Below are 72,089 nucleotides of genomic sequence, written 5' to 3'. Positions count from 1 at the left end.
TACAAAAGTTGTCCATCTGAACTTCAAAAGCCACGTACTACATCTACATGATTTATTTCTTCCTAATCTAAGCGCTACACTTAGGAGATTGTTGTGACCCCAGCCATGAACGTCTTCACCTGCCAACGCACAAGAAAACATGGGTTAATCCTCAACTGCATCAAACCTGCACAAAAATGAAGTCAGGAACAATAACTGGTTGTAAGTACAGGTTCTAATAGTGAGAATTCTGGCAAGATAAAATCTGGAACATGAAAATTAGTGACGGTTTCCTCACTTGGGCATCAAAAAGGGCATTCAAAATCAACGAAGTGAGTGACAAGAGTTGAGTAGCAAATGATATACTGCAGACTTGTACCATAAATCCTAAAAAAATGGAAACTTTCTTTTTAGTTGGAAAACATGAAAAATGTTTATAATCATACTGCTCGTTTGTCTATTTCCAATCTTGCTGCACCAGCTGAGGATAAACTTTTACCCTTACGATTTACCTATTCTGCTCATGCTTCACTTGCAATACAAGTACTGCATTATTAGAGTATACCTCTGGAAGGTATGGTCCTGAATATATATTGACACAACGAGAATTATCTTATTGTTGGCAGGGTGTGCTGTTTCTTTTATCTAATGAAGCAATTGATCCATCTGCGACAAACACACCGGTGTCAATGTTAGTGTAGAGTTACAGGCGTCGATGATAGGAACCCAAGGATTGGGAACGTGGATAACAAAAGAACCCAAATTAGTGATTATACCGTGGATCCTTTATCAGTAAAAAGAGGATGGTTGGCTGCTAATCAGCCGGGGAAGGGGGGAGGGCGCATCTGGTGTAACGAGGGACCAGCATAGAGAGCGAGCTTGCCTAGATTTTGCTTAGCCCTAGCTCCAGGCTTGGTACAGAACACTGGAAAGGGAGGAAGACGATCTATAATTCTGTATGCGTGGAGGTCAATTCGCTGGATTTAGCTGTACTGTGAGGACTGTTCTGCAAATACACCAGGAGCCCAATCATCGCACCGAATCCTGTCCCTCTCTTACGAATCCAATGGTCCATCTATTGCTGGTGTACCTGGTGCATCAGTTTGCTCGTTTCACCAGATACTCTCTCTTGGCGCCCGTTCGTACTATTAAGCACCATATCATTTATAGAAAGTCCAACTAATCCATATGTATACAATTTCAAAAAAGGAAGCACTTTTGTCCCCTACACCATCTTCTCCGTGCACTATCTTCTCGATTCCCCCTTCGGTAGAGTAGGGAAAAGGCCTCCAGATGGGATATCCGAAGTACAAAAACTTGCGGCGGAAGAAAAAGTATTTTGGATGACTCTCTGTTGGTGTACATATTTTGGAGAATTTATAGAGGCAGAATTAGGTCAAACGGAGCCACGAGGGGCCCACAAGGTACTAGAGGCCTGCCTATCCCCGGGCTTGCCCTAATGTCTTGTGGTCTCTTTTGTCCAGAAAAAATCGCCAAAAAGTATTGTTGCATTTGGACTTCGTTTGATACATAATTTCTAGAAAACCAGAAACAGGCAAAAAACATCAACTGGCATTTGGCACTTGGTTAATACGTTAGTCCCAAAAAATGATATATAATTGCATGTCAAACATCCAAGATTGATACTATAATAATATGGAACAATAAAAAATTGTAGATATGTTGAAGACGTATGAGTGGACCATGCGGTTCGGGTGCTGTCCGGTCACCATGGCCTTGTGGGGGATATGGTACTTGGGGGGTGTGTCATTCAATGGCGGTGGCACGGTAGTCCGTACCCCAATTTTGTGACAGTGATTGGCCGTGGTGAAAACCAACTCTGTCTTGTCAAGTCGGCGGCGACGACGTTCTAGCATCGTCATGGTATCTCACTTGTTGCGGTGCTCTCCGGGGCAAACCCTAATTCTTGGAATGGGTGGGGGCAGCGCTCCGGTGTCGTTCCATTCCTAAAAGCTTTGCCTTGGTTCCCATTGTTCGTCATGCACGGCTTCTCCTCATGGTGTTGGCTCATCCACGGTTTAGGGCCCTGACGACTTCATAGTAGTGCTTAGTGTTTTATCCGATGTTTGATTGGAGTACTTTGCGCTGGTGTTGTTGTTTTCAGCGTTCTTCTATCTAGCCTTGGGTGTGTGTTGTATTGGTGTGGGGTGTGTGTGTGTTTGTATTTGCTTGTCGAGTGATGGTTGCTATGTAAAGCGGGGAAACCCGAGAACGGCTATAGCGTGGACGAGCTCGTTTGCTCCTGGTACGTGGACCAATGGTACAACGTGTACATGGGGCTGCCATTAATACGTGGTGAATTTAAAAGTGTGGATACTAGTTGATATACGGCCCTTGGCCCGTATAGCAGGGTTACAGTGCCCGGCCTTGCCGTGATGGGAACTGATGAGGCGTTTCGTTGGGACCACGCACACCAGGGAGACGCACACGCGGGTGCATCGCCGCTGCCAACCGGCGAGGTTGCCTCAACCGTGCAGATGCGAAAGCAGACGGAGCAGGAGGAGTGCCGAACGTATAGGTATAGCTAGCCTCCGTCTCCACGAGACACGCCCGAGCTCTTCCCCGATCTCATCGCTGCTCTGCGTCGCTTCGTCCCTCTCCAGCGGCGACTCCAATGTGAAGTGTAGTAGTACTGTCAAGATGTGAGCATAATCTCATTTTTCTCTATTTAGGTTCAGTCCCGTTCAGTTAGGTTCAGGTCCACCTTACTAGCATGACAACATGGGGCTCTGACGGGAAGATGGCATCTGAAGCATAGTAGTAATGTCTACGCTTCTGATCTGTATCTACCTTGGCCATTTTTTGAAAACGTCTTGTAGGGTCAATGGTATTGGTGAGCGAATATTTTTTCCTCTTGAACATGGCAAGTTTGAAAGGAATTTCTATTGGTCACACAGCAAATTCAGAAAATTATGTCCCTCAACACATGGCAAATTTTAGGAAAAATTGTAATTGTCACACGACAATTTACGAATTCTGATTTTTAAATCATGACAATTCTTGAAACAAATTTGTAATTGTCTCATGGCAATTCTTGAAGCAAATTGTGCTTTTTATATCATGGCAATTATTGAAACAAATAGTACACAACCATGTCACCTTAACATATATCGCCGTGTTCACATGGCAAATGCAGGTATTCTTTTTTGAATGACCATGACAAATGCAAAAAAACATATTTATAATGACATTTTTATTGTAGAAACCATAGCAAATTCTCTATTTATTGTTTGTACCATGGCATTTTTTTGTAGATTCCTTGGCCATTATTGTACATGTGGCAAATTTCTCTTTAGTAGTATGGCAAATTCCTAAATTTTCCTGTTTCTAGAGAACAAAATTCCTACAAAATTTGCCATGCACTGATGGAAAAAACTAAATTTGCCATCTTTTTGAAGAGAACAAAATTCTTTAATTTTGCCATGATGTGCATTGGTTTTAAGAGCATGATGGCATAATTTTGCGTATCGATCATAGCAAAAGTTATACGCAATTGCAATGCTTTGTTTTTTCTCAACATCATGGCAAGTAGTGTCATGGTAAGTTTTACACACATTTGCCATTTTTGGCACGCTGTAATTTTTTGGCTTTGACTATTTATGATTTCTTACTCTCCTCGAACTATGTACATGGCATGACATTTTACTTGGTTTGTAGCTATAATTTTTGACATGGCAATTTCTTTTCTTTTCTTTTTTTGACATGGGCAGTTTAAGTTTTGTACGACAACTATATCATAGCCATGACAAACTTTAATATGTTTTTGCCACGGCAACTTAAGTAGGTGTTCCACATCTCTATAGTTACCATGGCAAAAAAAATAAGATCTTTTTCGCCATGCCACCTTAAGTTTTGCAATACATATATAGACATGTCATGGCAAACCTTTGTATTAGATCTGTGTTCATTACATGACAGAGTTTTACTTGCTTTTTAGCTATAAACCAGCCATGGAAAACTTTCTAATGTTTTCGCCATGTGCAGTTTAAGTTTTATACTACATTTCAAAAATTGTACTTATGGCAAATTTATTATATCTGACCATGGAAAATTTATTGTATCGGCCGTGTCATTTTTGTCTGTGGCTAACATCACAAATAATATTTTTGGAACCTAGCATGTAAAAGTTATTGTACAAAATCTATGAATTTTCCTATGTCATTAGTTGCCATCATTTTAGAAAAAAAATAGGGAAATGAATTTTTCATCACATGAAAAGATAGCAGAAAAATTCGGAGTTGCCTTGGTCCACTATCTAGTTTTGCCAGCAAAGTCATACAAAAAAATAGTTGCCATGGTGTAAAAATAGTAGGGGTGTTTATGTTACGCGTTATAGAGATTTTTTTTCATGAATGCCATGCAAACATTACAAAAATTGCCATGTGAACAGAAAAAATGAATGTGTGCGCTTGTAGGGAAATAGCAAAAAACAATTTTGAAATTTTCCATGTGATTATTAGAAAAGTTGTTGTTAATATTTTTTCCATGCTTTTTCACAAAGCAAAATCTTCTTAACTTGCCATTACAAGTATAATGGGTTCGTAGGTCATCTGGGTTGCGCTAGAGGGTCCTGTCATATACATTAACAATTTTTATATAATGTTTATGGCACCTTCGCATGTATATAGCATGGCAATTTTTTTAAGACACCCACAAAAATATATATTTTTAAGAGCATGGCAATCTATATTATCTAGATCATCTGTCATTTTACTTTACTGTCGGCGAAAAGCAGCTACTATTTGGCAAAAACCGGTTTCAGTTTGATGGAAAGTGATTTCTATTTAGTGGAAAGTGGTTTCTATTTTACGCAAAGCGGCTTGACATTTTTTTGAGTTAATAAATACAATGAATACTAGGTCTGTTTTGCGGCAACCCGTTGGAGATGCTTTTACTGCCCGCTCATGCAAAAGTTTTTTTTTGTTTTGAGGATCGCTCATGCAAAAGTTGATGTATCAAAAGTTGACGTAGTTGGTGTGCCAAAGTATAGGCGTGGACGTGGAGCAACCATGGTATTTCCAGTCACATGTGCCGGCTCGCACATGTTGGTCCTGGACGTCCTCGCTCCTACGCCGTGATAAACCCGTTTGTTAATCATGTGGGTCCCGTCGTACCTGCAAAGCCCAGTATACAACGTATATACCCGACAGTACCTGACACGGCCCAATCCCGGCGAGAACGAGCGGCTAGCGATTCCAGGAGCGTGCGAGCTCGTCCGCTCCTACGAATTTTCGGGGGAAACCCTCCGTCGTCAATTCATTGAGACATCGAGTAGTGTGAAGGAAGCATGCGTTTGCTACAATGTATATGGGACCAGTGGAGTTGGAGATGCACTTCGAGCGCGGTTAAAAAAGAGAAAAATTAGAGCATCGGCCAAGATTCGAACTTGCGATCACAATCTAGTAGTGTATTAGGACTAGCCACAACAGAAGATTGGATTATATTTCCTTTATTTAATCATTTCTTGAAATTTCTGAACATGTTTTTGAAAATTCCAATCGTTTGGACAAACTCACGCGTGTTTTGAGAAAATTTTGTTTTTTTAATTTGGAATATAATTTTAAAAATGGGAACAATTTTTGAAGTTGTGAACAAAATTTGGAAAGCAGGAACACTTTTTAAAAGTCTGACCAATTTTGATAAACATGAACAAGTTTTTAAATTGTGTAAAAAATTTATTTTCTAATCTAAATTTAAAAACAATATTCTTTTAAAGTTTGAGAACAAATATTCAAAAACTGTAACATATTTTAAAATTACAAACAATTTTTGACAGTCATGATGAAATTTATAAAAATGTGAATAATTTTTCAAAACAGAGTACAAAAACTTGAAAATGTGAACATATTTTAAATTCTGAACAATTTTTGACAATCACGAGTAAGTTTCACAAAAATATGATTTTTTTGAATTTATGAACAATTTTTAAAAGACATGAGTATTTTCGAATTTTTGAAGATATTATGTAAGTGGAAGCATTCCTTAAAAAATAAAAAATAAATATTAGAATCCCAAACAAATAGTCGATAACCAAGAACAATTTTGAAATTCCAAACATTTTTCAAAATTGTAAATATAATTTGAGAAACAAGAAAAAAATAATTCCGAACAATTTCCAAAGCATTGTTTGGAAAAAGTAAAAATAAACTTGAAAACGGGATAGAAATTAAAATAAAAAAGAAATGGGAAAACAGAGAAAAGAAATACTAAAATCAGGGACAAAAAAAATGATGCAGAACTGGAATGAACAAACTAGTTTTATGGGCCGGCTGAGACGCTTCACTAGTGTGCCACCATGTGCGACATTTCGTCAATTTGCCGTGGCATATTTCTCGGTTTGTTGCCTACAAAACTTCCTTCGCTGGGAGCTGGCCCATGAACTGGCCAATGAGTTTTTTTTTCTTTTTTTGCAGGAAACATTGGCCCATGAACTGGTGGCGAAGACTAGACAGATGGGAGACATGCTTATTATTGCTGCAGTTCCTGACAGTTTACGGAGTCTTATGCTCTCGAATTTTATTACTATTTATTCAAACTAGCAAAGTGGCCCGCTCGATGCACGAGCTAGAACTTCTGAAAGTTCAATAATGAGAATTTATTATTTACTTTGCTTAGGGGGAAATGGTACTAAATGTGACCACGTTGCAAATATAAGACTTTTGAGAACATTGTTTGGTCCAAGTTATGTTTGGTTTTCTCATCTACAGATAAACATATGTGCTATCCATTCATCATTTAACTGCTTATTATCCCTACCATACTAAATGCATTTTTTATATAATTTTTCAAGACCTTTAATAGATTTAACATTGAAACTTAAGTTACCATTAAGAACAAACACTAGCGCAGAAGCGGGCAATACCACCGGTTCTAAGGCCCTTTGGTGCCGGTTCGGTAACCGGCACTAAAGCCCCCCCCCCCCTTTAGTACCAGTTCAGCCCTTTAGTACCGGTTGATGACACCAACCGGTATTAAAAGGTTGAGGGCTTTTGGGTTTATGATTTCTTTTTCATTTAATTTTGTATTTTTCATTTAATTTTTTTTGTTTGCTGGTATTTTACGATGCTACATATTGTACACGTTATGCTACATATTGTACACGTTATCCCAAACAAGATGGTGTAGTCACTTTCTTTTTTAAGTAGTGAGTCCGGTATTTCAACTGTTCCTTCATCAACTTTAATGATTAACAAGATCCAGTGAAATCTGCATGCACACACGTTTGCATGTCTTAATTAAGCGGGCATATGTAAGCAAAAACATGTAGCTAGCTAGTAGGCAAAAACAGAATTTGTAGTACAAAACAGTATGACTGACTCGAAGTTGTAAGGAAGTAGTATATCTTCATTGGTATTGAGGCGCTTGAAGAACTCTAGCATGCTTTTTCTCTACACTTTTTTCATAATATGGATCTAATTTCCATGTGTATTCATTAATGGTATTTGGGTCAATGAACCCAATGCCATAGCGTCCACCTTTTTTCATTTCATACATCTTCATCCTGCATAATACCACAGAAAAGAATATAGTGAGGATAATTACAGGTAATGATTGATCAAAATGATCACTACAGCTAGCTTGAGACTTAAATTACAGAAAGAAATCACTTACAGACAATAGCAACTGACGATATATTTGTCGAGTGCGTCTTGATTGTATAACTGAAATAGTTCTGAATACTCAACGGACACAGCTTTTTCATGGTAGTAATGATCCTTCTTGACATTCACCATGAGGGACTCTCGATTGGAAATCTTGGTAATGTCCATGTACCATTGATGCAATTCATACATTCTCGTTGGGAGCTTTTTGACCTCGTCTGGCTCGACCAAAGGTTGGCCCCGGACATATTTCCGTTTTATTTCCTCCTCTCTAAGCGGAGGCATGGACTCGGTGTCGAGGAGTGCTACGTCTTGAGCTTGCGTTGGTTTTCCCCGAAGAGGAAGGGATGATGCCGCAGAGTAGCGTAAGTATTTCCCTCAGTTTTTGAGAACCAAGGTATCAATCCAGTAGGAGACCACGCTCAAGTCCCTTGTACCTGCACGAAGCGATAGCTACTCGCAACCAACGCGATTAGGGGTTGTCAAGCCCTTCACGGTCACTTACGAGAGTGAGATCTGATAGATATAATATTTTTGGTATTTTTGGTATAAAGATGCAAAGTAAAAAGTAAAGGCAAAGTAAAAAAGCAAAGCAAGATTAAAGTAATGGAGATTGATATGATGAGAATAGACCCGGGGGCCATAGGTTTCACTAGTGGCTTCTCTCAAGAGCATAAGGATCCTATGCTGGGTGAACAAATTACTGTTGAGAAATTGACAGAATTGAGCATTGTTATGAGAATATCTAGGCATGATCATGTATATAGGCATCACGTCCGTGACAAGTAGATTGAAACGATTCTACATCTACTACTATTACTCCACTCATCGACCGCTATCCAGCATGCATCTAGAGTATTAAGTTAAAAACAGAGTAACGCCTTAAGCAAGATGACATGATGTAGAGAGATAAATTCATTCAATATGAAATAAACCCCATCTTGTTATCCTCGATGGCAAAGATACAATACGTGCCTTGTTGCCCCTTCTGTCACTAGGTAAGGACACCGCAAGATCGAACCCAAAGCTAAGCACTTCTCCCATGGCAAGAACTACCAATCTAGTTGGCCAAACCAAACAGATAATTCGAAGAGACTTGCAAAGATAACCAATCATACATAAAAGAATTCAGAAAAGAATCAAATATTATTCATAGATAGACTTGATCATAAACCCACAATTCATCGGTCTCAACAAACACACCGCAAAAAGAAGATTACATCGAATAGATCTCCACAAGAGAGGGGGAGAACTTTGTATTGAGATTCAAAGAGAGAGAAGAAGCCATCTAGCTACTAACTATGGACCCGAAGGTCTGAGGTAAACTACTCACACTTCATCGGAGGGGCTAGGATGATGTAGAAGCCCTCCGTGATGACAGCCCTCTTCCGGCGGAGCTCCGGAACAGGCCCCAAGATGGGATCTCGTGGATGCAGAAAGTTGCGGCGGTGGAATTAGGTTTTTGACTCCTGTTCTCATCGTTTGGGGGTACGTGTGTATATATAAGAGGAAAGAGTACGTCGATGGAGCATCGAGGGGCCCACGAGGCAGGGGGGCGTGCCCCCCACCCTCGTGACCTTCTCTTTGATCCCTTGCAGTAGGGTCCAAGTCTCCTGGATCACGTTCGGTGAGAAAATCACGTTCCCGAAGATTTTATTCCGTTTGGACTCCGTTTGATATTCTGTTTACCCGAAACACTGAAATAGGCACAAAAAAAACAGCAATTCTGGGCTGGCCTCCGGTTAATAGGTTAGTCCCAAAAATAATATAAAAGTGGAAAATAAAGCCCAATATAGTCCAAAATAGTAGATAATATAGCATGGAGCAATAAAAAATTATAGATACGTTGGAGACGTATCAGGCATCCCCAAGCTTAATTCCTGCTCTCCTCGAGTGGGTAAATGATAAAAAGAGAATTTTTGATGCGGAGTGCTACTTGGCATAATTTCAATGCAAATCTTCTTAATTGTGGTATGAATATTCAGATTAGAAAGATTCAAGACAAAAGTTTATATTGACATAGAAAATAATAATACTTCAAGCATACTAATAAAGCAATTATGTCTTCTCAAAATAACATGGCCAAAGAAAGTTATCCCTACAAAATCATATAGTCTGGCTATGCTTCATCTTCCCCACACAAAGTATTTAAATCATGCACAACCCCGATGACAAGCCAAGCAATTGTTTCATACTCTAACTTTTTCAAAACTTTTTCAATCTTCATGCAATACATGAGCGTGAGCCATGGATATAGCACTATAGGTGGAATAGAATGGTGGTTCTGGAGAAGACAAAAAAGGAGAAGATAGTCTCACATCAACTAGGCGTATCAACGAGCTATGGAGATGCCCATCAATAGATATCAATGTGAGTGAGTAGGGATTACCATGCAACGCATGCACTAGAGCTATAAATGTATGAAAGCTCAACAAAATAAACTAGTGGGTGTGCATCCAACTTGCTTGCTCACAAGACCTAGGGCAATTTGAGGAAGCCCATCATTGGAATATACAAGCCAAGTTCTATAACGTAAAATTTCCACTAGTATATGAACGTGACAACATATGAGACTCTCTATATGAAGAACATGGTGCTACTTTGAAACACAATATATGAGACTCGCTATATCATGGTGCTACAAGTGTGGAAAAAAGGATAGTAGCATTGTCCCAAAAAAAGGCCAAAGAAAAAAAAAAGAAGGCCCAAAAAAAAGGGGGCGAGTGACAAGTATGAAAGAATTATGAATGGTGGCTTTGCCACAAATACTATGTCAAGTACATGATCATGCTAAGCAATATGACAATGATGGATGTGTCATGATGAACTAGATGGTGCTAAGTTGCATGGCAATATATGTCGGAATGGCTATGGAAATGCCATAATAGGTAGGTATGGTGGCTGTTTTGAGGAAGGTATATGGTAGGTGTATGATACCGGCGAAAGTTGTGCGGTATTAGAGAGGCTAGCAGGGGTGGAAGGGTGGGAGTGCGTATGATCCATGGACTCAACATTAGTCATAAAGAACTCATATACTTATTGCAAAAATCTAGAAGTTATCAAAGCAAAGTATTACGCGCATGCTCCTAGAGGGATAGATTGGTAGGAAAAGACCATCGCTCGTCACCGACCGCCACTCATAAGGAAGACAATCAATAAATAAATCATGCTCCGACATCATCACATAACGGTTCACCATACATGCATGCTACGGGAATCACAAAATTCAACACAAGTATTCTTTAAATTCACAACTACTCAACTAGCATGACTTTGATATTATCACCTCCATATCTCAAAACAATTATCATGCTTCAATCTTTTCTTAGTATTAAACACACCCAAAAAAAGTTTCACAAATCTTGAATACCAAGCATATTATTATTAAGCAAATTACCATGCTATTAAGAGACTCTCAAATCAATTTAAGTGAAGCGCCCGTCGCCGTCGCCGTCGCCCGCGCGCCGCCCCGGCCCGCCCTCGCCGTCGCCCGCGCCCCTGCCCCGACGCCATCCTCGCCGCCGACCTCTCCTCAGCTTGGTCCGGCCGCCGGCGCCCTCCCTTTGCAATTTTTTTTAGGTTATTTTCATTTGTAGAAATTTTTTATGTATCTAGGAATATTTTTGTTCATAGATGATAGATGATCAAATGATGATTTTTTTTGTTCATAGATGATAGATGATCAAATGATGTTTTTTTTTGTTCATAGATGATCATATAATTTTTTTAGGTTATTTTCATTGGTAGAAATTTTTTATGTATCTAGGAATATTTTTGTTCATAGATGATAGATGATCAAATGATGTTTTTTTTTATTCATAGATGATCATATGATTTTTTTAGGTTATTTTCATTTGTAGAAATTTTGTTCATATATGGATATTTAGGGGGTCGAGGGTCAAGAACTAGTTTAGGGGGTCAAGGGTCGAGAACTAGTTTAGGGGGTCGAGGGTCAAGAACGTCGGACATTCATGAGAGAGGCGGGGAAGAAGGGGAAGAAGAGGGAGAAGAAGAGGAGAGGAAGAAGAGGATAAAAAAGATCCCCTCTATTCTTTCTTCTCTTCTTTTTTCTTCTTCTTCCTCTTCTTTTTTTATCGGGAACGAGGGTCGTCGAGGGGTCGAGGGGGGGGGGGGGGACGGCGAACATTCATGAGAGAGGCGGGGAAGAGGGAGAAGAAGAGTAGAGGAAGAAGAGGAAAAAAAGAAGACGAAGAAGAAGAATAAAAAGAGGAGAAGAAAGAATAGAGGAGAAGAAGTTCTTCTCCTCTATTCTTTCTTCTCTTCTTTTTTCTTCTTCTTCTTTTTTTATCGGGAAAGAGGGCATGTCGAGAGTGTCGTCAAGCGGTCGAGGGTCGGGAAACTAGGGCTTACCCGAAGAAGGAGAAGAAGAGAAGAGGAAGAAGAGGAGAAAAAAAGAAAAGGAAAAAAAGAGGAAGAAGAAGAAAAAAAGAGGAGAAGAAGAAGGAATAGAGGAGAAGACTTTGTCAGTTCTTCTTCTCCTCTAGCTATTCCTTTCTTCTTCTCCTCTTTCTTCTTCTTCTTCTTCTTCTTCTTCTTCTTAATTTTTATCAGGGGTTCGAGGGGTCGAGGATCGCTGAGGGGTCGAGAGAGGTTTCCTAGTGTCAAAGTATTGAAGAAATCCATGCCTTCATCATTAGCCGGAAGTAATCAGGGCATGTTGGTACGAAGTTCTGCAAAGTTGTTCTGGAATGGAGTCCCGGATAGAATAATCTGCCTTTTGGTACGAATTCAGCAAAGGCCTTCCAAATAGCGATATTCGGAAGGCTCTTGCTGAACTTTGTACCAAAAAGCGAATTATCCTATCTGGGACTCCGTTCCAGAACAACTTTGAAGAGCTTCGTACCATCATGCACATGTTACTTTCGCCTAATGATGAAGACATGGTTTTGTTGAATCCTTTGACACTACGCAACCTCCCGACCCCTCGAAGAATAGAGGAGAATAAAGAATAGAGGAGTTCTTCTCCTCTATTCTTTCTTCTCCTCTTTTTTTCTTCTTCTTCCTCTTTTTTTTATCGGGAACGAGGGTCGTCGAGGGACATAGATGTAGTGTCGTCGTTGTCGATATATACCCCCTCCCGATAGCTTGCTACGATTAGGTAGCTAGTTCTACGTTGGCACTAATATATCCATCTGTCATGTTTGAATAATAATTGCCATGTTGTAAATATTTGTAGAAACTATGAACACCGCCCGAGACGAAGCAAAATAAGCGTTGTTGAGGGACATAATCATAGAAGGAAGTGATGCCGTCTCGTTGTTTCTCAACGACACCGATGGTCTGGAAGGAGAGGGTGAACAAGCTGGCTACGGTGACCTAATGCCGGTGCAAGAAGAAGAACATGAGGACGGCTCCGGTGACCCAATGCCGGTGCAAGAAGGAGACCGTGATGACGGCTCCGGTGACCGAACCGAGTCCGGCCAGGTATATATATTAGTTAAGCCTGTGCTGACTAGCTGATTGATGCATTCATTGTTTTGGTATGTACACATATTAATTAAGTCTTTGTTCTTTTTTCTAGCCCTCCGGATCGAGCACAACTTCAGTAAAGAGACGAGGCCCGAAGAAAAAGTTGAGCTCGGATGAAAAGTTAGAGATCATAGCAATCGCGCCCGACGGCCAACCGATTGAACCCCTCCGGACAAAGAGCGCATTTGTTGCTCAGTGCGGGGTTCTGGTTAGGGACAAGATCCCGATAAGCATCCAACAATGGTTTAAGCCGGCTACAGAAGACCCTGAGGTGTCTTATGTCAATGATATGCAGAAAAATGATCTTTGGACTGAGCTGAAGTCAAATTTCACCCTACCCCCAGAGGATGATCCGGAGAAGCCAGTTAAAGAGCAATTAATCAAGTCTTTTGCTCTTAAGAGGATGGCAGATCTATTCAGGAGGTGGAAGAAAGAGCTGAATAGGTTTGTCGATAAAAAAGAGACACCAGAATTCATGGGCAGATATGAGAAGATCAGAGATCACTGGCTCGCATTTGTGGCCCACAAGACATCGGAAAAGAGTAAGAAGATGTCGGCGACAAACAAGCAAAATGCTGCGAAGAAGATGCTTCACCATCGCACAGGGTCAGGTGGCTACCTCGTAGCCCGACCTAAGTGGGCCAAGACTGAGAATGATCTGGTTGCTAAAGGGATCAAACCAGAGACAATTAGCTGGCCAGACCGTTGCCGGACTTGGTTCTTCGGGGCTGGCGGAACCTTGGACCCTGAAACAGGGAAGTGCATTTGGACGAACGATCAAATGGACATACCAGTCAGGAAGCTTAAGCAGTATATCGAAGCAGCGCAGCAAGGGAAGTTCTTTCCAGACAGAGAGAACGACGAGCTCACAATGGCCCTCGGGAATCCTGAGCACCCTGGACGGACACGAGGCACGCCAGGCTCCATTCCGTGGAAGGTTGGGTTTCCGAACGCAGGCGGTTACAAATCCCATGAGAGGAGGAAAAAAGTGCAGCAGACCCAAATGCAGGCGCTGCAAGCAAGGGTAGACGCGATAGAGGAACGAGAAGCAAATCGCAGCAAACGTACTGCCGAAGCTTCCCCCGAAGCTACCCCGCCATCTCAGCGCAGAAGCAGCGTGGCTTCCACCGAGCTGCTTCAGCCGGAGCATGCCTTGACGGCTCCTGCCAGCTATCCCGTGGATGCTATAATGGAGTCTCAAAATTGCCACCTTATGACGCAATGGATGAATTTGAAGGTCAAGGCGGCTGTTGGCTCTGTTTATCCTACTGAACCCGACGCAAGTTTTCACTGCCGGCCAATTCCAGAAGGATATGCTAGGGTGAAGGTGGATCAAATAACAGAGGGATTTGAGGACCTCCAGCTTGACCACCCTACCGGTGAAGGGGAGACTCGGCTGGGGTCTGCTCTGAAGACTCCATGCCTATGGTGGAAGGAGCTCATCAACCTTCCGAACTGGACGCCTCCGCCTCCTCCTCCTCCTCCTCCGGCAAGTTAGGGCACTCCGCCTCCTCCACCGCCTCCTCCTCCGGCGAGTGACGATCAGGGCCCTTGGCCGGCTCCTTCTCCGGCGCGTGGCGGCACTCCGCCTCCTTCTCCGCCTGCGCCGACGCGCCTGAGCAGCCAGCCTCCTCCTTCTCCGCCTCGTCAGCAAGGGCGGAAGAGACCTGCCACCGCTCCAGCTACTCCGGCGCGTCGTAGTCCTTCTCCTCCGCCTCTTAATCAAGTAAAGAAGACAACTGCTCCGTCTGCTCGGTCGGCGTCTAGCAGTACAACCAGAGGCGGGAGGACATACAGATTCGGTCCTTCTCTGAAGACTCCAGAGAAGTTACCATACGAGAGGACCCCGGAGGAGAACGCGAAGATCGCGCGAACCGAAGTGGATGACTGGTTTCAAGGGTTGAAAGCAAAGAGACATCCACCTCCGGAGGAGATGGTAGATCCGGTGAAAGTGAAGCGCACTCTGGCTGCCCTGGCAAAACCACCCAAGTCTCCGCCGAAAGGCAACTATGAGCGCATTATTGCAAAGACATGGGGCGAAGCGGAGCGGTCGGGAAGTACAGTCAGTGATCAAAGGCTGAAAGAACGACGAGCAGCTGGGAAACAAATTTCCCAGCTCGGCGAACAAGCGAAACAATCGTGCCCCCCGCTCAAGGTGCCTAGCGACATCGTCGATCCGAGGATGGTGCCCGGTTATTGCAATGTTGATGATTACCTGCCCGACGATGTACATTATGATCCCATGGAGGTGCATATACACAGATACGAGTACGGGAAGCCTCTCGTCAAAGATGAAAAATCTTTAACAACGATGATGCGAAGATTACATGATTGGTACTTGAAAATCTGCAGAGAGTCTGAGGGGAGGAATACTTTGTATGCGAGAGTTAAACCGGAGCATGACCTCGTTGGAATTGAACTGTTGCCTATGCCATTTGAGGAGTTCTATCAGTTTTTCAATCAATTGGCCCTCGATAAAACAACGGTCACCTGCTACTGTCTGTAAGTACTACTACTTCTGTCATTAAGTCTCTCTATATAGCTCATCTCTTTCATTGCATGTATTTATAATTATCCTCACTATATTATGCAGATTGAAGATCGCCAAATTGAAGAAAAGACAAATCGGTGATATTGGGTTCGTTAACACATATCTCATAGATGCAACTGAGGTTGAACATCGTCCTGAAGATACCGAGGCCAACTTGCTACGATCATTCAAAAAAAATGAAAACAAAGATATAATACTCTTTCCTTACAACTTCAAGTGAGTGTTACTGTCTTGTGCATATTCGGTTTCCCTTATATATTAGTCCAGGTTATAGTAATGTAATTGATGAGTTATGCATGCATGCGCAGGTACCACCATATTCTCCTAGAGACTAGGCTTGAGCGGGAAGTAGTAACTGTCTTGGACTCTAAACGAAAAGATCCCTAGGAGTATGCGGACATGACTGAAATCCTCAAGAAGTAAGTTAAATCGATCATTATCCACCATATCAGCAACTTTGTTCATTTCCTGATATCAAGTAATTGTTTTCTTTGTCCGGCAGGGTTTGGAGAAAATTCACCAGAAAAGTTCCGGGACTGCCGAAGGAGCTGGAATTTAGACACCCGAAAGTAAGTACTATAGTAGCATGTTCCGCGCATCTCCTAGCTAGTGATTCAAGCGCTAATTTCATCAATACCATTTAGCATTCTTGCTTATCAGTTTGATTGACCTCTATTTCTTCTAAAGTGGTTGTGGCAGGAACAAGGGAATGATTTCTGTGGATACTACGTCTGCGAGTCCATCCGCCACACGACCTGTGAGCGGGGCGGGTACTCTGACGAACAATATGAAGAACGTAAATAACAACATTCACAATTTTATTTTATTACCATCATCTGTGTTGAGTTTCATTCATTCATATATATATGTATTGACCCCCTTCTTCAAATTAGATGTTTTGGAAGCGGGATGAACTCCTAGCACCAGCTCGCAATGCGAGCAATTCAAGAGGAATTGGCGGCATTCACTGGTAGAAAAAGGGCCTATAGTCCCGGTTCGTAAGGGCCTTTAGTCCCGGTTCCTGAACCGGGACTAAAGTGTCGGTACTAATACCTTCCCCCTTTAGTCCCGGTTCAATCCAGAACCGGGACTAAAGCCCCTCCACGTGGGCAGTGCGGAGAGCCCAGTCAGTAGACCCTTTGGTCCCGGTTGGTGGCACCAACCGGGACCAATAGGCATCCACGCGTCAGCATTTCTGTGGCTGGGGTTTTAGTTTTTTTTTTGAATGGGGGGGAGGGTTGGGAGTTTTGGGGGGTTAATTTAGGTGTTTCATATATTGTGTTAGCTAGCTATAATTAATATAGAGAAGTGTCCTCTCTTATGTCCGTGCTTGGTCGACGCTACGTACTATACATACGTATAGAGAGGACTAGACACGCTGGCTAGCTAGTAAAGCAAACGAAGGAAACAGAAGATCGTCATGAACATATATGCATACAGAGAGAAGTGATATCGACCACCTCTCCTTCTCCGAGAGATTGGTCGAACAACAAGTTCTCGTATATCTATCTGACACTACCGGATACATATATACAATAATTATCTCTTACAAATATAATCATACGGACTCAGGGTTCACATAGAATTCTCCGTCTTCAGGGATCACGTGGTCAAGAAAGAATGCCGCCAATTCCTCTTGAATTGCTCGCATGCGAGCTGGTGCTAGGAGTTCATCCCGCTTCCGAAACATCTAATTTGAAGAAGGGGGTCAATACATATATATATATATGAATGAATGAAACTCAACACAAATGATGGTAATAAAATAAAATTGTGAATGTTGTTATTTACGTACTTCATATTGTTCGTTGGAGTACCCGCCCCGCTCACACGTCGTGTGGCGGATGGACTCGCAGATGTAGTATCCACAGAAATCATTCCCTTGTTCCTGCCACAACCACTTTACAAGAAATAGAGGTCAATCAAACTGATAAGCAAGAATGCTAAATGGTATTGATGAAACTAGCGCTTGAATCATCAGGAGATGCGCGGAACATGCTACTATAGTACTTACTTTCGGGTGTCTAAATTCCAGCTCCTTCGGCAGTCCCGGAACTTTTTTGGTGAATTTTCTCCAAACCCTGCCAGACAAAGAAAACAATTACTTGATATCAGGAAATGAACAAAGTTGCTGATATGGTGGATAATGATCGATTTAACTTACTTCTTGAGGATTTCAGTCATGTCTGCATAGTCCTGGGGATCTTTTCGTTTTGAGTCTAAGACGGTTACTAGTCCCTGCTCAAGCTTAATCTCTAGGAGAATATAGTGGAAACTGCACATGTTTGCATAACTCATGAATTACATTACTATAACCTTGACTAATATATAAGGGAAACCGAATACACACAAGACAGTAACACTCACTTGAAGTTGTAAGGAAATAGTATTATATCTTTGTTTTGATTTATTACGAACGATTGTAGCAAGTTGGCCTCGGTAGCTGCGGCATGAAGTTTAACCTGAGTTGCATCTATGAGATATGTGTTAATGAACCCAATATCACCGACTTGTCTTTTCTTCAATTCGACGATCTTCAATCTGCATAATATAGTGAGGATGATTATAAATACATGCAATGAAAGAGCTAAGCTATATAGAGAAACTTAATGACAGAAGTAGTACTACTTACAGATAGTAGCAGGCGACCGTTGTTTTATCGAGGGCCAATTGATTGAAAAACTGATAGAACTCCTCAAATGGAACAGGCAACAGATCAATTCCAACGAGGTCATGCTCCTTTTTAACTCTCACATACAAAGTACTCCTCCCCCCAGAGTCTTTGCAGATTTTCAAGTACCAATCATGCAATCTTCGCATCATCGTTGATAGAGATCTTTCATCTTTGACGAGAGGCTTCCCGTACTCGTATCTTTGCATCTGCATGTCCATGGTTTCATAATGTACTTCGTCGGGCAGGTAATCTGCAAGATTATTATAACCGGGCACCATCCTCGGATCATTAGCGACGTTGTGGCTAGGCACCTTGAGCGGGGCGCATGATTGCTTCGCTTGTTTGTCGAGCTGGGCAATTTGTTTCCCAGCTCGTCGTTTTTTCAGCCTTTCATCACTGACAGTACTTCCCGACCGCTCCGCTTCGGCAAATTCCTTTCCAATAATGCGCTCATAGTTTCCTTTCGGCGGATCAGGCTTTGGTGGTTTTGTCAGGGCAGCCAGAGTGCGCTTCACTTTCACCCGATCTACCTTCTCCTCCGGAGGTGGATGTTTCTTTGCTTTCACCCCTTCAAAGAATTTCCTCACTTCTTCTCGCGCGATCTCGGCGTTCTCCTCCTGGGTCCTCTCGTATGGTAACTTCTCCGGAGTCTTCAGAGAAGGACCGAATCTGTATGTCCTCCCGCCTCTGGTTGTACTGCTAGACGCCGACCGAGCAGACGAAGCGGTTGTCTTCTTTACTTGCTTAAGAGGCGGAGGAGAAGGACTACGACCCGCTGGAGCAGCTGGAGCGGCAGCAGGTCTCTTCTGCCCTTGCTGACGAGGCGGAGAAGGAGGAGGTTGGCTGCTCGGGCGCGTCGGCGCAGGCGGAGACGGAGGCGGAGTGCCGCCACGCGCCGGAGAAGGAGCCGGCCGAGGGCCCTGATCGTCACTCGCCGGAGGAGGAGGCGGTGGAGGAGGCGGAGTGCCCTGACTCGCCGGAGGAGGAGGAGGAGGCGGAGGCGTCCAGTTTGGAAGGTTGATGAGGTCCTTCCGCCATAGGCATGGAGTCTTCAGAGCAGACCCCAGCCGAGTCTCCCCTTCACCGGTAGGGTGGTCAAGCTGGAGGTCCTCAAATCCCTCCGTTATCTCATCCACCATCACCCTAGCATATCCTTCTGGAATCGGCCGGCAGTGAAAAGTTGCGCCGGGTTCAGTAGGATAAACAGAGCCAACATCCGCCTTGACCTTCAAATTCATCCATTGCGTCATAAGGTGGCAATTTTGAGACTCCGTTATAGCATCCACAGGATAGTTGGCAGGAGCCGTCAAGGCATGCTCCGGCTGAAGCAGCTCGGTGGAAGCCACGCTGCTTCTGCGCTGAGATGGCGGGGTAGCTTCGGGGGAGGCTTCGGCAGTACGTTTGCTGCGATTTGCTTCTTGTTCCTCTATCGCTTGTACCCTTGCGTGCAGCGCCTGCAGTTCGGTCTGCTGCACTTTTTTCCTCCTCTCATGGGATTTGTAACCGCCTGCGTCCGGAAACCCAACCTTTCACGGAACGGAGCCTGGCGTGCCTCGTGTCCGTCCAGGGTGCTCAGGATTCCCGAGGGCCATTGTGAGCTCATCGTGCTCACTGTCTGGAAAGAACGTCCCTTCCTGCGCTGCTTCGATATACTGCTTAAGCTTACTGACTGGTATGTCCATTTGTTCGTTCGTCCAAATGCACTTCCCTGTTTCAGGGTCCAAGGTTCCGCCAGCCCCGAAGAACCAAGTCCGGCAACGGTCTGGCCAGTTATTTGTCTCTGGTTCGATCCCTTTATGAACCAGATCATTCTCAGTCTTGGACCACTTAGGCCGGGCTACGAGGTAGCCACTTTACCCCGTGCGATGGTGAAGCTTCTTCTTCACAGCATTTTGCTTGTTTGTCGCCGACATCTTCTGACTCTTTTCCGATGTCTTGTGGGCCACAAATGCTGGCCAGTGATCTCTGATCTTCTCATATCTGCCCTTGAATTCTGGTGTCTCTTTTTTATCGACAAACCTATTCAGCTCTTTCTTCCACCTCCTGAATAGATCTGCCATCCTCTTCAGAGCAAAAGACTTGATTAATTTCTCTTTAATTGGGTTCTCTGGATTATCCTCTGGCGGTAGGGTGAAATTTGACTTCAGCTCAGTCCAAAGATCATTTTTCTGCATATCATTGACATAAGACACCTCAGGGTCTTCTTTAGCCGGTTTAAACCATTGCTGGATGCTTATTGGGATCTTGTCCCTAACCAGAACCCCGCACTGAGCAACAAATGCGCTCTTTGTCCGGAGGGGTTCAATAGGTTGGCCGTCGGGCGCGATTGCTGTGATCTCAAGCTTTTCATCCGAGCTCAACTTTTTCTTTGGGCCTCGTCTCTTTACCGAAGTTGTGCTCGATCCGGAGGGCTAGAAAAAAGAACAAAGACTTAATTAATATGTGTACATACCAACAAAACAATGAATGCATCAATCAGCTAGTCAGCATAGGCTTAACTAATATATATACCTGGCCGGACTCGGTTCGGTCACCGGAGCCGTCATCACGGTGTCCTTCTTGCACCGGCATTGGGTCACCGGAGCCGTCCTCATGTTCTTCTTCTTGCACCGGCATTAGGTCACCGTAGCCAGCTTGCTCACCCTCTCCTTCCAGACCATCGGTTTCGTTGAGATAGTACGAGACGGCATCACTTCCTTGTGCGATTATCTCCCTCAACAACGCTTCTTTTGTTGCTTCGTCTAGGGCGGTGTCCATAGTTTCTACAAATATTTACAACATGGCAATTATTATTCAAACATGACAGATGGATATATTAGTGCCAAACGTAGAACTAGCTACCTAATCATTGTAAGCTATCGGGAGGGGGTATATATCGACAGCGACGACACTACATCTATGTCGTCCCTCGTTCCCGATAAAAAAAGAGGAAGAAGAATAAAAAAAGAGGAGAAGAACCCTCAAACCCTCGAACCCTAGACGACCCTCTTCTTCCTCTCATGTTCGAGAGGATCGCCGTGGGGTCGGGAGGTTGCCTAGTGTCAAAGGAAACCCTAAATAGCTAGCAAGTATCGTGGGTGTGAGATACATGTGGCCTTCGGTGTCAGACACTACATCCACGTCCCACAAGTGACGTGGGCGTCGAAGCCCGCGCCACTTGTGGGATGTGGGCGTAATGTCCGACACCGACGGTACATGTATCTCACACCGACGATACTTTCTATTTAGGGTTTCTCCTCTACCACTCGGCGGCCCTCTCGACGACCCTCGTTCCCGATAAAAAAAGAGGAAGAAGAAGAAAAAAAAAGAGTAGAAGAAAGAATAGAGGAGAAGAACCCTCGAACCCTCGAACCCTAGACGACCCTCTTCTTCCTCTCATGTTCGAGAGGATCGCCGAGGGGTCGGGAGGTTGCCTAGTGTCAAAGGAAACCCTAAATAGCTAGCAAGTATCGTGGGTGTGAGATACATGTGGCCTTCGGTGTCGGACATTACATCCACGTCCCACAAGTGACGTGGGCGTCGAAGCCCGCGCCACTTGTGGGATGTGGATGTAATGTCCGACACCGACGGTACATTTATCTCACACCGACGATACTTTCTATTTAGGGTTTCTCCTCTACCACTCGGCGGCCCTCTCGACGACCCTCGTTCCCGATAAAATAAAGAGGAAGAAGAAGAAGAAAAAAGAAGAGAAGAAAGAATAGAGGAGAAGACTTCCTCTTCTTCCTCTCCTCTTCTTCCCCTTCTTCCTCGCCTCTCTCATGAATGTCCGGCGTTCTCGACCCCCCCCCCCACGTGTCGAAGAAAAAAAAGAAGAAGAAAAAAGAGGAGAAGAAGAAAGGAATAGAGGAGAAAAGAGAAAATAGAATATATATTCTCTTCTTCTCCTCTATTCCTTTCTTCTTCTCCTCTTCTTTTTCTTCTTTTTTCTTCTTCTTATTTATTTCTCCTCGTCTTCCTCTCCCCTCTGGGCGACCCTCGACCCCTAGGCGACCGTCGACCCCTCTCTTTTTTTTCTTTCTCTTCTATTTTATCCTCTTCTTCCTCTACCGCTCGGCGACCCTCGACGACCCTCGTTCCCGATAAAAAAAGAGGAAGAAGAAGAAAAAAAAGAGGAGAAGAAAGAATAGAGGAGATCTTCTCCTCTATTCTTTCTTCTCCTCTTTTTTCTTTTCTTATTCCTCTTCTTTTTTTATCCTCTTCCTCCTCTCATTATATTTTCTACGAATGTTCTATATACATACATCCATCGATATCATTCCATACATACATATACATCTACATTATATATGAACAAAAAAATATCAAAATTCATCATACATACATCTACAGTATATATGAACAGTATATACTAACAAAAAAAAATATCAAAATTCATCATACATACATCTACAGTATATATGAACAGTATATATGAACAAAAAAATATCAAAATTCATCATACATACATACATCTATAGTATATATATATGAACAAAAAAAATATCAAAATTCATCATACATACATGCATCTACAGTATATATGAACAAAAATTATAAACTTTCTCCCCAACTCATACATACATACATACATAAATCTACATCATATCAATATTTTGCAAATTTGGAGCAGGGAAGGAAGGAGAGGATGGGGCGGTAGCTACCTCTCCCGGAGGGATCGGGGAGGAGACGCGGGCGGCCGGCGTCGGGGGCGACGGCGACGAGGACGGGCTCGGGGTCGGCGAGGGCGAGGGCGCCGGCGGGGCACGCTCGGTGGCGGCGGACGGCGGAGCTCGGGCCGGGGGCGTGCGGGGCAGGAGCTCGGGGGCTCGGGGATGGCGAAGCTCGAGGGCGAGGGCGAGGGCGACGGCGGGGCGGCTCGGGGTCGGCGAGGGCGAGGGCGACGGCGGGGCGCGCTCGGCGGCGGCGGACGGCGGAGCTCGGGCCGGGGGCGCGCGGGGCAGGAGCTCGGGGGCTCGGGGACGGCGGAGCTCGAGGGCGAGGGCGAGGGCGACGGCGGTGCGGCTCGGGGTCGGCGACGACGGCGAGGCAGGGCGCGCTCGGGGGCGGGGCAGGGGCAACGGCGGCGACGGCGAGGCGAGCAGAGGGGCAGCCTGGCGGCGATCGAAGAAACGGTACCAAAATTTTCACAAGGGTGGCTTATATAGACAGAGCATTGGTCCCGATTGGTGGCACCAACCGTGACCATTGCCCCCTTTAGTCCCGGTTGGTGCCACCAACCGGGACCAAAGGCCTCTTTTCGGCAGCCCAAAGGGCGGGAAGCGGCGGCCTTTGGTCCCGGTTGGTGGCACCAACCGGGACTAAAAGTGGGCAATGGTCATGGTTGGTGCCACGAACCGTGACCAATGAGCCCTTTAGTCCCGGTTGGTGCCACCAACCGGGACCAATGCCCTTGTGCGCCCCGCGCCCAAAAGTTTAGTCCCACATCGCTATCTGAAGGGCGTCGATACTGGTTTATAAGCTCTGCTCTGCCTCCCCATTCGAGCACCTCTCTAATGCAGGCTTTCGGGCCTAAACCTGCTACTGCCTGTGGGCCTATTGGGCCTTCTACGGGCCTGAATCCTGGCCCATGTAGGGTTTCTAGTCGTATTCAGGCCGTGGAGGCCCAGTAGGAGGCATTTTTTTTTGGTTTTTTCTTTTCTATTTCTACATTTTTTTGGTTTTTTATTTTTTTGTTTCTACTTAAAACTAAATACTTACAGTTTTTTTAGTGATTTCTTTTTGCTTTTAGGTCACAAAAATTATAAACTTTCTGTTAGTGCCATTAGTTTTAAATTTTAAATAGTTTAAATTTGAATTTTGAAAAATTTGTGTGAATCACTAGTTTATGAATAACTTTACTATAAAATTAGAATTTTTTTCTATTTATTTTTTATTTCTACTTACAACTAAATACTTACAGTTTTTTCTTCGTTGCTATTTATTTTTTATTTATACTTACAATTAAATACTTATAGTTTGATTTTAGGTCACACAAATTATATTCTTTTTGCTATTGAAGAATATTATAGTTTTATTTTAGTTGATCATAACATAATATTTTAATTGATTGTTTTTATTTTCATAAAAGTTTTGTAGTTCATTCTGTTTGCTATTAATTCATTCTTTGAGCTAAATGACTCTGAAATTGGAAAGCATTTCAAAATGAACTCTGAAAAGGTTGAAAGTTGGCATGGTATCATCATTTCACCCACATAGCATGTTCCAAAAAGTAGAGAGGGTTACGACAAAAACTTGATGCACTTCGTGTACAAAATGGACAATCACTTTCGAAGTATCAAAGTTTCAAACCATAAGACATGAAAGCATTTCAAATGAACTCTGAAAAAGTTGAAAGTTGGGATGGTATCATAATTTGACCCACATAACATTTTCTTATTGCGGGAGAAAGTCTTCACTTTTTCTTCGCTTGTGTCATTTGCTTATTGCGCCGTAACCATGGATAATCTTCATTGTTTATCAGGATGCTTGGGTCAGCCTTGACATTGAAGGGAGGAATTTCATGAAACTTTTCATAATCTTCAGACATGTCTGTCTTGCCGTCCACTCCCAGGATGTCCCTTTTTCCTGAAAGAACTATGTGGCGCTTTGGCTCATCGTATGATGTATTCGCTTCCTTATCTTTTCTTTTTCTCGGTTTGGTAGACATGTCCTTCACATAGATAACCTGTGCCACATCATTGGCTAGGACGAACGGTTCGTCAGTGTACCCAAGATTTTTCAGATCCACTGTTGTCATTCCGTACTGTGGGTCTACCTGTACCCCGCCGCCTAACAGATTGACCCATTTGCACTTAAACAAAGGGACCTTAAAATCAGGTCCGTAGTCAAGTTCCCATATGTCCACTATGTAACCATAATATGTGTCCTTTCCGCTCTCGGTTGCTGCATCAAAGCGGACACCGCTGTTTTGGTTGGTGCTCTTTTGATCTTGGGCGATCGTGTAAAATGTATTCCCATTTATCTCGTATCCTTTGTAAGTCAATACAGTCAAAGATGGTCCCCTGGACAACAAGTACAACTCATCACAAACAGTGTTGTCACCTCTGAGACGTGTTTCCAACCAACTGCTGAAAGTCCTGATGTATTCACATGTAATCCAGTCGTCGCATTGCTCCGGGTGTTTGGAGCGCAGACTGTTCTTGTGTTCATCGACATACAGGGTCACCAAGGTAGAGTTCTGTAGAACTGTGTAGTGTGCTTGAGACCAAGAATATCCATCCCTGCATATTATTGAGTCTCTTCCAAGAGTGCCTTTTCCAGTCAGTCTCCCCTCATACCGCGATTTAGGGAGACCTACTTGTTAAGGCCAGGAATGAAGTCAACACAAAACCCGATAACATCCTCTGTTTGATGGCCCATGGAGATGCTTCCTTCTGGCCTAGCGCGGTTACGGACATATTTCTTTAGGACTCCCATGAACCTCTCAAAGGGGAACATATTGTGTAGAAATACGGGCCCCAGGATGACAATCTCGTCGACTAGATGAACTAGGACGTGCGTCATGATATTGAAGAAGGATGGTGGGAACACCAGCTCGAAACTGACAAGACATTGCGCCACATCACTCCTTAGCCTTGGTACGATTTCTGGATCGATCACCTTCTGAGAGATTGCATTGAGGAATGCACATAGCTTCACAATGGCTAATCGGACGTTTTCCGGTAAAAGCCCCCTCAATGCAACCGGAAGCAGTTGCGTCATAATCACGTGGCAGTCATGAGACTTTAGGTTCTGAAACTTTTTCTCTGGCATATTTATTATTCCCTTTATATTCGACGAGAAGCCAGTCGTGACCTTCATACTGAGCAGGCATTCAAAGAAGATTTCTTTCTCTTCTTTCGTAAGAGCATAGCTGGCAGGACCTTTATACTGCTTCGAAGGCATGTTGTCTTTTTCGTGCAAACGTTGCAGGTCCTCCCGTGCCTCAGGCGTATCTTTTTTCTTCCCATACACGCCCAAGAAGCCTAGAAGGTTCACGCAAAGGTTCTTCGTCACGTGCATCACGTCGATTGAGGAGCGGACCTCTAGGTCTTTCCAGTAGGGTAGGTCCCAAAATATAGATTTCTTCTTCCACATGGGTGCGTGTCCCTCAGCGTCATTCGGAACAGCTAGTCCACCGGGACCCTTTCCAAAGATGACGTAGGGTAAATCATTGACCATAGCAAGCACGTGATCACCGGTGCGCATGGCGGGCTTCTTCCGGTGATCTGCCTTGCCTTTGAAATGCTTGCCTTTCTTTCGACATTGATGGTTGGTCGGAAGAAATCGACGATGGCCCAGGTACACATTCTTCCTGCATTTGTCCAGGTATATACTTTCAGTGTCATCTAAACAGTGCGTGCATGCGTGGTATCCTTTGTTTGTCTGTCCTGAAAGGTTACTGAGAGCGGGCCAATCGTTGATGGTCACGAACAGCAATGCCTTAAGGTTAAATTCCTCCTGTCTGTGCTCATCCCATGTACGTACACCGTTTCCATTCCACAGCTGTAAAAGTTCTTCAACTAATGGCCTTAGGTACACATCAATTTCTTTGCCGGGTTGCTTAGGGCCTTGGATGAGAACTGGCATCATAATGAACTTCCGCTTCATGCACATCCAAGGAGGAAGGTTATACATACAAGAGTCACGGGCCAGGTGCTGTGATTACTGCTCTGCTCCCCGAAAGGATTAATGCCATCCGCGCTTAAAGCAAACCATACATTCCTTGGGTCCTTTGCAAACTCATCCCAGTACTTTCTCTCGATTTTTCTCCACTGCGACCCGTCAGCGGGTGCTCTCAACTTCCCATCTTTCTTTCGGTTCTCACTGTGCCATCGCATCAACTTGGCATGCTCTTCGTTTCTGAACAGACGTTTCAACCGTGGTATTATAGGAGCATACCACATCACCTTCGCAGGAACCCTCGTCCTGAGGGGCTCGCCGTCAACATCACCGGGGTCATCTCGTCTGATCTTATACCGCAACGCACCGCATACCGGGCATGCGTTCAGATCCTTGTATGCACCGCGGTAGAGGATGCAGTCATTAGGGCATGCATGTATCTTCTCCACCTCCAATCCTAGAGGGCATACGACCTTCTTTGCTGCGTATGTACTGTCGGGCAATTCGTTATCCTTTGGAAGCTTCTTCTTTAATATTTTCAGTAGCTTCTCAAATCCTTTGTCAGCCACAGCATTCTCTACCTTCCACTGCAGCAATTCCAGTACGGTACCGAGCTTTGTGTTGCCATCTTCGCAATTGGGGTATAACCCTTTTTTGTGATCCTCTAACATGCGATCGAACTTCAGCTTCTCCTTTTGACTAATGCATTGCGTCCTTGCATCGACAATGACCCGGCGGAGATCATCATCATCGGGCACATCATCTGGTTCCTCTTGATCTTCAACAGCTTCACCCGTGGCAGCATCATTGGGCACATCATCGTCTGGTTCCTCTTGATCTTCACCAGCTCCCCCCGTTGCAGCATCACCGTATTCAGGGGGCACATAGTTGTCATCGTACTCTTCTTCTTCGCCGTCTTCCATCATAACCCCTATTTCTCCGTGCCTCGTCCAAACATTATAGTGTGTCATGAAACCCTTGTAAAGCAGGTGGGAGTGAAGGATTTTCCGGTTAGAGTAAGACCTCGTATTCCCACATTCAGTGCATGGACAACACATAAAACCATTCTGCTTGTTTGCCTCAGCCGCATCGAGAAACTCATGCACGCCCTTAATGTACTCGCGGGTGTGTCTGTCACCGTACATCCAGTGCCGGTTCATCTGCGTGCATTATATATAATTAAGTGTCCAAATTAATAGAAGTTCATCATCACATTAAAACCAAAGTGCATACATAGTTCTCATCTAACAACATATAGCTCTCCAAAGCATCTAATTAATTAAACCATACATTGAAACTATGTAAAACATTTCAATGCGAAAACAAATGCGATCATAATCGCAACCAAGGTAACAATTGATCCAACGGCATAATGATACCAAGCCTCGGTATGAATGGCATATTTTCTAATCTTTCTAATCTTCAAGCGCATTGCATCCATCTTGATCTTGTGATCATCGACGACATCCGCAACATGCAACTCCAATATCATCTTCTCCTCCTCAATTTTTTTTATTTTTTCCTTCAACAAATTGTTTTCTTCTTCAACTAAATTTAACCTCTCGACAAGGTCAGTTGGCATTTCCGATTCACATACATCCTAGATAAATAAAATCTATGTCACGTTGGTCGGCATAATTTTCATAAACAATAAATGAACCAATAGTTATAAAGATAATATACATACCAAATCCGAATCATAGACAGGACGAGGGCCGACGGGGGCGGATACCAAAACCATCGCACTATATAAGATGCAATAATAAATGTAAGAAAATGATACAAGTATCTATCTAAACATACAAGTAAGAATATTTTTCCTTTCAGAAAGAAGATAAGAATAAGAGGCTCACCACGGTGGTGTCGGTGATGAGATCGGCGCGGGTGATCGACGGCGGTGAAGACGGGGACGGGGCGTGACGGACCGCTAAATCTAGACAAATCTCGAGGAAAATGGAGCTTGGAGGTCGAGCTTCGAGAGGAGAAAGCTTAAGTAGTGTGGCCCGGGCATTCCATCGAACACCTCATGTGCATAGGAGGTGAGCTAGAGCACCACAAAGCCCTCTCCCCCTCGGCCAGAAAAAACAAAGCACTGTGCTCTGCTCTTGCGCGAGGGGGTATATATAGGCAATTCATTGGTCCCGGTTCGTGGCATGAACCGGGACTAAAGGGGAGCCTTTGGTCCCGGTTCAAGCCACCAACCGGGACCAATGGTGGTGGGCCAGGAGGGAGGCCCTTTGGTCCCGGTTCGTCCCACCAACCGGGACCAAAAGGTCCAGACGAACCGGGACCAATGGCCCACGTGGCCCGGCCGGCCCCCTGGGCTCACGAACCGGGACCAATGCCCACATTGGTCCCGGTTCTAGACTGAACCGGGACTAATGGGCTGAGGCGGCCTGGACCATAGCCCCTTTTTCTACTAGTGATTCTTTCTTAACCACGTGATCGCTGAAGACGGAGAATACTATGTGAACCATGAGTCCGTATGATTATATTTGTAAGAGATAATTATTGTATATATGTAGCCGGTAGTGTCGGATAGATATACGAGAACTTGTTGTTCGACCAATCTCTCGGAGAAGGAGAGGTGGTCGATATCACTTCTCTCTATATGCATATATGTTCATGACGATCTTCTGTTTCCTTCGTTTGCTTACTAGCTAGTTAGCGTGTCTAGTCCTCTCTATACGTATGTATAGTACGTAGCGTCAACCAAGCACGGACATAAGAGAGGACACTTCTCTCTATTAATTATAGCTAGCTAACACAATATATGAAACACCTAAATTAACCCCCCAAAACCCCCAAACCCCCCCCCTTCAAAAAAAAAAACAAAAACCCCAGCCACAGAAATGCTGATGCGTGGATGCCTATTGGTCGGACCAAAGGGTCTCCTGCCTGGGCTCTGCGCACTGCCCACGTGGAGGCCCATCAGTCCCGGTTCTGGATTGAACCGCGACTATAGGCCCTTTTTCTACTAGTGTAATTTATATTGTTTATTTCAAAATAGTTGACAGCTTATTTCCATTGACAGCTTATTTTGAATCTTCAAAGAATGTGCAGAAGATGGTAGATAAAACCCACTACACTGATGGCTCCGAATTAACTTATAAGGAGAAAAATCATCTGATTGCTTATAAGATGATAGAACTAGTATGCGAACCAACCTGTGATTGAATGGTTAGGTGGACAGTATTCCCAGCCTACCAGGGTTCAATTCCTATACTAGATATTGGTGCTTGCATGATTCCTGAATTTATTTCACGCTTTCCACGATGTTCATTCAGTGAGGGGAGACCGACTATGAGGAGCCTCAGGTGACTTCAAAAAATCTCAAGATGTTATGCCGGCTCAATTTCTCATAGTGTTCATATGGATAGGATATGCGTGCGTGGTAAGTGTATGTTCGTGTATGTGAACGAATTCGATTTTACTGTGTTATGTTAAAAAAAATTAGCGGACACCCCAAAGAATTCTTTCGTTAGTTGATCTATTATTTTTGTCATTATACAACTATTCCTCTATCCGTTCAACCTAATTAATGATAATTGGCATTTTCTTTTTAATGAAGCACGCCAACTTCTCTCTACCGTTGCAACGCACGGACCTGTTTGCTAGTAATATATAATAGATAGATTTATAGAAGCTAATAAAAAATGACATGAGGGGCAGGGTCACCACTATAAGAGCAGGCCCGGTTCTGACGGGGGCAGGGGGCCGGCCGCCCCGGGCCCCTGGAACGGAGGGGCCCCCGCCGCTGCTGTGTGCGTCTATATGGGCTGAAAAACGCACAGCCACGCTGGCCCAAATTTGCTACTATGTGAGGCTGACTACTAAGTACGCATGCCAGTCGATTATGGATAGAATCAGCCTTCTTGGAGAGGCGCATCAGTTACGCACACACGCGAGGCACGGTCTCGGCCGCCGCCGCCGGATGCACAGATGGATAACCTCTTCAGCTCGCGACCGCCTGAACCAGCTGAACTACGGCGGAGGAGGGACGGCCAGCGAGCATTAACCCTGCAATCCCTGCAATTTTAGCCAGAGACGCCACATCGAGGATTCGACAAGTTGATTCTAGATAAGGTATTTTGCCCTAGCGATTTTGCTTTTCCTACGATAATTAATACAAATTATAAATGATAATCAATATTCCCTCTTCATTATTTCATAGGGCATTGATAAGTGATTGATTGGGCAGGGGTACGGTCAATTTTAGAGGCTTTGATATTGAAATCAATGGATAATTAATAAGAATTCTGACAAGATAAGTGATTGGATCACGGCTGTTCTTTGCAATGTCCTATGGAACACTAAAATGCAAGTACTAGTCTAGGAAAGAAACTAGTCCATGATTATGGTTAACCTATTTTTTCTAAATACAATGGATTTGATAGCACTTCCAATTTAGTGAGTAAAGTCATTTCGAGAGAATTCCTTATTTGGCCCTTTCTTAAAATTTGCTTCCTTTTTTGGCCCTCAAAAATATAATTTTCTTTTTTTGACTCGTAAATTTTGTTTTGTTCCCTCCATGACACTTATGTCAGTTTTGACCACCAACACCGTGAAGTGCTACATGAAAAGTCGTTTTTACCCCTGCTTTAGCTCATTGTTCTCTCTCGACTACGGTGCGGTAGTTGTACGAGGCAAACGGTGGAGGCGCGAGGCTGAGAGAGTGATGGTGCGATATATCGGAGTGCAAGACCGATGTTGTTGCTGCGGATTGACGGCGGACGGCGGCCTGTGCAGCGCGGTGTCCGGCGGCCATGGAGGAAAGGTGGAGGAAGGTCATGGCGGGGCAGCAGCCTTGGGCCGTATGGTATAGGCGTCGGGCGGCCATGCAGGGCCAGGGGCGACGGAGGAGGGCCACAGACCTGCAGCAGCCATAGACGGCCATGGTAGCGCAGCGGAGAAGGGTCGTGCGTTCTCGGCCTCGACGGCCATGGTGACGCAGTGGCGGAGAAGGGTCTTCATGCTCGTCGTCGTGCATGTTTTTAGTGGTAGGGCATGCAACACGTGTGCTTTCGTGTGCGTGTGTGATGTGCGCTAGTCTGTGTGCCGCCGCGTGTCGTGCGTGCGTGATGTGTGCTTGTGTGTGTTGCAGCTCGCGCTGGGTGCGCATGCTGCTACTGTTGTATTTTTAGTGTGTGTGGGTTTGTGACGTGACAAGACAAGCTGCTCACCTGTGTATTCTGGGAGCCGAGTTGTTGACGTAGAGACATCAGGGAGCAGCGCCGACCGCGGACTCTGTCTTGGCGGCCGCTGGCCACGCCGAGGGATCCGAAGATGTGATATATGAACTCGAGCATGATTTGCTTCATATCCGTTACGCGGTGGTAAAATTGTAGATTTTTTTCATTTGCTCTTGTAGTCAAGACAGAACATATCACATTACCACTGCTTTTGACTTGCAAGTAACTTTGCTCCCATAGTACACCAGGGGTAAAATGGTATTTTCACATTAGACTTAACATTGTGAAGTGCCAAAACTGAAGGAAGTGTCATGAAGGGAACAAAATGAAAATTGAGTGTCAAAAAGGGAATATATATATATATTTTAAGGGCCAAAAGGGAAGCAAATTTTAAGAAAGGACCAAATAAGGAATTCTCTCAATCATTTCATTGGGTGTTGAAAGCAAGATTGAATATTCGGATCAACAGGAAGCAGGAAAGACCTTTAAAAAACAGAATCATGAAATCGATCTCAGAGGCAACGCTCTAAGGGGCCCTGACCTCTAATTTCGCCCCGGACCCCTAAAATTATAAGATCGGCCCTGTATAAGAGCACTACTACACAGACGACGACGTACATTTGTCCAGCCAAACTTGGACGACATGCCCATCGCACCATCCATGGGCAAGTTACAGTAGCATGCGGTGAGATTAGCTATCGTTCATGTGTCGTTCAGCAAATCATCATCCTTGAAGTAATTCCCCCACTGTAATGATGTCAGGGTAACTTGAGATGCTGAATTTCTTAGTGCTCAATCCGAGTGGTAGTTTCTAAGAAAACATTCTTGGTTATTGAAAAGGAAGATTCACGATCATCTCTCACTAATAATAAAGCATGGAGTGAATCAGTCGGCTTTTGTAAAAAAGCTCTTGTGTTTTTTGATAATTGAACCCGCAGTACTTTTTTAAGTGGATATTTCTGAGAAAATGTTTCGTTTTTATAAAAAGAACCCTGCGTTGCTCTCGTTTTGGGGCTGCTTGATGCAGAACGTCGGCGGCGGCTGAAGCTTGCAGGGGCCGAATACGTGCACGACGGGGGCTGGGGAGGCTGATCCGGAGACGGGTGGCGAGGCGGGGGTCGCCGGTGACGACGAGGAAGGCCGGAGCGCGGCTTCCCGGACTGATCCATGGCATCCGCCGCTCCTGGGCAGAAAGGGGACAGGGAGGTGAGGGAGAGAAGTGAGGAAGGAGGGGTGGTGCGGCGACGTGAGGTCAGACGAGGCTGCGGTGGCGCGGTGCAGGGGACAGCCGCGGCAGTGGTGGCCATGCGCATCATGGGGACGGAGGCGAGCGGCTTGGCCATGGTGCCGCGATGAAGCAGGAGAGGAGGAGCACTGAGGTGAGGCGAGGAAGAGCGAGGCCGGCGGCTGTGCAACCTCGCCGAGGTGGGGCGGAACCGGCCAGTGCCGGGGATCGGGCGCGCGCGTGGGGCGCCTCCCCTGACGGCGCGAGGTGGGAGAAAGGAATCGAGGCTGTCCAGGGAATCGATTGGATTGCTTTTTTTTAGAACGGAATGGATTACTTTTTTTTTTGAGTAGCAGAACAAATTGGATTGCTAGGTTACGTTAAGGTGTGGCTGGGCTGGACCTAAGGCCGAATGGGCGGCCAGTTTAGATATTGCGCTGCTGTTTCCCTCTCTCTCTCTCTCTCCCCTAATTTTCACATTTTCTCTGTTTATTAAATATAGATAGATAAAGAGTAAAAACGAGAGAGGATTAGGAATGGGGTTTTTGCAAGGTGCTATTTTTTCTGGACTCACAAAAATGTGCTTATTCCATGAAAATTAGAAGTGCACAATACAAGGTTTAAATTCAAACACATTTGAATTTATTCAAATAGGTTAGAACTAGGACAAGGTTTTAGAAGTGTACAAATATGTTAAAATTTTTGGTGGACCTTGGTAAAGTAATAAAATGGTGATTGGGAAAGTTTGGGGACAAAACTTGAAGTATAAAAATGCATTTGATTTTTTGAAAACCTCAAAAAGGAATTTGGAAAAGCAATTGTATAAAATGGAAGGAAAGATCAAATGATTTTCTGAAAAAGTTCGTAGTTTTTAATTTGGTGTGAAGCATTATAAATGGCATGATGAAATCAAAATGCATAAAATAAAATAAGAAAACATTATAAAATATGCAAGTTAGTGGAAGGTAGGGAATTTATAGGTTAAAAGATCAAAAATAAAACAAGGGTGGAATTATAGGTAGGTGATGTGTCGTGCTGGCAGGGAGAAGCATGTCTCTCGCACTCGTCTCATGAGGAGGACTCGAAGTCTGGCGTAAAGCAGGCCATTGTCCTCGGTGCCCCTCCAATAATATTGGATCCCTGTGTCCTAGCATCTCACCACTCCACTGAGTCAAGGCCGAGTTTAGGTTGCTTGAGCGGAGTATGATTTAATTCGTAACCATGTGCAGTTCTGTCTGGTTTGATTTCACCATTTTAGGTCATGAAACAAACATGTATTGGATGGATAAAGGCAATGTGCATGACTCATAAACATAGGTCAAGCAGAGTCTATCAATTCCTTGATATTACAACCATGTCTACACAAGTCTAGACTCGAGACAGTCAAAATCTTCATGCACTCAACACTCATTGTACTGAGTTTTTTTTAACAACTCACTCTTTGTACTAAGTTTTTTAGCAATACTCATTGTAATATGTGGTCAATACATATTTTTGTTACCCCGTTGCAACGCACGGGCCCTTTTGCTAGTGATAACTAACAAAAACAATGAGTAGGTCATAACTAACAATTCACACGTCGCGACACTGCCATGTTCTTATTATATATCATCAGCTGATAAAACTAGTACCGTACGTCAACAGGTAGCTAGCTCGTCTGCCACTAGCTAGTGTTTGGGGAAATGATAGGCGATGGGTGCATAGATGGATTGCAGCAACTGACAGATGGCCAGGAAGGCGGTAATACCGAATGCGACTTGGTGCAAAGTAGTGCTGCAGTACTTGTGGCGGAACGATCCCCTGAGGTTACGCGCCTTGCTGTCGCATAATTTTTCCAGGTCGTGCCACATGGGCTTGAGGTAGTTCCTGTCAATGTTGTCGACGTCCATGACCACCCCCTTGCAGAGGTTGGCAAAGCCTTGGGCGGCAATCTTGTCGCTGCTCTCGAAGTGTTGGATGATCTTTGCATCAACCAGGAGCCGGACGTCCTCCACCGTACACGCCACCTGCGACATGAAGAGGCAGTAGGCCGTGACGGGCCTCTGGGTCATCTCCGCATGCTCCTCCAGCGCCATCATGTTACGTAGGAGCGTCCAGGTCTTGCCGTCGACCTGCAGGCAGGGGATGTCCAGCTTGCCCCCTTTAAGGCGCACGTCGAGGATCGAAGTCACATCGGCCGCGAAGTCCCGACGCCTGAACTGCACGTTGGCTTGCGTGCAGTACTCCGTCGCCCGACGCCATCGACCCGTGTCGCCCTCACGCTCACGCTCACCATTTGGCTGCAAACAGCTGGTTGGGCTCAAGTACGCGTGCACTCGGTGCAGCAGCTGGTATGGGCGCTCTGGAGGATCTGCCATTTGTCCATTGGTTGGACGGAAGAATGTGTGCACCAGGTGTAGCAGGTGGGATGGCGGCTCCGACAGCCTCTTCTTCTCTGTGCTGATGTGGCCCTCCCTGCTCAGCAGACTCTTGATATATGTTGCCATGTAGTGGAGTAGAGAACTGGAACCTCCTGTGGCCCGCGCGTGAATCTTGTCAAGAACAAAGAATGGCACCTGGTTCTCAATGAGGTAAAGGGTGTCGCGAAACACCGCGTTGTAGTCGTTACAGGATGTTTGAGGGACGCCCGGATAGTTCCCCAACCAACCCAGCAGGTAGCACCCATCATGCAGCAGCATCCTCGCCAGCTCTTCCGAGGTCATGCGGTCGACCCCGTCCCCGTACCAGTCCCTTGCTCGGGGCTCCAGTTCCTCCACTAGACCCTTGAGGCCACCATCATTGTGTTTCTCAGAGAGATTTTGCATGAAGCCCACGTATCGCTGCTTCTCTTTTTGAACCCATGGAGTTGACGGACATTTGCCATGGTAAGGGCCGATCGGCACGTTGTGTGGCGTGTAGCTGTCTTCGTCAGCGCTACGGAGCTGCTCACGAACTTTGGGAACATTCCCGCTGGACCTCGTCTTATCTTTGGCCACCACTTGTTTCCCTGCCTCCAAGTCCAAGTTCAGATTCAAGGCTCCTGCACCAACATGCCATAATTAATCAGCTCGAAATGCACATCCGTAACCGTATGTGATCTGGTCAATAATGACTTCATCGTATACTCCCTCTGTGAAGAAACATAAAAGTGTTTAGATCACTGGAGTAGTTAATAATTAAATTTATAAAATGGCATGCTCTCAAAATGTTAAAATTGACATGCTACTTTATATAACCGCCATCCTCTAGGTAAAAAGAGTATTATCTGGATCCCCGCCCCCCCCCCCCCCCACACCCCCCCCCCAAAAAAAAGAAATTGCCATGTCATTAACAATAAAAATGCAATTCTCTCAACATTAAAAATCCCACTCTCTCATTGATAAAATGCCGTCCTATTATTAAAAAACAATCTCATGCGCTTGGTAATAAAATTTTTCATCCCATTGAAAAATTAAAATGCCATCCTATTATTATTATTAAAATATGTCAGCTTGTTATTAGTACAAATGCAATCCGCTTATGAATAAAAATTGCCATGTCATTGAAACTGTCATCCTCTTAGTAATGAAACTGGCATCCTCTTAATAATAAAAATGTCATTTTTTGGAAGATAAAAAGTGCCAAGGTGTTAATAAACGGCATGCGATGTATAATAAAAATGCACATGTCAAGTTGAGAAAAAAAGAATATAACAATAAGGATTTTTGTTCTTTAAAAATGGAAAAACTCTGGAATTTGAGATTGTTCTCTCTAATGAAAATAATAATTCAAACAAATAAACTCAAATACAATAACTTCTTTGTGCGCAAGTGTTCACAAAGCCCGCTTCAGCGCAAGACGAGAGTGTGCATGCTGCTCAGTTACGAGGGCTCGAATTTGAGTCCTCAAGGGCTCCGATCTTTTAAAGAAATAATAAACATATGTTCAATATGATAGTTGGAATAGCGAACGGGAGAGCTGACCTGGAACCCGATTCGTGCCAAGGTCCGTGCCACCAGACCGGATAGTGGAAAGGGCGATTTCTGGAAAGTATCAAAAATCTGACATTAACCAAATGAGATTTCCGTTGGAAACAAAATCATAAAATTAGTCTCATAGAACAACTCTCAAAAGCATCAAAAACGAGCTAAACGTTTCATCATTGCCAAAGACCACCTTTCAAACCCAGCAGTCAATCTATACATCCTATCGCTCATTCTCATCTCTTTTTTTTCAAATTTGTAATGCCTCGAAGCAATTCAAGTTGTTTCTAGCTCTGTGGTGAAAGTTTGAATTTTTATTGTGCCCATCAGTGAATGCACTTTGATGCTGTTTTTGACAAACTTTCTTTCTATATTTTATTTGGCCCATTATTGAGTGCTCTGACACAACAATTGAGAATATAGACGAAATATAGAACATTCGGGCAGATACAAAGGATTTTCTAAGGTGAGAAGATACACATGTTATGGAAAAAGAAGATAAGACCATATCTCAACCCTGGATTATCACAAATGTCTAAGAATCATCCTTGATCTTTAAAACGGTCCAGATTACAACCCTAGACAGTCCAAACCGGTCAAGTTTCAACCATGCCCTCTCCTCAAACTGGGTTTTGGTTAGATGAAGTGGCTTTGACCAGTTGGTCACCCTGTCAACTGCTTAGTCAGCTGCCACAACATCCACTATTTTGTTGAATATGTTTAGAAAATGGTTTGAAACTTTCCCAAAATTATCACCATGGTAGCGCTGATTTTATTGATTTGTTTCAAAATTTTCTAGACACTTTCATTTTTCGTCAAATTTGATCAAAAAAGGGGGATGGATATGTTTTTTTCTTATATCTTATTTTTTATGGCAAAAAGGGTTGAAACTTTCCAAGAAATGTCACCATGGTAGTGTTACATAGTGCTTTCAAATTTTTCTTGAACCATTTTTTGTAAAAATTTGTACTAAGTGACGTGGCAGCAGACGAGGTGGTTAACTGGCCAAAACCGCTATAACTCATGAAAAACTAGTTTGAGGAGACCGCAAAGTTTACATTCACATGATTTAACAGTTCGTGGTTGTAACTTAGATGGTTTTGAAGTTCAGGGTTGACTCTTAAACACTTGTGACGAAGTGTCTAGAAGATAATGAAATATCAAACACTATCTAAGAATTATTCATCAAATTGAGAAATAATCACTCCTTAAAGAAATATAAGAGCATTTAGATCACTAAAATAGGGATTTAAATGCTGTTATATTTCTTTACAGAGGAAGTATATAGTATATGTTTTTGTGTTGCCGCACTCTTAAGTCCCGCTATCGAGGCATTCCATTCTGCATTTCTCACATAACACCTCCTTCGCCCCATGCAGAGATCAGAGCTGCTGAGGGAGATCTTCAATGACCACGCACACGTGGAGTTTGAAGTTATGATCCGTGTCGTCGTCCTCTTTATGCCATGACTTGAGAAGGAAGCTGTTGGTGTCGACCCACAACATGACTTGCCTCACAATGGTGTCGCGGTGAGGGAAGGTTAAAGTGCACCCGAAAATTTTCCGGGTGACAATCTGTGAAGCGCATCAGGTGCGGTGAGACCGTAGCGAGGGCGATAGCATGGTGGCGTATGATGAAGATGATGTTCTCCATGGGCGGTGTGGACATGATCACCTTGTTGCTGAGCATAGGCGACATGAGGGATCGATTTGGATGGAGGGATCCATGGCCAGAGCTAGCAGTGGTGGGGAAGTTGGAGGAGGGAAACGAAGTCGCAGATGCAACGGAGCCCGGAACGAGACTAGCATGAGATGCTCTTTAGCAATGCGGCCGGAACCGTGACTTTTGGGGGTTTTGATGGCACTCCCTTCTAAAGTGGTCAGAAAGCTTGCAGATGATACAGTGGATGGGATCCTTGTAATCATTGCGGCCGTGATGCGAGCTAAGCCATCTGAGGCACAACCCCTTGAAGTTTCTTATCAAGGCCTCCCTCCCTACCTCCGCATTGTCTTGTCGGCGGTCCAAGCGCTGCTACTATGGTTACTCCCTATTATCCAACAAGCGCATTTAAGCATCGATCCAGGCGAGTGAGCGAACGTGTTAACGTAGACCTGGGTGCCTGGCAGGGTCGATGGACCTGAGGAGGAGACCGTCAAAGGACCGGTGGGTTGATCGTGATCTAGAGCGGAACACCATCAAAGGACGAGACCATCAAAGGACTATCAAAGGAGGAGACCATCAAAGGACCTCCCACAAGTTACCGTCGGAGGAGGGCAACCGAGGGGAAGAGGAGGGCCCCATGGGGTCAGAGACCGTGGCGTTGCAGCAACGGAGGCTGGTGGAGGCCATGGCCAGGGTGGCCGAAGGCGGAGGCCTAAGCTCGCAGTGAGGGGAGAGGTTAGCCCGACTAAAACAAGTGACCACTCCAATTTCCTGTTAGTTAATCTGGGGTACGAGGACAGGTAAGGTCGCTACTAGTTCGAGTGAAATACTAGTGTGTCTCACATGGCCAGAGAGCAAAAGTGAATGTCCCGTTACTCCCGTACTCTAATTCTTGTCACAATGCATATCTAATGGTTGTGGAATTTGCAGGCGGCACTAACCACCGGGCACCAGGAAAAAAACTCTGGAAGTTGAATATATGAGGGTTTTAGTGTTTCATTTGAAGGGAGCTGTAAAAAAGTCCGATTCTGCTAGATATACTGGATCTGTCCGGGTCAGTTTTCTGCTCTGGAACCAGAAAACGTTGGTTATTTTACGGGCCGGTGAGTTTTGCGGGATCTGCTAGAGTTGATCTTAGATCTTACGTTTGCGGTTTAGTTGTGCAGGTTTAAGGGTTTTAGTTTTTGTTTTTCAAAATTGATGCATTTATCATCCGTTCCTACCAAGTTTTATTAGTTGAAACCTAGCAAAGTTTTTATAACTTGTCAAAACATATTCAAGATTGGTCTTATTTCAAATCCCTCATCACAAGGAATAGGAATATGGACATGTAATATGAATTAGACATTTAGTTCAAGATATAACAGATATGAATGTACAAGTCAAAAGAAAAACAATGTGATATGTGCAAGAATGGGCCATGCAGTCTCTGACAAAGTTTGGAGCGAAGGATACAACAAATGCATGGGGTAATTATGCACTAAGAACATTTATAGTATTATAGTAGAGGTGGAGGTATCTAACGACACCACATACCTTTGGACAAAGAGCTCTCTTGTCTAGTCAAAGATGTACGAGTGAAATCCTAAAAGCAAGTAAGATATAGATATGCCACTGGATTTGATGGGTTTGGTCTTTGGTCCATCCTGCTTCTAGATTTGACAGCACACTCACATACAGCAAGGAAGAAAACAGCTACGACCTTCCTTTCCTGAGAGGCTCTGCCTCCCGGTGAGCACATTCGCTACATTGTCCCCTACCTCTCATCAACATAACCAAGCTGACTCCAGTGCTTACATAGACCCAAGAAGCACAGACCATGGGCTGATGATTCTCCCCCCTACCGCACATGCCACATAAGCACTTACATATGGGCCCCATGTGTTAGTTGGTCTCTAACCAGCTGTGTGAAATGGCTGGTTTGGTCAAGATGAGAAATTAACCAAAGTGAAAAGAAAATATATTAAATGATTTGGTTATGCCAGAGATGTACCTCAAATTTCTTTTTCTTTTTTGGGTAGAAGTCATTCTATCTGCTCTATTTTTTTTGTAGATCATGTAAGAAAAGACTACCAAAATTTTCATCAAACTTCTTAGTTTTGTGAATTTCTATTCATGAGCATGAGCCTAGGTTTGGAGTTCATTTATCGTAAAGATATTCTTCTTCTTTCAAAAATTAATCTTCCTGTTTGTGATGGTTGTTGCCGACATTTGCCCCATGCCACGAACTAAAAATGGACACAGCTAAGCTGCATAGTTTTTTTTTCCAGCTATTAGATCCTTCATCTAACGGAACTAACAGTAGCAAAGAAAATTAATCTACTAGATATGTAGTTTTTTCCGGCCATTTAAAAGTTGGTATAAGATCCACATATCTGGTTACTTGTGGGCTCCTTTGATTCATAGGATTTTCAAATGGAAGTATTAGGAGAAATATATAATTTTAGTGGCTTGTCCTCTATATTCCGCAAGGGTGTTTTGATACCACAAGAAAAGCATATAAATAATAAATAAATAGTTTGAGTGGCTTGAAAATTTCATCCGAAACATAGTGCAAAGCAACCCTATGAAATTTTTTCTTAAGGATCCCAATCTTATGAAACAAACAAGCTATGTAGGAAAAAAAAACTAAGGATCTGAATCCTACAAAAATCAGCTATGATATTCCTTTGATTGAAAGGAGACCTGGATAGGAAAATACCGCATAGATTGGAATCTGCAATATTCTAAAAATACAAAGATCTACATACAAGGCGACAAAGAAGATGTAATAGTTACTTCGAAATCGCACATTTCGGGGAGAGTAAATAGCATGTTTGTTCAGATAGTGAAGAGCTATCTAAATGCACTTGCTCCATCTAAAATTGAACTAAATCCCACATATATTCACTTGTTACGTACCTGACGACATTGCGCTCCAAAGCCAACAAAGGAGAGTAGCTATCCGCTGCTCCCCGGGCGTCCTTGTGACTTGTGAGTGATATGAACAGGTGTTAGTTCGTTTGGCACGCTAGCCTACAGATAAGTAGGAGTCTGTGCCCCAGCATTCCTCGGGTGGGCCGAAAGGCGAAGCATGTGCGAGCACGACAATAGTAAGATTAATTAGCATGCAGCCGCCGGGGGAAAAGACGAGGATTACGACAAAATTAGCATGCTACATTCTGAAAAGCACGCACGCCTCTGCGCCAGCGCACGTTATCTCGTGCTAAAAGCCGGTCGACCACAAAAGATAGATTCCTTGCTTCAAACGACCGACCGACAGGCGTTGCTGGTGACAAATGCTGAAACGCCCGTGAGCCAAAGTACAAACATTACTTTTTTATCTAAGATACTTATTATGCAGCACATGCCGCGACGACCAGCGGTCTTCCTCCAAGTCTTCGTCGCCACGCTTGACTAGTCGTCGTCGCCAGCCCGGCTAGTTACCGTCATCAACCAGCACGGCATAAAGCAATGCCTTATTCAACTAGAACAAAATACCCAAACCTCTATATCTGGGGAGATTTTTGCCCCCACGTCTCGCCTCTTGGCCGATTGCGACTGGGAGGCATATCAATTGTTGACACGTGCATTTGTTTGGGAGGCTACGGGGTAGAAAACGCGTGTGGCCGTAGGCCTTCGATCAAAATTTTGTTAACTGATTCGCATTTTTCCGTGTGCACTTGGGGTGTCTTTAACATTTTGGTTCAAATGATTGTTTGTTATAATATACTAAACCCTACTAGGTTTCTTTTACCCTGTTTTTTGGCTTTTTTCTATTAGTGAAAAAACGGTCAATCGGGTCACGCCACGTTCTTTACTGGGGGATATGGCTAGATACACTTTGGGGTGGCTCTAGCAATTTCACATTAGATGTGAGACATTCCTCCAACCAGCACATGGATTGTATGGTTGACTACGTATTTTTTGTCTACTTCCTATTTAGATGCATCTGTGAACCACCATTCGGTTGCATGCTTTCTTGTTTTTTTCCCTTTATGAAGAGGTGTGTTGCATGGCTGCCGATTTATCCCTTCTCTCCCGAAGGATCCTATCGAATGCGTGCACGGCTTAACCACTGCTTCGCCGTTGTAAGGAGCCTATAAAAACTATCCACGGCAGCATCGCCATTCAGTCTGTCGCGGAGCAGCAGTAGCCACCCCGACCCTTCTTCCCTACCCGCTTTATCTTTCGTCTTGCTCATGCCCTGCTCCACCGTCCAGGGGTGGCTCGCAGCCCGCCTAGAAACGGCCCTATTCTTTCTCTGCTCGGCGGACAGCACCTCGCACGCAGACGCGCCGCCGCTGCCGTCGTGGATAAATCACTGGCCGAATCCCGTGCCGCTAAGCTATGCTGCTTTACTTGCCTATAAAAGGTACTCATCACCTCTCCTGACGGTCGCTACCTCGCCTTCCTCCCCGTTCTCCTCGAGACCTCGACCCACCTCCTCCTGCTGCAACTCCATCTCTCGAATGATCTTGTGCAGGTATTGTCTTGGAGGAGATGCCCTCATGATGGTGATGGCCTGTTCGCGCGGCGTGGCGGCGCTGGCCACGATCAGCGCGCGAAAGAGATGGCTCCCACTACTGCCGGCCAGATCTCCCGTCAAGCCGTCTACCAAGCTCATGGGCCATTTCCTACAACGGTGGCGGCAGCCACAACACCAGACTGGGGCACGGGCTCCGCCTCAAGGTGTACCTCGCCATTGGTCGTTGCTGGGCTTCTCCACCTAGCTATGAACAACGCATCGGCAATCACCGAGCTCGGCCTCGGAGGCGGTCAACACGTGCGGTGGCGGACAGATGAAAGAGGTCCAGTGTTGGCTGGTGGGCAACGTGTGCGACCATCGGAGGCACGCGACATCTCCGGACGACGACAATGCAGGTACCGGGCTCCGGTGGCATGTGACGGAGTGGCGTCGACAATCTGGGTGGGGCAGGAGGTCGATGAGGAAGGTGGCTCGCGGTGTCGAGCATGAGGTACGATTGGACGACACAGGACTGGCGAGATGCCCGCAGTCTCAATGGAAGCGAGCTTGAGGCATCAGCGAGCTGAGCGGTGTCATGACTCTCGTGAGCACCATCGACGAGCTTCTCCTCTCTCCAGCTAGCTTCCCCTTACGCGCACTTCACCCACGGCCGCTTCTGCTGCCACACGGTGGCCACACTCGCCTCCAACGCCTCGCTCCTCTGCCACGATCACATCTTCACGCTCCTCGTGCTGACAACGGACCCGAGGGATTAGGTCATGATGCTGCCACTAGTAGAAAACAGGGCTTTGGTCCAGGCTGGGTCAGCCTATTAGTCCCGGTTCAGTCCAGAACCGGGACCAATATGGTCATTGGTCCCGGTTCGTGAGCCCAGGGGGCCGGCCGGGCCACGTGGGCCATTGGTCCCGGTTCATGTAAACCTTTTGGTCCCGGTTGGTGGGATGAACCGGGACCAATGGGCCTCGCTCCTAGCCCACCACCATTGGTCCCGGTTCGTGGCTTGAACCGGGACCAAAGGCTCCCCTTTAGTCCCGAGTCATGTCACCAACCGGGACCAATGAGGTGCCTATATATACGCCTCGCTCGTGAGCAGAGCACCCCAGTGCTCTGTTTTTCTTTGGCCGAGGGGGAGAGGGCTTGGTGGTGCTCTAGCTCACCTCCTATGCACACAAGGTGTTCGATGGAATGCCCGAGCCACACTACTTAAGCTTTCTCCTCTCCAAGCTCGACCTCCAAACTCCATTTTCCATAATATTTGTCTAGGTTTAGCGGTCTGCCACGCCCCGTCCCCGTCTTCACCGCCGTCGATCACCCGCGCCGAGCTCATCGCCGGCACCACCGTGGTGAGCCTCTTGTTCTTATCTTCTTTCTGAAAGAAAAAATATTCTTACTTGTATGTTTACATAGATACTTGTATTATTTTCTTACTTTTATTATTGCATCTTAAATAGTGCGATGGTTTTGGTATCCACCCCCATCGGCCCTCGTCCTATCTATGATTCGGATGTGGTATATATATTATCTTTATAACTATTGGTTCATTTATTGTTTATGAAAATTATGCCGACCAACGTGACATAGATTTTATTTATGTAGGATGTATGTGAATCGGAAATGCCAACCGACCCTATTGTCGAGAGGTTAAATTTAGTTGAAGAAGAAAACAATTTGTTGAAGGAAAAAATAAAAAAAAATTGAAGAGAAGATGATATTGGAGTTGCATGTTGCGGATGTCGTCGATGATCACAAGATCAAGATGGATGCAATGCGCTTGAAGATTAGAAAGATTAGAAAATATGCCATTCATACCGAGACTTGGTATCATTATGCCGTTGGATCAATTGTTACCTTGGTTGCGATTATGATCGCATTTGTTTTCGCATTGAAATGTTTTACATAGTTTCAATGTATGGTTTAATTAATTAGATGCTCTGGAGAGCTATATGTTGTTAGATGAGAACTATGTATGCACTTTGGTTTTAATGTGATGATGAACTTCTATTAATTTGGACACTTAATTATATATAATGCACGCAGATGAACCGGCAATGGATGTACGGTGACAGACACACCCGCGAGTACAATAAGGGCATGCATGAGTTTCTCGATGCGGCTGAGGCTAACAAGCAGAATGGTTTTATGTGTTGTCCATGCACTGAATGTGGGAATACGAGGTCTTACTCTAACCGGAAAATCCTTCACTCCCACCTGCTTTACAAGGGTTTCATGCCACACTATAATGTTTGGACGAGGCACGGAGAAATAGGGGTTATGATGGAAGACGGCGAAGAAGAGGAGTACGATGACAACTATGTGCCCCCTGAATGCGGTGATGCTACAACAGGGGGAGCTGGTGAAGATCAAGAGGAACCAGACGATGTGCCCAATGATGCTGCAACGGGTGAAGCTGCTGAAGATCAAGAGGAACCAGACGATGTGCCCGATGATGATGATCTCCGCCGGGTCATTGTCGATGCAAGGACGCAATGCGAAAGTCAAAAGAGAAGCTGAAGTTCGATCGCATGTTAGAGGATCACAAAAAAGGGTTATACCCCAATTGCGAAGATGGCAACACAAAGCTCGGTACCATACTGGAATTGCTGCAGTGGAAGGCAGAGAATACTGTGGCTGACAAAGGATTTGAGAAGCTACTGAAAATATTGAGTAAGAAGCTTCCAAAGGATAACGAATTACCCGATAGTACATACGCAACAAAGAAGGTCGTATGCCCTCTAGGATTGGAGGTGGAGAAGATACATGCATGCCCTAATGACTGCATCCTCTACCACGGTGCATACAAGGATCTGAACGCATGCCCGGTATGCGGTGCATTGCGGTATAAGATCAGACGAGATGACCCTGGTAATGTTGACGGCGAGCCCCCCAGGAAGAGGGTTCCTGCGAAGGTGATGTGGTATGCTCCTATAATACCACGGTTGAAACGTCTATTCAGAAACGAAGAGCATGCCAAGTTGATGCGATGGCACAGTGAGAACCGAAAGAAAGATGGGAAGTTAAGAGCACCCGCTGACGGTTCGCAGTGGAGAAAAATCGAGAGAAAGTACCGGGATGAGTTTGCAAAGGACCCAAGGAATGTATGGTTTGCTTTAAGCGCGGATGGCATTAATCCTTTCGGGGAGCAGAGCAGCAATCACAGCACCTGGCCCGTGACTCTATGTATGTACAACCTTCCTCCTTGGATGTGCATGAAGCGGAAGTTCATTATGATGCCAGTTCTCATCCAAGGCCCTAAGCAACCCGGCAACGAAATGCAGGAAGAATGTGTACCTGGACCATCGTTGATTTATTCCGACCAACCATCAATGTCGAAAGAAAGGCAAGCATTTCAAAGGTGAGGCAGATCACTGGAAGAAGCCCGCCATGCGTACCGGTGATCACGTACTTGCTATGGTCAATGATTTACACTACGTAATCTTTGGACTAGTTGTTCCGAATGACGCTGAGGGACATGCACCCATGTGGAAGAAGAAATCTATATTTTGGGACCTACCCTACTGGAAAGACCTAGAGGTCCGCTCCTCAATCGACGTGATGCACGTGACGAAGAACCTTTGCGTGAACCTGCTAGGCTTCTTGGGCGTGTATGGGAAGACAAAAGATACACCTGAGGCACGGGAGGACCTGCAACGTTTGCGCGAAAAAGACGGCAAGCCTCCGAAGAAGTATAAAGGTCCTGCCAGCTACGCTCTTATGAAAGAAGAGAAAGAAATCTTCTTTGAATGCCTACTCAGTATGAAGGTCACGACTGGCTTCTCGTCGAATATAAAGGGAATAATAAATATACCAGAGAAAAAGTTTCAGAACCTAAAGTCTCATGACTGCCACGTGATTATGACACAACTGCTTCGGTTGCATTGAGGAGGCTTCTACCGGAAAACGTTCGATTAGCCATTGTGAAGCTATGTGCATTCCTCAATGCAATCTCTCAGAAGGTGATCGATCCAGAAATCGTACCAAGGCTAAGGAGTGATGTGGCGCAATGTCTTGTCAGTTTCGAGCTGGTGTTCCCACCATCCTTCTTCAATATCATGACGCACGTCCTAGTTCATCTAGTCGACGAGATTGTCATCCTGGGGCCTATATTTCTACACAATATGTTCCCCTTTGAGAGGTTCATGGGAGTCCTAAAGAAATATGTCCGTAACCGCGCTAGGCCAGAAGGAAGCATCTCCATGGGCCATCAAACAGAGGATGTTATCGGGTTTTGTGTTGACTTCATTCCTGGCCTTAACAAGTAGGTCTCCCTAAATCGCGGTATGAGGGGAGACTGACTGGAAAAGGCACTCTTGGAAGAGACTCAATAATATGCAGGGATGGATATTCTTGGTCTCAAGCACACTACACAGTTCTACAGAACTCTACCTTGGTGACCCTATATGTCGATGAACACAAGAACAGTCCGCGCTCCAAACACCTGGAGCAGTGCGACGACTGGATTACATGTGAATACATCAGGACTTTCAGCAGTTGGTTGGAAACACGTCTCAGAGGTGACAACACTGTTTGTGATGAGTTGTACTTGTTGTCCAAGGGACCATCTTTGACTGTATTGACTTACAAAGGATACGAGATAAAAGAGAATACATTTTACACGATCTCCCAAGATCAAAAGAGCACCAACCAAAACATCGGTGTCCGCTTTGGTGCAGCAACCGAGAGCGGAAAGGACACATATTATGGTTACATAGTGGACATATGGGAACTTGACTACGGACCTGATTTTAAGGTCCCTTTGTTTAAGTGCATAATGGGTCAATCTGTTAGGCAGCGGGGTACAGGTAGACCCACAGTACGGAATGACAACAGTGGATCTGAAAAATCTTGGGTACACTGACGAACCGTTCGTCCTAGCCAATGATGTGGCACAGGTTATCTATGTGAAGGACATTTCTACCAAACCGAGAAAAAGAAAAGATAAGGAAGCGAATACATCATACGATGAGCCAAAGCGCCACATAGTTCTTTCAGGAAAAAGGGACATCCTGGGAGTGGACGGCAAGACAGACATGTCTGAAGATTATGAAAAGTTTCATGAAATTCCTCCCTTCAATGTCAAGGCTGACCCAAGCATCCTGATAAACAATGAAGATTAGCCATGGTTACGGCGCAATAAGCAAATGACACAAGCGAAGAAAATGTGAAGACTTTCTCCCGCAACTATTACGATGATACCATGCCAACTTGTAACACACGAACATGCTACCATTGTCCGTTTTGTACAAGCACATGCTATGTGGGTGAAATTATGATACCATGCCAACTTTCAACTTTTTCAGAGTTCATTTGAAATGCTTTCATGTCTTATGGTTCGGCCCTCGTAATACCATGACCATTAGTCCCTGGCCCATGCCGACTTTCAACTTTCAACTTTCTAAAACTAATGGCACTAACAGAAAGTTTATAATTTTTTTCCTCGCCCCTGGCCCATGACCATTAGTCCCGGTTTGTGCCACAAACCGGGACTAAACGGTTGGTCCTCGTTGCGGGCAGAGTTTAGTCCCACCTCGCCAACCGAAGGGGGCTCACACCGGTTTATAAGCCCTTCCCTCTCTGCCATGTTGAGCTCCTCTCAAAGTGAAAATAGATGCCCTAATAGAGAAAAGTTTAACCTAAATTCATAGTGAATTTCTCTGAAATTCATAGAAATTTACTAGGAATTTAGGTTGAATTTTCTCTATAAGCGCACCTATTCTCATTTTTTTAGTAAGTTAATCACAAACTTGTGATTCAAACAATTTTCAAAGAATTCAAATTTTAACTATTCAAATTTGAAAACTAATGGCACTAACAGAAAGTTTATAATTTTTCTAAAACTAATGGCACTAACAGAAAGTTTCTAATTTTGCTAACCTAAAAGCAAACAGAATTAAAAATTAAAGCAAAAAACTAAAAAAGTGTTTTCAAATTTGAAAACTAATGGCACTAACAGAAAGTTTATAATTTTTCTAAAACTAAAAGCAAAAAGAATAAAAAAATAAAGCAAAAAACAAAAGAGAATAAATAATGCAGAAAACAAAACAAAAAAACTGGAAAAAAATAGCAACAATAAGTATATTGTTGTAAGTAGAAACAAAAAAACAAAAAAACAAAAAAAAGTGCCATCTACTGGGCACCCACGGCCTGAATACGACTAGAAACCCTACCATGGGCCAGGATTCAGGCCCGCGGGAGGCCCAGTAGGCCCACAGGCACAGATTGCACGGTTAGGCCCGAAAGCCTGCTTTAGAGAGGAGCTCGAGAGGGAAGGCGCACCGCACCTTATAAACAAGTGCGGCTCCCTCTCAACTAGCGAGGTGCGACTAAACATTTGTGCACGGGGCAGCACAAGGCCTTTGGTCCCGGTTGGTTGCACCAACCGGGACTAAAGGGGGCATTGGTCACGGTTGGTGCCACGAACCGTGACCAATGCCCCTCTGTAGTCCTGGTTGGTGCCACCAACCGGGACCAAAGGCCGCCGCTTCCCACCCTTTGGGCTGCTGAAATTGGCCTTTGGTCCCGGTTGGTGGCACCAACCGGGACCATAGGTAGGCATTCGTCCCGGTTCGTGCCACGAACCGGGACCAATGCTCTGGCTATATATACAACACTTGGGAAATTTCCGCCAACTGCTCCCATTCCTCATCGTCGACGCCGCCAGGCTGCCCCTCTCGCGTCGTCGCCGCCGCCGAGCCCTGCCCCTCGTCGTCGCCTCCGCGACCGCCGAGCCCTGCCCCGACGCCGTCAGGCTGCTCCACTTCACCGTCCTCGCCGCCGCCGCCGAGCCCTACCCCGACACCTTCCCGGCCCGCTCCCACTGTGAGCCGCCGTGCCGTTCCCCTCCTCTCCTCCTCTCCCCCCACCGCGCCATACCGCCGCCGCCAGCCGTGTTCTCTTGCCGCGCCCCGACGCCGCCGCCCGCCGTGCTCTGCCCCGACGACGCCACCTGACCGTATTCCGCTTGCCGCGCCGCCGCCCGCCGTGCTCTGCCTCGACGACACCGCCTGGCCGCGCTCCGCTTGCCGCGCCGCCGCCGGTTTGCCGCCGCACCCCGCCTCCGCCGCCCGCCTCTGTTAGTATTTTTTGAGATATGTATGCATGTGTGTAGTGTATATGTGTATGTATGTATATGTGTGTGCATGCAGATATGTATTAGTTTTTTTATTTAGGTTGTTAATTAGTAGTTATTAATTTTGTTCATATATGTATGGATGCATGTGGCTATGTATGTATGTATGTATGTATGTATGTATGTATGTATGTATCGGGTATGTCGTTGTCATATACCCCCTACTAGATAACTTCGACATGAGGGGGGTCGATATACCCCCTCCCCGATAACTTCGACATGATGGGGGGAGGGGGTCGCCGAGGTTTCGAGGGTCACCGAGTGTTCGAGGGTTCGTGGGGGCGAGGGTCGGGAACTAACTAGGGTAGAGGGTCAAGGGTTGCCGAGTGTTCGAGGGATCGAGGGGGCGAGGGTCGGGAACTAGCTAGGGTAGAGGGTCGAGGGTCGCCATGTGTTTGAGGGGGCGAGGGTCGGGAAGAAGAGGAGAAAAAAACTAATGGGATCGAGGGGCCGAGGCTTCGACGCCCACGTCACTTGTGGGACGTGGATGTAGTGTCCGACACCGACGGCCACATGTATCTCACACCCACGATACTTTCTATTTAGGGTTTCCTCTACCGTTCGGCGACCCTGACCCTCGACGTCCCTCGTTCCTGATAAAATAAAGAGGAAGAAGAAGAAAAAAAAAGAGAAGAAGAGGAAGAAGAAAAAAAGAAGAAGAAGAGGGTCGTCGAGGGTCGCCGAGTGGTAGAGGAGAAACCCTAAATAGAAAGTATCGTCGGTGTGAGATACATGTACCGTCGGTGTCGGACACTACATCCACGTCCCACAAGTGGTGCGGGCGTGGCCACATGTATCTCACACCCACGATACTTGCTATTTAGGATTTCCTCTACCGTTCGGCGACCCTGACCCTCGACGACCCTCGTTCCCGATAAAAAAAAGAGGAAGAAGAAGAAAAAAAGAGGAGAAGAAAGAATAGAGGAGTAGATCCTCTATTCTTTCTTCTCCTCTTTTTTTCTTCTTCTTCCTCTATTTTTTATCCTTGAAGCGTTGTCGAGGCCACCCCAAACCCTAGAGAAGCAGCGTCGAGGCCACCCCAAACCCTAGAGAAGCAGTGTTGAGGCCACCCCAAACCCTAGAGAAGCAGCGTCGAGGCCACTAATTAATATTAGTTCTATGTTTGCCACTAATATATCCATCTATCATGTTTGAATAGTAATTTCCATGTTGTCAATATTTGTAGAAACTATGGACACCGCCCGAGACGAAGTACAAGAAGAGTTGTTGGGGGACATAATCGCACGAGGAAGTGATGCCGTATGCTCGTTGTTTCTGAACGACACCGATGGTCTGGAAGCAGCTGGCTATGATTATGATGGCTCCGGTGACCTAATGCCGGTGCAAGGAGACCGTTAGGACGGCTCCAGTGACCCAATGCCGGTGCAAGAAGGAGACCGTGATGATGTCTCCGGTGACCGAACCGAGTCCGGCCAGGTATATATATTAGTTAAGCTTCTGCTAACTAGCTAATTTATGCATTCATTGTTTTGGTATGTACACATATTAATTAAGTATTTGTTCTTTTTTCTAGCCTTTCGGATCGAGCACAACTTTGGTATAGAGACGAGGCCAGAAGAAAAAGTTGAGCTCGGATGAAATGTTTGAGATCATAGCAATCGCGCCCGACGGCCAACCGATTGAACCCCTCCGGACAAAGAGTGCATTTGTTGCTCAGTGCGGGGTTTTGGTTAGGGACAAGATCCCGATCAGCATCCAGCAATGGTTTAAGCCGGCTACAGAAGACCCTGAGGTGTCTTATGTCAATGATATGCAGAAAAATGATCTTTGGACTGAGCTGAAGTCAAATTTCACCCTACCACCAGAGGATAATCCAGAGAAGCCAGTTAAAGAGCAATTAATCATGTCTTTTGCTCTTAAGAGGATGGCAGAACTATTCAAGAGCTGAATAAGTTTGTCGAAAAGAATGAGACACCAGAATTCAAGGGCAGATATGAGAAGATCAGAGATACTGGCCCGCATTTGTGGCCCACAAGACATCGGAAAATACTAAGAAGATGTCGGCGACAAACAAGCAAAATGCTGCTTAGAAGAAGCATCACCATCGCACGGGGTCAGGTGGCTACCTCGTAGCCCGGCCTAAGTGGGCCAAGACTGAGAATGATCTTGTTGATAAAGGGATCGAACCAGAGACAATTAACTGGCCAGACCGTTGCTGGACTTGGTTCTTCGGGGCTGGCGGAACCTTGGACCCTGTAACAGGGAAGTGCATTTGGACGAACGACCAAATGGACACACCAGTCAGGAAACTTCAGCAGTATATCGAAGCAGCGCAGCAAGGGACATTCTTTCCAGACAGAGAAAACGACGAGCTCACAATGGCTCTCGGGAATCCTGAGCACCCTGGACGGACACGAGGCACGCCAGGCTCCATTCCGTGGAAGTTTGGGTTTCCGGACGCAGGCGGTTACAAATCCCATGAGAGGAGGAAAAAAGTGCAGCAGACCCAAATGCAGGCGCTGCAAGCAAGGGTACAAGCGATAGAGGAACGAGAAGCAAATCGCAGCAAACGTACTGCCGAAGCTTCCCCCGAAGCTACCCCTCCATCTCAGCGGAGAAGCAGCGTGGCTTCCACCAAGCTGCTTCAGCCGGAGCATGCCTTGACGGCTCCTGCCAGCTATCCCGTGGATGCTATCACGGAGTCTCAAAATTGCCACCTTATGACGCGATGGATGAATTTGAAGGTCAAGGCGGCTGTTGGCTCTGTTTATCCTACTGAACCTGGTGCAACTTTTCACTGCCGGCCGATTCCAGAAGGATATGCTAGGGTGATGGTGGATGAAATAACGGAGGGATTTGAGGACCTCCAGCTTGACCACCCTACCGGTGAAGGGGAGACTAGGCTGGGGCCTGCTCTGAAGACTCCATGCCTATGGCGGAAGGAGCTCATCAACCTTCCGAACTGGACGCCTCCACCTCCGCCTCCTCCACCGCCTCCTCCTCCGGCGAGTCAGGGCACTCCGCCTCCTCCACCGCCTCCTCCTCCGGTGAGTGACGATCAGGGCACTCAACCGGCTCCTTCTCTAGCGCGTGGCAGCACTCCGCCTCCTTCTCCGCCTGCGCCGACGCGCCCGAGCAGCCAGCCTCCTCCTTCTCCGCCTCGTTAGCAAGGGCGGAAGAGACCTGCCACCGCTCCGGCTGCTTCGGCGCGTCATAGTCCTTCTCCTCCGCCTCGTAAGCAAGTAAAGAAGACAACCGCTCCGTCTGCTCGGCCGGCGTCTAGCAGTACAACCAGAGGCAGGAGGAAATACAGATTTGGTCCTTCTCTGAAGACTCCACAGAAGTTACCATACGAGAGGACCCCGGAGGAGAACGCCGAGATTGCACGAGAAGAAGTGAGGAACTACTTTGAAGGGGTGAAAGCAAAGAGACATCCACCTCCGGAGGAGAAGGTAGATCCGGTGAAAGCGAAGCGCACTCTGGCTGCCCTGACAAAACCACCCAAGTCTCCGCCGAAAGGAAACTATGAGCGCATTATTGGAAAGGAATTTGCCGAAGCGGAGCGGTCGGGAAGTACTATCAGTGATCAAAGGCTGAAAGAACGACCAGCTGGGAAACAAATTACCCAGCTCGGCGAACAAGCGAAGCAATCGTGCCCCCCGCTCAAGGTGCCTAGCGACAACGTCGCTAATGATCCGAGGATGGTGCCCGGTTATAGCAATCTTGGCGATTACCTGCCCGACGATGTACATTATGATTTCATGGAGGTGCAGATACAAAGATACGAGTACGGGAAGCCTCTCGTCAAAGATGAAAGATCTCTATCAACGATGATGCGAAGATTGCATGATTGGTACTTGAAAATCTGCAGAGACTCTGGGGGAGGAGTACTTTGTATGTGAAATTTAAAAAGGAGCATGACCTCGTTGGAATTGAACTGTTGCCTGTTCCATTTGAGGAGTTCTTTCAGTTTTTCAATCAATTGGCCCTCGATAAAACAACGGTCACCTGCTACTGTCTGTAAGTAGTACTACTTCTGTCATTAAGTCCCTCTATATAGCTCAGCTCTTTCATTGCATGTATTTATAATCATCCTCACTATATTATGCAGATTGAAGATCGCCGAATTGAAGAAAAGACAAGTCGGTGATATTGGGTTCATTAACACATATCTCATAGATGCATCTCAGGTTAAATTTCATGCCGCAGCTACCGAGGCCAACTTGCTACGATCATTGGTAATAAATGAAAACAAAGATATAATACTATTTCCTTACAACTTCAAGTGAGTGTTACTGTCTTGTGCGTATTCGGTTTCCCTTATATATTAGTCATGGTTATAGTAATGTAATTGATGAGTTATGCATGCATGTGCAGTTTCCACTATATTCTCCTAGAGATTAAGCTTGAGCAGGGACTAGTAACCGTCTTAGACTCAAGATGAAAAGATCCTCAGGAATATGCAGACATGACTCAAATACTCGAGAAGTAAGTTAAATCGATCATTATCCACCATATCAGCAACTTTGTTCATTTCCTGACATATCAAGTAATTGTTTTCTTTGTCCGGCAGGGTTTGGAGAAAATTCACCAGAAAAGCTCCTGGACTGCCGAAGGAGCTGCAATTTAGACACCCGAAAGTAAGTACTATAGTAGCATGTTCCGCGCATCTACTAGTCATTCAAGCGCTAGTTTCATCAATACCATTTGGCATTCTTGCTTATCAGTTTTATTGAGCTCTATTTCTTGTAAAGTGGTTGTGGCAAGAACAAGGGAATGATTTCTGTGGATACTACGTTTGTGAGTCCATCCGCCACACGACCTGTGAGCGGGGCTACACTGACGAACAATATGAAGTACGTAAATAACAACATTCACAATTTTATTTTATTACCATCATTTGTGTTGAGTTTCATTCATTCATATATATATATATATATATATGTATTGACCCCCTTCTTTAAATTAGATGTTTCGAAAGCGGGATGAACTCCTAGCACCAGCTCGCATGCGAGCAATTCAAGAGGAATTGGCGGCATTCTTTCTTGACCACGTGATTGCTGAAGACGGAGAATACTATGTGGACCCTGAGTCCGTATGATTATATTTGTAAGAGATAATTATTGTATATATGTAGCCGGTAGTGTCGCATAGATATACGAGAACTTGTTGTTCGACCAATCTCTCGGAGAAGGAGAGGTGGTCAATATCACTTCTGTCTGTATGCATATATGTTCATGACGATCTTCTGTTTCCTTCGTTTGCTTACTAGCTAGCTAGCGTGTCTAGTCCTCTGTATACGTATGTATAGTACGTAGCGTCGACCAAGCACGGACATAAGAGAGGACACTTCTCTCTATTAATTATAGCTAGCTAACACAATATATGAAACACCTAAATTAACCCCCCAAAACCCCCAACCCCCCCTTTAAAAAAAACAAAAACCCCAGCCACAGAAATGCTGACGCGTGGATGCCTATTAGTCTCGGCATTAGTACCGACCCTTTAGTCCTGGTTCCAGAACCGGGACAAAAGGCCCTTACGAACCAGGACAATAGTCCCTTTTTCTACCAGTGTGCTCCTGGAGGTGGCGCTACTGCAGGCCATGTTCCTCGTGCAGACCATGGCGTTGGCGGTGGCCTGCACTGTGACTTGATGATGGGCGAGGGAGGACGCTATCGTGGCAAGGAAGCGTGGGAGGATGACGATGCGCTTTCAGGCCGAGTCGGCGAAGACTATAAGGCCGGTGTGGGGGTGGTGGATGAGGAGAAGGTGATGAACCTCCGGGTGAACTGTCTCCTCTTTGTTCTCTTCGGTCTTTTGGACATGCACCTTGCAAACTCAGCTGTAAATCAGACCTAAATTGTGTTGAGGGACAGAAAATCTAACAATTTAGAATGATGCAGACAAAGACCCTTTCATGCTTTTGAATGTGGCCTGACAATTTAGAATGATTTGCATTATGGTCAATCTCTATGCGAGTTTTCTAATTAGTATCAAGTACCCTACTTTAGGTGATTGTTTTAAAAGCAAAAACCCAAACGCTATGTTTGGATGTACGCATTGAGAGGTAGTATTGACATTGGGCATTTGTAACTACCGAATGCCAGCGTTTGGATGTCTTTAGTATTCGGTGCGGAATTACAACCCGAAATTTGACACAGCCCGCCAAGACTAGCGAGTCCCTGCGCGAATTCCTCACCTCCCCGCTCGGTTTTTGGGTGAAATTGCCCAACCCCGCTCCCTTTACCTCTCTGTCCCTTCCACAAAACAAAAAAAACAAAGCAGGCGCGCGGAGCAAGGAGAAGTGGCGCTCATCTCTCGCCGTCGTCCGCCTTCTCTCCCGTCTCCGGTAGGTCTCCTCCATCCCCGTTGCCCTCCTTCTTCTCCTCTAAATCTAAATCTGGCAGGCCTTCTCCCTATGGTTCACACCCCCCTCGCTACCCCAATCCTCCCCAATCTCCTACCCGCCTCTGTCCCCTGCACCCCCGCCGCCGGTCAGCCATCCCCTGAACGGCCCTCTCCCAGCCCTGTTCCTCTCCCACCCACATCCCTCTTCTTTCTCTCTGACCCATCCCTAATCCCATAGCCCTCCCTCCCGGTCAGATCACATGGCCTCCCATCTCTGTTCCCCATCGGTTGTCCCTCCCTCTGCTCCATGGTCGCCCCTCCGCCCGTCAATCGTTGTCTTTCCCTTTGCATACATCCAACTTCTGCATGCTAAGATACTAGCTTACTAAATTGTCTCTCTTAATTTAATTTTGCAGGTTATTTGGCTTGGTTTGGCACATCCCTGGGCTGACTGAAGGTATATTAATCAGTAATTTGTGCTTTTCACAAGGAACAAATATTTTCAGTTTGGTCATGCCTTCATATGATGTAGAGAGAAAATCAGTATACCTCATAGTGAAGGCTTCTTGTACCATGTCTTATATGACTGAATGCTTGCTGAAATTTTGATAACTTGTTGTAGCTCACATTAGTACAACAGTCTTAGCTGCAGCATATGACTGAATGATCGTCTTTCATGGCTGATTGATTGCTTGTTTTGGCATAATTTTAGATAGCTTGTTGCACGGTATCTTGCTTATAGCTATTCATATATGAATGATTGATAGCTTGCTTGATTGCTTGTGTCCTGCTGATTGATATCTTGCTTGCTGAATTTTTGATGACTTGTCTTTCATGACTAATTGAATGAGGCATTCATGTCTAATTTCTGAAATGTAATGTAGTTGCACCATGTCTGACTTGGACTTGGTTGCTTACATAAACGAGGAGAACAAAAGAAGAAAGAGGAGGCGAATAGTTTTGACCAAATTGTACTTTGAATCGTTTCTTCATGGGATAGCATATCTTAGTACACAGAGGGCACCAAGGGATTTACGAAGCTTTACTGACGATGAGGAAAAAAACATTCATCAGAAGTATTTGCTAAAAGGATTGTATGATGGGGCAGAAGTAACATGCTATGATCAGCTACGTTTAACTAAAAGAAACTTCCATGACTTATGCACCATGTTGCGTGAGAGGGCTGGTCTTTGGGACAGTGTCTATGTTTCCATGGAAGAAAAGGTGGCAATGTTCTTGTAGGTAGTTGGCCATGGTATCAAAATGAGGATTCTGGGTGGCACTTCCAAGCGCTCCTTATGGACTATTAGTACACACTTTGACGATGTATTAACAGTGATTCTATCTCTAACCGGGGAGTTCATTAAGCTTCCCGATCCTTCTACTCAGCCACCTGATGATTACAAATGGAAGTGGTTTGGTAATGCACTTGGAGCGATCGATGGGTGTCATGTTGATGTTTGTGTGCCTGTGTGTGACCAAGGGAGATATAGGAACAGGAAGCAAGCTATCTCCACTAACATGCTTGGTGTGGTTGATTGGAATATGAAATTTATGTATGTCTTGCCTGGCTGGGAGGGTTCAGCTTCTGACTCAAGAGTCTTGCGTGATGCAATGAGGTTGAGCCGCGAAGATGCATTTGTCGTACCACATGGTATGACACTTTCTCTTGGTAATTCATTTCTCCTATGTAATTGATAGCTAACTCACTTTCTTTCCACACTAGGGAAATATTATTTAGTTGATGCTGGTTACACCAACGATCCTGGATTTCTTGCTCCATTCAGATCGACTCGATATCACTTAAAAGAGTGGGTATCAAGTCAACAACAGCCCCAAACTCCTAAAGAGCTGTATAACTTGCGTTATTCCCGAGCTAGAAATGTAGTCGAGAGAACATTTGGTTTGTGGAAGAAAAAGTGGGCTTTCCTACGTTGTCAATCTTTCTTTGACATAAAGGACCAGGTATGATGTGTCCATATGGTGGTGAATAAGATGCAAACTAAATGGAAAATGCTTACGATAAACAAATATTATTGCAGGTTCGAATTATTAATGCTTGTTGCGTGTTACACAACTTTGCAAGGGATAGGCAACATGTGATGGATGATTTTTTGCTGGTGGAAGTGGATAATGAAATAGCCTCTTCTAAAGATGATCCTCTAGATGATGCCAACTTAATTACGAGTGCTCAACTCAGCACTGCATGGACCAACTTTAGAGAGCAGCTAGCTAATGACATGTTTGATGAGTACCTTGTGAGACATGCTGAACTAGAGTTGGAGTAGGATGTGTGGATCAACTAGATAATGGTGTACGTTCTCTTTTGTGCTAGCTATTTGATATGGCTTTGCTAAGATGTGTGGGTCAGCACTGCATGGACTTTGCTTGTGTGATAGCCTAGCTTGCTAATGGTACCTTTTGGGTATTTTGTACATGCCTCATATTAAGAAATTAATGTAATATATATATATATATATGTGATATTACCTTGCTGTCTTCGTGTTTCAATTTACATGCATCTTATGTTGTCTTTGTGTTTGGATATTATGTGCATGCATTTTCTTGTAGGACCATGGCTGAAGAAGGTGGAAATTTTTTTCGTAGAAATTACCTCACATGGATAGATGAAATGGACATTGCACTACTGGAGGTCCTTGTTGAGCATCACAACAATGGTGATCATGCCCAGAATGGATGGAAGTCCCATGTCTACAGTGCTGTTATAGGTAATATGCGTGAGAAGTGCAATGTGACCATCACAAAGGAAAACATAAGTTCAAGGTGCAAAACCTTTGAAAAGCACTATGAGGCCATTAGCAAGATGCTTTCTCAAAGTGGATTTGGGTGGGATTGGATCAATAACAAGCTCTCAATTGATAGTGAAGATGTGTGGATTAAATATGTCGCGGTAAGAAATTTATCCGTTCCACATTCTGATTGTATTGCACATATGTAAGATATACCTTTCTTTGACAATTCTCTCTTTGTGTGTGTGTGTGTGTGTGTGTGCAGGCTAACCAGAAAGTGGGATTTTACAAGAACAAGGTCATTAAAAATTGGGATGCTATCACCACCATATACTCAAAAGATCATGCAAATGGTGAAGGTGCTGTCACAGGTGCTGAAACTATTGTAGAACCAACTATGGAACCCAATGAAGCCTCTCCCGAAGTGCCACACAAAAAACAGCGGACCGGTGATGCCATCCTGTGCCTACTTGGGGATAGGAAAGGCTCATTTAATGATGCTTTGAAGTCACTTGAGCCTTTACCTCTGCCCCAAGTTACACCTCCTGCTGAAATCCTCACGACACTTGAGATGATCCTTGATTTGGCTCGTGGTGACATATTGCGATCTTATGGTAAGTTGATCCTTAGAGAACGCTTGTACCAAGCGCTTCTTGAGCTTCCCATGAACTTCAGGAAGGAATGGTTGTTGATGTTGGAATAGTAGAATGGCTCTTGATGGATAATACGTATGTGTACTCCTACTTTTAGTTCTCCTAGTGTGTGTGAGACTTTTGAACTTGTCCTAAAGTTGCATGGTTGATGCATAAGACTTGTTCTGTGTTCTGGATGGTGTGAGACATGTTATAATGTGTAATGGTGTTGGCAAGGCTATCATAATATGCTGCTGCTACCTATAGTTTTGAGCCTATTTTTCACGCTTTTGAATAGTTCATATTGTCCAATGCATGATTATATGGTCCTGTTGCCTATCTACAACTTTCAGCCTATTTTTCATGTATTTTGGACAATTGATGTTGCTTATACCAATTTTTAAATTATTTGCATGCGATTTTATTGTATTCTAATACATAATCTCAAGTATATGGCATGATGATCAGATTTCATTTCGAAACTTGTACAAGCAATTATTATATTGTTCATACACTTCACAATGTCGAATTCTACACTATGGGCATCCAAACAAGATTTGGCATTGCTCCGTCCCTTAGTGCCCAATACAAGAACATCCAAACACAAAGTGTGGCATTGCAGGTCAATACCAATGCCTTGGGATATTAGGCAATGGAGCCAATGCAATACCAAGGTCTTCAATGTCTACATCCAAACATAGTGAAATGGATTTTGATGGACGCCCACTGTCTCATCTTATGTGAGGCCAGATAATGCGCCGCTAGAAGGACCCCGCTGCTCATGGCCATGTTAATCTTAACATAGAAGGGACATATATCAAGGAGACGGGTGAAGCATGCGTGGGATGATTCTACCAGACAATACTGGTGGCATAATCTTCTCGGCGTGCAGAAACATATTGCGTTGTGTGAGCCCAGTGCAAGCGGAGTTAGAGCATGTTTGGAGGGGCCAAACTTTGCATTGCTAGGGTCTACACTGCCAAATGATGTTGAGATGGACTATAAAGCTGTGATGCTCTCTATGCAGGCATAGTCCCCCGGATTGATCGTTGAATGCAATGTTGATGAATGAAGTTAGGAAGCGTCTTGGTGAGAGGGATAGTTCTATTATTGTTCATGTTAGTAGGAACCAAAATATTGTAAGTCATAAATTAGTTTCTTTTGGTCGTGCTGAAGGGCATACGACGCTAGCTATGGATCAGAACGGATCCTGCTAATATACCACAACTTTGTATGAAGAATCTCCCTCGAAGTTCAGCAATGAAACCCCTTTAATCACTACATGGCGGACAGCAAAGGGATGGATCACGGATGGCAAAGTTTTTTGCCGTACGCCAGTAGACGGCAAACTGTCCGCCCGAACATGTGCCAGCAAAGGCCTTCTTTGCCGTTCGCTTCCTGGAAACGGACGGCAAAGGATTGCGCCGTCCGCCGTTGGTGTCCAGCAGACGACAAAGGTTGTCGAAGGCAGTGAGGTGGGGTGAGAGCCGTTAGGGGTTAACGGCATGCTTCGCCGTCAGCCAGCGGACGACAAAGAGGCTAAGGTCTTTGCCGTCCGCTGGTGGACGGCAAAGTTCTCAAACATGCCAGTCCCAAGAAGCACAGGTAGCTGCCACGTGGCATGTTTGCCGTTAACCCCACAGAAAAGAAGTGTTTTCTCTAGCTTCTCTTTTTGTGCCCATAATTCCACATACTAATTCTCTTGCTTTAAATTAAGTCTTATAATAAACATTAAAAACACTAGTACATATAAACATAACGTATCGTAAGAATCTTCGATGACGTTTCAAGGAGAACCAGCCGAAACAGAAGACGAAGCCAAAGAAAAGGTTGTCACTATGCACTTGAAGTCACAAAAGAAAGACTATTTATAGCACAAGCAAAGGCGCCGACCAACAAGCAATGGCAATTCAACATGGCTTGCCAGCAAGTAGCTACTCAGCGGAATGAATTCACAAGGCAAACAATGATTTGAGCAAAACTACAATGTCAGACATGTCTAAGAATTTGCAAAAGATTTGTACCACTTTATTACTGGAACTAATCCTATAGGAGGCTATACCAATATGATCTAATTCAGGGAAAATCAGTTGCGATTTCTTATTGCAGTACGGTTGTGTCATCGTATACACATCCAACTATGTAGGGTGGCTTAAAATTTCATATATATTGACATGTTTTTCTTTACCAAATAGAAAAAGATACACATAAAGCTGCAATGCATATTCTGTTTAGCTCATTGTTTATAATTCTACCGTTCTAACTACGGTCTATATAGTTGCGACTTACCGATAGGCGTGGCATGGCGCCGCGCGGGCTAAGCTAGTAAAATGCTAGTAGAGACATTAATATTGAAATTGTAGTAAGTCATGGGTGACTCTCTATATATACAAGCCGTAAATATGGGTTTGGGCAGCTCCTCCTCCCCTCCTATGCCGGGAACCCTAAACATCGCACCTCCGACCCTCCCTCCGCCGCCCTCCCCTCCCGCAGCCACCGAATGACGCCGCCGGGCGAAGCCTAGCCAGCGGTAGCGGCGGCGGGGCCTATTCTTCCCCTCCGCTCGTGCTCCATGGTTGGCGCAAAACGGCCGGTCGAGCAGTGGCACGGGCTGTGGCGGGGCCGTACGGTGCAGCGGCGCACATTCTGTTCGGCGGCAAGGGAACCAGATGGTAGTGCGCCGGCAAGCATGGTGGGGGTCTGCGGTGCGGCGGCTGCGCGAGGAACTTCTTCGGGCGGAGGCGTGCTAGCGCGAGTCTGGCCAGATCGACCAGGATCTGGCTCCTAGTTGGCGGCGTGTGGCACGAGGTGGCGGAGGGCGGCCCCTTCCCAGCTTCGTCAGGAGCAACTCGAAGAACATCACACTAGCACCTGCTCATGCAATCGCACCTGCTCATACTAGCCCGTCCTCCGTCTCTGGCGTGCTCGACGGGGCTTCGTCTTTGGCCGAGCTCGATGTCCTCACGGTAACTACGTCACAACGACCCGCTTCAGCATATTTATAATCTTCCATTTCCGTTAGCTTTCAAATGTCTGACATGGCAGACATGTCTCCGCAGGCCGACACAACCCCATGCACCATACCGTACACCATCAGTGGCTAGAAGCTGAACGTGAAAAAGACAACGATAGTAAAGCTGAAGGAACGCTCGTTCCACGGCCGCTGATGCCGCCTGGCTTCCTGAAGGTTTCCTTGGCCAGTGTCAAAGAGGGCCACGAGAGTTTGGATCCTTCGGTGGCACTAGGGGAGATGACGACGAGACCCTACCGTGGCTTGGCGATTGCAAGAGTTGGATGCTGTTGTGGCCAAAGAGTCTCCTTCGTGTGGAGGCGGATGGGAGCACAACAAGGTATGAACACCACCCCACCTACCCAATTAGCGGTGCATGTCATGCAGGGTGATAGGGGACAACGTGAGGACGAGGGTCCATTAGTTGCTGATGATGTCGCCCCTGTCGAAGAAGAAATGGATGATGTCATGGACGAGGATGATAACCCTCTCTCGATTCTCAGTACCAGTGCCTATGACGACAGAGGATTGATGGCTCAATAGTATCACTCAGGCTATGAGCGTGATGAGTTGATGCCTGATTTGCTGGAGCGGGAACATCTTAAGGCGGATTGCAAGAAGTCTCTCTCTTCATGCAATCCTCACAGAACACGCCTCCAGACGCCGCCTTGGCCCAGCATCAACAATGTGAGGGTCATTGAGGGGGTCCTAGATTAGGGGGTGTTTGGGTAGCCGGACTATACCTTCAGCCGGACTCCTGGACTATGAAGATACAAGATTGAAGACTTCGTCCCGTGTCCGGATGGGACTTTCCTTGGCGTGGAAGGCAAGCTTGGCGATGCGGATATTCAAGATCTCCTACCATTGTAACCGACTCTATGTAACCCTAACCCTATCCGGTGTCTATATAAACAGGAGGGTTGTAGTCCGTAGGCAATCAACTCCATATACAACAATCATACCATAGGCTAGCTTCTATGGTTTAGCCTCCTTGATCTCATGGTAGATCTACTCTTGTACTAACCATATCATCAATATTAATCAAGCAGGACGTAGGGTTTTACCTCCATCGAGAGGGCCCGAACCTGGGTAAAACATCGTGTTCCCTACCTCCTGTTACCATCTGGCCTAGACGCATAGTTCGGGACCCACTACCCGAGATCCGCCGGTTTTGACACCGACATTGGTGCTTTCATTGAGAGTCCCTCTGTGTCATCGCCTTTAGGCCCGATGGCTCCTTTGATCATCAACAACGATGCGGTCCAGGGTGAGACTTTTCTCCCCGGACAGATCTTCGTCTTCGGCGGCTTCGCTCTGCGGGCCAATTCGCTCGGCCACCTGGAGCAGATCGAAAGCTACGCCCCTGGCCATCAAGTCAGGTTTGGAAGCTTAAACTACACGGCTGACATCCGCGGAGACTTGATCTTCGACGGGCTCGAGCCACGGCCAAGCGCACCGCACTATCTCGAGGGGCATGATCTAGCTCTGCCCCCGGACAGTGTCCTAGAAGCCGCACACGCATCGGTTCCGACCCCTAACTCAGAGCCTATTGCGCCAATCGAGGATGAGCAGTTGGACGTCACCTCGGGGGCTGCGATCCCGAAAGCGATCGAGCCGAACGCTAGCCCCGCACTCTGCACGACCCGTGACTCCGAAGATCCGGACTCCTCCCCGGACTCCGAACCCCCCGCGCCCCTACCAATCGAATCCGATTGGGCGCCGATAATGGAGTTCACCGCCGCAGACATCTTTCAGCATTCGCCTTTTGGCGACATCCTGAATTCTCTTAAGTCTCTCTCTTTATCAGGAGAGCCCTGGCCGGACTACGGTCAGCGAGGGTGGGATACGGACGATGAGGAAATTCAAAGCCCACCCACCACCCACTTTGTAGCCACTGTCGATGATCTAACCGACATGCTTGACTTCGGCTCCGAAGACATCGACGACATGGACGACGATGTAGGAGACGAACAGGAACCAGCACCTGTAGGGCGCTGGAAGGCCACCTCGTCATATGACATATATATGGTGGATACTCCAAAAGATGGAGATGGCGATGGAACAGTGGGGGATGACGCCCCCAAGAAACAGCCAAAGCGCCGGCGTCAGCGGCGCCGCTCTAAATCCCGCCAAAGCAAAAACGGTGATTCCGGCACGGGAGATAATACTACCCCGGATAGCACCGAAGAACACCCACCTCAGCAAGATTCGGCACAGGAAGATGGAGAAGCCAGCCCTCATGAGAGAGCGGCAGACCGAGAGAGTCGAGGATGATAACTATACGCCTCCCTCCGAAGACGAGGCAAGCCTCGATGACGACGAATTCGTCATACCATCAGACCCCGCCGAACAAGAGCGTTTTAAACGCAGGCTTTTAGCCACGGCAAGCAGCCTCAAGAAAAAGCAGCAACAGCTTAGAGTTGCCCAAGATTTGCTAGCTGACAGATGGACTAAAGTCCCTGCGGCCGAAGAGTATGAACTCGAACGCCCCTCCAAGAGTTACCTGAAGCGCAGGCCGCTACACCGATCAGAGGAGGAAGCACCTACATCACCAGCGCATGACATGGCAGACCGGCCACCTCGCGGCCGCGACAGAGAGGCCTCTCGGCCCTCCACCCAAGCCATGCCCCGGCGCCGCTCAACTAAGGCACGGGAAAATGCGCCCAACCTGCGAGACATACTGGAGGATAAGGCAAGACAAACAAGATCGATCTACAGATCGCGCAGGCGCCCTACGGCATGTGACAATGATCTTCACTCCGGATACAACAAATCCGGCCGGGCCGAACACAACAGAGATAGCTCTTTCGAGCTGCGTCGTGATATAGCCCAGTACAGAGGCGCCGCACACCCGCTATGCTTCACGAATGAAGTAATGGATCATAAAATCCCAGAGGGTTTCAAACCCGTAAACATCGAATCAGACGATGGCACAACAGATCCGGCGGTATGGATCGAGGATTATCTCCTTCACATCCACATGGCACGCGACGATGATCTACATGCCATCAAATACCTCCCGCTCAAACTTAAAGGACCGGCCCGGCATTGGCTTAACAGCTTGCCAGCAGACTCAATCGGTTCTTGGGAGGACCTGGAAGCCACATTCCTCGACAACTTCCAGGGCACTTACGTGCGACCACCGGATGCCGATGACTTAAGCCACATAATTCAGCAGCCAGAGGAATCGGCCAGACAATTCTGGACACGGTTCCTAACAAAGAAAAACCAGATAGTCGACTGTCCGGACACAGAGGCCCTAGCAGCCTTCAAGCATAACATCCGCGACGAGTGGCTTGCCCGGCACCTGGGACAGGAAAATCCGAAATCCATGGCATCCCTCACGACACTCATGACCTGCTTTTGCGCGGGAGAAGACAGCTGGCTAGTTCGCAGTAGCAACTTATCAAAGAACCCTGGTAATTCGGATACCAAGGACAAAAGTGGCAGGACACGTCGGAATAAACAAAAACGCCGCGTTAGCAGCGACAGCAATGAAGACACGGCAGTCAATGCCGGATTCAAAGGTTATAAATCCGGTCAGCGGAAAAAGCCATTCAAAAAGAATACTCAGGGCCCGTCCAGTTTGGACCGAATACTCGATCGCTTGTGCCAGATACATGGCACCCCCGAAAGGCCAGCCAATCACACTAACATGGATTGTTGGGTGTTCAAGCAGGCAGGCAAGTTAAGGGCCGAAAACAGAGACAAGGGGCTGCACAGCAACAATGAGGAGCCCAAGCCGCCGAACAACAATGGACAGAAGGGCTTTCCCCCACAAGTGCGGATGGTGAACATGATATACGCAACCCACATTCCCAAGAGGGAGCGGAAGCGTGCGCTACAGGACGTATACGCGATGGAGCCAGTCGCCCCAAAGTTCAACCCATGGTCCTCCTGCCCGATCACTTTTGATCGAAGGGACCATCCCACTAGCACTCGTCATGGCGGCTTCGCCACATTGGTTCTTGACCCAATCATCGATGGATTTCATCTCACAAGAGTCCTTATGGACAGCGGCAGTAGCCTGAACCTGCTTTACCAGGATACAGTGCGGAAAATGGGCATAGATCCCTCAAGGATTAAGCCCACAAGAACGACCTTTAAAGGCGTTATACCAGGTGTAGAGGCCAACTGTACAGGCTCAGTAACACTTCACGTGGTCTTCGGATCCCCGGACAATTTCCGAAGCGAAGAGTTAATCTTTGATATAGTCCCGTTTCGCAGTGGCTATCACGCCCTGCTCGGACGAACCGCATTCGCAAAGTTCAATGCAGTGCCGCACTACGCATATCTCAAGCTCAAGATGCCAGGCCCTCGAGGAGTAATTACGGTCAACGGAAACACCGAACGCTCCCTCCGTACGGAGGAGCATACGGGGGCTCTCGCAACGGAGGTACAAAGTAGCCTTCTCAGGCAATTCTCCAGTCCGGCCATTAAAAAGCCAGACAACGCCAAGCGCGCCCAGAGTAACCCACAGCAGGACCGCCTGGCACACTCTGAGCAAGCGTAGCAATGCGGCCCCAACCCCAGCTTTCGCGACATAGCGAAACCAGTACCTCGCGTACATAACTACGCCCTTGAAATACCAGTGGCACAGGGGAAGGGGCACAATAACGGCACGCCCAAAATACGGTTTAAAACGTACTAGGGGCTGCCGGATTCTTTTTTTAATTTTTTCTTACTTTCAGGACTCCATACTTCGGATGACCTGTTCGGCAATTCGACTGCCGCACAAACGATGCAAGATCCAGGGAGGCAGACAAGCCATGCCGCATTATGGAACTCCCAGGTGGTCTCTGTTACGAGCGGTATACCTATTTAAATACAATTCCGTGGCCTGCCCCTGGTCAGGACATACTGAATAGTCCAATATCTTTTGCTTACCACACTATTTGTATCGTTCGGCTTTGATAAATAGCCTCTCTATAAACAATCCTTAGCTTCTTGTCTATTTTTTTGCATTATCTTCTTTTCACATTTATGTTTATTAAATGACATGATTGCACCCGTACACCATGGTACGGCAAACACGCCAGGGGCTTCAGTACCCCTCATAATGGTGTGAGAAGTCCGTACACTTTCACAAGTGTGGCACCCCGAACTTATAGCACTATATGCATCAGCTCCGAATCATGATTTGGGTCAATAGTTGGGTTTGCCCGGCTCCTATGTTTTGGTGCCTTACGTTCCGCTCTATCGGCTAAGGTAGCACTAGGAGAACCACTGCGATTGTGCCCCGGTTCAGCTGGGTTAAGCACCTCAGTGGAGAAAGCTAAAACTGACTGTCATGATGTGGCCAGAGACCGGTCGCTGTTTGAGAGTTTTTTCGAGTCCCTAAAGGCTTATGCCACTTCGAGCGAGGAGCAGGCTTTGTCCGGCCAAGGCGTGGATAGCACCCCGAACTCGGTCTTCCGAACTAGGGGCTTCGCCGAAATTTAAAATTATAGAGTTCTATGGCTAACTGAGAGTGTTTAAGCATTATAGTCCGATTGCCTGGTTCGTTGGGCTGAGCGCCTCCCTCGAAGGACACAACTATGGGAAAAAGAGCGCTCAGGTTTATCCCGAACACCCCAGCACTAGTGGCATGGGGGTAGAAGCCGACGACTGGCCATCTCTCAATTTTTGATAAACGGCCGCATAGAAAGTAATATTTTAAATTCAATAAGCATTGCTTAGCGCATATGAACAAGTTTTCAGCGCACAGGATAAACACGAGCGAGTTCATTCAAAAGTCACATCCTTGGTACATTCATCCGCCACAAGGAGGGCACCTGCAAGAACATCCTTGTAGTAGTTCTCGGGCTTGCGATGCTCCTTCCCCGACGGCGGCCCGTCCTTCACAAGCTTCTCACCGTCCAGCTTACCCCAGTGCACCTTTGCATGGGCAAGGGCCCAACGGGCACCTTCGATGCAGACGGAGCGCTTGATGACCTCGAGCCTCGGACAGGCCTCCACCAGCCGCCGCAACAACCCGAAATAGCTCCCAGGCAGGGCCTCTCCAGGCCACAGCCGAACTATGAAGCCCTTCATGGCCTGCTCGGCCGCCTTGTGGAGCTCGACCAGCTGTTTCAGCTGGTCGCTCAAGGGCACAGGGTGTCCGGCCTCAAAATACTGAGACCAGAACACCTTCTTCGTCAAGCTACCCTCTTCAGCTCGGTAGAATGCGGCGGCGTCGGATACGCTGCGGGGAAGATCTGCGAATGCCCCTGGAGAGCTCCGGATTCGGGTAAGTAACAGGTAGTTCACTTTTATATTTCTGCTTTGCATAAAGAATGCCTTACCAGCTGCTATCTTCCTCATCTCCTCCAACTCTTGGAGGGCCTTTTGGGCTTCGGCCTTGGCAGACTTGGCAGCCTCTAGGGCCGTTGCAAGCTCGGATGCTTGCGCCTTCGACTCCAGCTCCGAACTCTCATGTTTTTTCATGAGAGCCTGCAGCTCCTGCTGCACCTCGCTGACCTGAGCCCCAAGTCTGTCTCGCTCGGTGCGCTCCGCGGCCGTTTTCTTTTCGGCCTCAGACAGCGCCTGCTTAAGGGTCGCCACCTCAGTCGTGGCCCCTACAATAAGCAGTACAATCCTGTTACTCTTTTTTGCAATCAAGCCTTTTTATAGGCACTTTTTCTGTAAGGTATTTCTTACCTTCTTCCTCCTCGAGCCGCTGCTTGGCAAGGCCGAGCTCTTGCTCGGTCCGCTCGAGGTCCTACATCAGGACACCCACCTCCGCAGTCAGTGCGGCGGTGGATAGCAGCGAAGCCTGCATACGCATATTGACTCTTTTTTAGACTCCTGCGAAATTTAATAGATCCTCTATTCGGCTTTTCTTTCCGAACGCCAAACAGAGCATCAGGGGCTACTGTCTATGCGGTAATATTTTTACATATTTTTACTTACCTCGAAGCCTGTTAGAAGGCTAGCGCAAGCTTCAGTCAGTCCGCTCTTGGCGGACTGAACCTTCTGGATCACCGTACTCATAATAGTACGGTGCCCCTCGTCGATGGAGGCGTCGTCAAGCACCTCCAGCAGATTGTCCGGCACCTCCGGTTGGACGGAGGCCGCCGGCTCAGAAGGCTTGCTCCTCTTGGAAGGAGTTCGCCTACCGCGGTCCGGAACTGATTCCGGCGCGGTGTCCGGCACAAAGCCGGACTTAGAGCCCTGGGGAGCCTTATCCCCTTCACTCCTGGAGTCCGGGAGGTTGCCTTGCGGCTCCTCCGGGACCACCTCCTCCTGCCCCGGAGCTTGTCGCGACGCCGAAAAATGAGTTCACATCCGATGAGTCCAGGGAGCTGCCCGATGATTCGTCGAATTCGGCCCGGGGCGGACTGCATAATTACATTCGACATTAGGGAAAGCTGTGCAACAAAGGAACATCATGAGTTACTCTGATATCCGAACTTACGATTTCGCCGGATGCTTGGCCCTGTTTGGCCACTCCTCTTTACCCTCTTCGGCGTTGGGGGCATAGTTCGGCGGAGGGGTCTTCCTTTTCCTAGACCCCTCGGCCTCCCCCGTTGGGGCAGCCTTCCTCTTCTCTCCTCCCTCCGATGGGGGGGGGGAGTTTTCTTCTTCCTCCTCCTCGTTTTCGCGGGAGGAGGGCGTCTCAGACTCGTCAGATGACGCGTCCGACACCACCACGTTGCGGGCACTCTTTCGAGTCCCTGTGGTCTTCTTCTTCTTGGCCTTCTTCTCCGGCACCACGTAAGGCGCCGGAGCCAGCAGCTTCACTAGTAGAGCTGGGGCTGGGTCTTCGGGCAGCGGAGCTGGACAGTTAATCGGTCCGGATATCACCCGCCAAGCCTGTCAAAGTTAAGGGAGTTTAGATCCCGCATAGAGTCAAACTAAGAAAAAAGCTTAACATCCTGTAAAAGGTGTAGATGGCTTACCTCGCTAGCATGACGCTGCGAGCTGTATCCGCGGTCCTCGGAGGTGGATACGAGAGCCTCTGCGCCCTTGAATAGCATCTTCCAGGCGTCTTCGTACGTCGTGTCAAAGAGCCTGCTGAGGGTTTGATGCTGCGCCGGGTTGAACTCCCACAGATTAAAATCCTGTTGTTGGCACGGGAGGATCCGGCGGACGAGCAAAACCTGGATTACATTAACAAGCCGGATTGGCTTGTTCACCAGGGACTGGATGCATGTTTGCAATCCGGTCACCTCTTTTTCGTCACCCCACGACAGGCCCGTCTCCTTCCAGGACATAAGCCGCGTGGGGGGTCCGGATCGGAACTCGGTGGCTGCGGTCCATTTCGGATCGCGCGGCTCGGTGATATAAAACCACCCGGATTGCCATCCCTTTAGGGTCTCCACGAAAGAGCCCTCGAACCATAGGACGTTGGCCATCTTGCCCGCCATGGCGCCTCCGCACTCCGCCTGGCTGCCACGCACCACCTTGGGCTTGACGTTCAAGGTCTTGAGCCAGAGGCCGAAATGAGGGCGGACGCGGAGAAAAGCCTCGCACATGACGATAAACGCCGAGATGTTGAGGATGAAGTTCGGAGCCAGATCGTGGAAATCCAGGCCGTAGTAGAACATGCCCCGGACAAATGGGTGGAGTGGAAAACCAAGTCCGCGGAGGAAGTGGGGGAGAAATACTACCCTCTCATGGGGCCTTGGGGTGGGGAGAAGCTGCCCCTCTGCGGGAAGCCGGTGCGCGATGTCCTAAGTGGGCCAAGGCTGAGAATGATCTGGTTGATAAAGGGATCGAACCAGAGACAATTAACTGGCCAGACCGTTGCTGGACTTGGTTCTTCGGGGCTGGCGGAACCTTGGACCCTGTAACAGGGAAGTGCATTTGGATGAACGATCAAATGGACACACCAGTCAGGAAACTTCAGCAGTATATCGAAGCAGCGCAC

The 72,089-nt window shown here is 46.3% G+C and overlaps 2 protein-coding genes across 3 annotated transcripts; one reads left to right on the top strand and one right to left on the bottom strand.

Annotated features, from left to right (window-relative positions):
* Positions 1 to 34,898: 34,898 nt before the first annotated feature.
* Positions 34,899 to 41,995, bottom strand: LOC125538729 (UPF0481 protein At3g47200). The gene is made up of 3 exons (XM_048702044.2): positions 41,842 to 41,995; positions 37,279 to 37,338; positions 34,899 to 36,356 (listed from the first exon to the last, which is right to left on the bottom strand). The coding sequence occupies exons 1-3, from the start codon at positions 41,849 to 41,851 to the stop codon at positions 35,005 to 35,007; spliced, it is 1,422 nt and encodes a 473-aa protein (XP_048558001.2). The 5' UTR covers positions 41,852 to 41,995; the 3' UTR covers positions 34,899 to 35,004.
* Positions 41,996 to 56,714: 14,719 nt separating this feature from the next.
* Positions 56,715 to 60,508, top strand: LOC147988274 (uncharacterized). 2 transcript variants are annotated; one of them, XM_087527163.1, is made up of 4 exons: positions 56,715 to 56,847; positions 57,263 to 57,303; positions 59,418 to 59,757; positions 59,862 to 60,508. In XM_087527163.1, exons 3-4 carry the CDS (start codon positions 59,422 to 59,424, stop codon positions 60,297 to 60,299), a joined length of 774 nt encoding a protein of 257 aa, XP_087383289.1. In that variant the 5' UTR covers positions 56,715 to 56,847; positions 57,263 to 57,303; positions 59,418 to 59,421; the 3' UTR covers positions 60,300 to 60,508. The 2 variants fall into 2 exon arrangements, with proteins under 2 accessions (XP_087383289.1, XP_087383547.1); XM_087527421.1 differs by lacking the exons at positions 56,715 to 56,847; positions 57,263 to 57,303 and adding an exon at positions 57,738 to 58,046 and having other exon boundaries at positions 59,671 to 59,757.
* Positions 60,509 to 72,089: the final 11,581 nt, after the last annotated feature.

The sequence above is a fragment of the Triticum urartu genome, chromosome 1A (genome assembly GCF_056163025.1).
Source record: "Triticum urartu cultivar PI428250 chromosome 1A, HENAU_Tu73, whole genome shotgun sequence".
Lineage (NCBI taxonomy): Eukaryota > Viridiplantae > Streptophyta > Magnoliopsida > Poales > Poaceae > Triticum > Triticum urartu.
The sequence above is the reverse complement of the archived record's forward strand: the minus strand, read 5'-3'. Positions and strand labels throughout refer to the sequence as shown.

What these genes read in the sequence shown, in the direction of transcription:
- LOC125538729 (XM_048702044.2), bottom strand. An exon ending in TGGCACGAATCGGGTTCCAG is followed by an intron (nt 36,357 to 37,278) that starts GTCAGCTCTCCC and finishes ATGTTGGTGCAG; the next exon opens with GAGCCTTGAATCTGAACTTG.
- LOC147988274 (XM_087527421.1), top strand. Translation starts at nt 57,738, where the DNA reads ATGTCTGACTTGGACTTGGTTGCTTACATAAACGAGGAGAACAAAAGA. An exon ending in GGGCTGGTCTTTGGGACAGT is followed by an intron (nt 58,047 to 59,670) that starts GTCTATGTTTCC and finishes GCCATTAGCAAG; the next exon opens with ATGCTTTCTCAAAGTGGATT. An exon ending in TGTGGATTAAATATGTCGCG is followed by an intron (nt 59,758 to 59,861) that starts GTAAGAAATTTA and finishes GTGTGTGTGCAG; the next exon opens with GCTAACCAGAAAGTGGGATT.